The following is a 70159-nucleotide window of genomic DNA, read 5'->3' as shown; positions in this document are numbered from 1 at the left end:
AGGGTGATTGTATTTTTTATTTATTAATATTTCATTTTGAAATAATAATATCAAGCATCACTTGGTTTAGTGGTTAAAAGATCAATATATATATTCCTGATCTCAGTATCGAATGTGACATTAGTATTGATAAATTTTAAGTTGTATAAAAAGGGCTGAAAATTTCAACTCTAACTCAATTGATTGAGTAGATGGATGATAACTTAGGGGAGTTATTGAATTATAAATTACTTTATTTAAAAAGGTTATAATATTTTGACTTTGTATTATTTTAACTATAATCAGAATTTTTTGACTTATATATACAACAAAATTAAGTATTTAATATGATTTCTTAATGTATATTTACAAAATATTGACTTTTTATAATTTAGAGTTACATATAATCAAGGATTTTGTAGGTCAAAACTCAAAGTTACACTTCGATAAGCATGTAAGTCATAACAGAAAGCAAAGTATATTTAGGGTTAAAGTTTAAAGTAGAAGTTTGATTAATTAGATCACTTGTGTCAATCTATCCAGTTATATTGGTTGAAAAATCCACTATTAACCCGTTTATTTTAGATTACTAATAACACAACAAACTAGACTCGGTCCTATGAACTTTGGGATCGAAGTTGATGTCGATACCAGTTTACTATCACCTTATATTCTTAGGAACTTAAATTTTGGATTTCCTTTGCAAGAGGTGAGACTCGAATCCGTGAATTTTGAGATCAGAGGTAATGTCAATACCAATATGCTATCATTTTATGTTCCTATTGACTTTAACTTTGGATCCCTCTTTTGTAAAGAGTGAAACTTGATGATCCAATAAACTTTAACATCAAAAATAATGTCAAATTGTTAATACTACTAGATTATCACGCTGTTTCTAGCGACTTCAACTTAACTTAATTAATTTTAAAAAATCAAAAACAAACTTCCATGCCTTGGTGTTGTAGGAGACTGTGTCATTGACTGGCCTTTATCAGATATTTATGACCATTAACTGTTCCATGAAGATGCCAATGAGAGATTTCACCAAAAAAACCAATGCCAATCAGAGACCAAAATTTGGTGGATTTTTGTAGTATTGGATACCTTGGGGATAGTGATATGTTGTTATACAGCACATATTAGGCTTGCCGAATATTCGTACTCCCTTTTTCCCCTTCATGTTTTAAGCTTTACCGCTTTATATCACCTAGCAGACTCTATTTTTTCGAACTTATTTTCAAATTTCAATTTAGTTGAGTGACTTCAGTTTAATTTTTCTCTGTAGTTCAGTTCAGTTTTTTACTGTCCAAAATGGACGGGGCCTAAGTTTGGATTTCGTCGAGATCAATTATACAAATCAATTCCCCTCAAAAATAAAAGGAAGGCAATTGATAATTTATTTCAGTATGAATAGCTAATCAAAGAACAAATAGCTACATTAATCTATAATAATATACTGTAATTGATGATCTTTTTTCCCTTGGTGCATGGTACATGTTTTACCTCAAAATAGATAATCTATTTCCTCTCCCTTTAATTAAATTAGAGATAGATTGAGGAATTGATGTATGAATATGAGGTATGTTAGAGATTATGATATATGAGTTTATAATTTAAAAGTACAATCAACGTTTTTTGAATTAAACTAGTAAAGGTTGACCTTAAGTAAAGAACATGTCACGTATAAGAGTGTTTTGTTTTGATTCTTTTACTTAAGGGTGACTAAAGGAATAAGCTCCTTATCTAGGTGGCTTTTAGTTAAAAATCCAAAATATTTTATAAAAATAATTGAAAATTAATTAATTTGATTTTATATGTTTTTACACATTAATTTTATTTTATTTTACTATTGTATTAAGATTTTTAGTCGATTATAATTTCTCCAAATAGCAATATTCTATTTCAAATCAATTAAATCGTTTTCATGTACGTAATTCAGATTCACCTAAAAGTTTACTTGTAATCAATTATGGTGTCCATGGCATCTCCACATCAACAACCTACTTTGATTTCAACTTCTCATTTTGTCATTTGGTAAATAGAGATGTGGATGTTGGTTCAACTGTTCAAGTCTTGTCTTATGATTCAAGCTTTAGGCCCATTGGTACTACTAGTTGGCCTCATTGAACACTTTTTGTTTTGTTGTTAATTTGTGAGTTGTGAGGAAAATTTGAGCTTAATTAACTTATATGGTGAAGTAAAATTTATATATTTTGAAGGAAAATTGGCAAATACAACAATACCAACTACCATTTTAACCGAAAGAGTAGCCAGAATAAGTGTATTGGGTAAGATCAACTATGATGTTGGGTGTGGAAAGTAAATTGTGGCAATAAATTATATCGAATTTTGATGCGTCCTTCTATTTTAAGGCGGTAGTAAGACATAGGTGGGAAGCTGGAAGTAGAAGATTGAGCTTTACAAGTGAAGGGACAAGTAGAGAACTACTAAAACTCATAATAATATGTTGTAAGAAAATTCAAGTTGGTGTCACTCTCTATTCTGGATAATAAAGTTTGTGTTTTCTTCTATTTCAAGACGATAGTAAGACATAGACGGGGAGCTGGAAGTAGAAGGCTGGACTTTACAAGTGAAGGGGCAAGTAAAGAACTACTAAAACCTATAACAATATGTCACTAAATGTAAGAAAATTCAAGTCGGTGCCACTCTTTATTCCGAATAATAAAGTTTGTGTTTTCTTATACAACCATTTAGTAGATATTGTACCATGCATCCGAGCTTTAGTTGATGTCATATAAACCAAAATTTCTTTCCTAAAATAATAAAATTACGCTGTATAAATATTACATCCTTCATTCTCACTCTCTCTCTATATATATATATAAGACCATAAAAATAGTTCAAATTATGGTTTGTGTCTTCAAACTAGAACTCGCCCCACTTTGAGCTATATATATAGCCCTTCGAACACAGCTACGCCCAATGAAACTTGGCCCATATGTGACTCCCACTCCAATGAACTGTTTATGTTGAGCCCAAAAAAATGTATAATCTCTATTCTACTTCCTCCGTGTTTTTATTCTTGCTACATAGAGAAAGTGGGGGGTTTTTAAGAAAGGTAGAGAGAGAAAGTAGGGGACCACCACTTTTTGAATAAAAAACCATTTGTTAAGGAAAAAGTATGAGTATTTTAAAAGAGAAGGTGGGGGACCACCAACTTTTTAATAGTATTTTAAGATTTTTATGGTGAGAAGGAATCCATTTATGGTATGTAGCATCTATTATGACATTTCCATTTAAGGGAAATGTAACATCTATAAAAAAACGGAGGAAGTATATGGGAAGAAGGGTAGGACACCAAAATATTAGAAATCTCATTTTACCCTCATAACATCCTTATTCTAACTATTTACTTTAATAAAAAAATAAAAAATAAAACTACCTAATTAATTTATAAAATAAAAAAATATTACAAAAAGCAATTCAAATATTCCTAATTTATTAGAAATAATTAATAATTAATTTAATTTTCTTCATCTCCTACAAGAAATTAATTTTCTACGTATCTTCGCACGCATCGCGTGCATATAAAAACTAGTTGTCATTAAGTACAACCTCCAAATGAGCTTGTCAAGACAGACTCAAGCCCATATCTGCACAGGCCCAACTCAGACAAAGTTTGAGTGGGCTTTGGCAGTTTTGGCTGGACTATGAATCGACCTGGAACTGGTTTAAAAGCAATGTTTCAAAAACTTCAATTATACAAGAATCTGATTCTTTCATGTTAAGGTATAGTACTGCTTACTGCACTACTACATGCAATTTAAATTTTCTTAGAGGTTGATTCTCTACGCACTATAACCATTCGTTAATAAAATCAAGGGCTATTGGGCTATAATAGAATATGTGAGATTTCACGAACAATTCACATGCGAGGGAACGTGTTGTCTTATATTGAGCAAAATATGAACTGTTGTGGAGGGTTGTGTAATGTATCCCATATCGAAAGAGTGTTGTGTCCACTTTATAATTAAGGAGCTAGTCCTCTTGTCGCCATATGATTTTAAAGTGGACTCGTTCGTTATTAACCTTATTTGGCGAAAAAAATCGAAATTGGCAGAAAAGTACAGGATCAAGCACATAAATTGATCAAATCAGACTTATACCTATAGTATATCTTTTGGTATAAAGTGAGAAACTTAAGCATCTCCTTGAAGGGTCTAAGGCTAAGAAGAATTAATGAGCTAGCTTCAAAAGTTAAAGTTAGATAGCTTCCTTTTCTTTTGTTATTTCTTTATGATTTTTGGGTGCATATTAGATGCTCATTTTATTACTCTTTTGATAATTAATCATACAAGTGATCACGTATTAGTATTATCATAGTGGAAATGCTCCACTTACGGCCCGTTTGGTAGTTGGTTATAAACGGTGGTAATGAAAATGAATTTGTGTGTAAATTTGTGAAGAATATCATTGTTCATTCCCATGGTAATGCTAATTTATCCTAACGTGTCCACTTTCCTTCTTGAATTTTCATTCCCATCCAATACCACCTTATAGGTGGTAATGAGTGGTAATGAAAATTTCTTCCGCTTGGAGACAAAAACACAAGTTTAGGGGGTATATTGCTTGCCCATGGAGAAAAAAAAGCCTCCTCATGGAGATTTTAAGGGTACTTACCTAATAAAACTACACTTAAAATTCATTCCCATTACCGCAATTTATTAACGACTACCAAACAGACCATTAAGGTGGTACACATACTTCTATAGTTCATTGTCAACCATCGTCCCCTCCCAGCCTTAATTACTTTTAAGCATGAGCCTTTATAAAATGTAATAAAATACTATCACTATTTGCACATATTATTAGAAAAATGTTTAACAAATTTAATACTGAATTTTTCTAACAAACTCATTCCATTTTACTCTGAACCAACTATATCCTAGTCATCTCTTCTCTTATCCTTCCTTTTTTCTTGATTATTGAACTACAACCGATAATTTCAGAAAAATAACTCGGTAGTTTAACGGAACAGATTAAAAAAGTTACTGAATGGATTAAACTAGTCACTGAATGCATTAACGAATGTCATTACTGACTAGGTTAAACTGATCACGATATAGATTAATCTGATCCCTAAATATATTAAACTAGTCACTATATTGAAAAAAATGGCATGTTCTCTTCTTAATACTGGGATTGGATTGTGCCTAATTTTAAGTTAAAATTAGACGATCTCTTATGAGACCAACTGCGCTATTTGTTAGTCGAGATCACGAATTCACATATGTATCATTTTATATTGTCAGATCTAACCTAATTACACCTCTTTGTGCCTTTTTATCAATCGATGAAAACTTCGTATATAAATCTATTTTATGATAATTAGTTGAGAAATCTCTCCTATATAAACTACTTTTCAAGTCAAAATCACAAATAATTATAAGTTTGAAACGAATAGAGTACTAATATATCTCCTTAAGGTGTGTAAACTACGACTGAACAAAAAATGGATCAAAGATCAATTCATTCTAAAGGTAGGGAAATCCAATTCATCCTAACATATATTATTTTACATTTCAAAATTTGGTCTTAAATTATTGAATAGAATAAAACATAAAGAAGCTTATGATACAAGTGCACCGATTGATAGATAACCTTGAAGCTAACAGCTGAAAGAGGTTGTTGACCTTATTCATTAAAAATTGACACAAACACTCTCTATTCTAGCTGAGTAGATTGATCATGCAGTACACTTGTTGGTCGTTTGCACATGTTGTGTCAATCAACCATGCAACTCGCTAAAAAAATATACGTACTCCAAATTTGCATTTTTGCTGCTCAAGAGTCAAGACGGTTCCTTGAAAACTTAGCTTGTCCACACCTCACGGCTCACACCCTTCAAAGCTTATCTTTACCGTTATGTTTTCATTCATTTCTTTTGGATTTCATTCATTGATCTCCAACTAGCATTTTTTTTAAGTTGATAAAATGAAGGAGTCTATTATTATTAAACTAACAACTCATATACAGACAGGTATAATCAATCAGCTTTATAGATTAAATTTTTTAAAAGAAAAGAAAATGGTAAAGGAAACCTAATCTCAAAATGTCCTTAATGGAGATTAATTCAATGACCTTAAAGTCATAAAATTAACTATTTACCACTAGGCCGAGCTTTATTTGCAATTGTCGGAAATACTAAGTCTATTAAAGGCACCAAAATAGATGGAAAGTTCATATTTGTCATAGAATGGGTACCTCGATTTACTATATTGTAATTGTCGGTACTCCAACTAGAATATGCTACTAAATTTGTTTCTTCTATTTAAGGCTAGGAGAAGGCGCCCTAATCGAACCGGACCACACTCAAGTCAACCCGATCCGGGTATGCAGGCAAGGCCCCCTTGGAAGTACAGGGAATAATAAGGAGAAATTCGTACCCCAAAATACCTCTAGTTGAGATTAATTCCATAACCTCAAGATTGTGAAATATAAACCAAATTATTAGATCAAATACTACTTGTTACTGAATTTGTTTCCTAAACTTGCATGCTGTATAAGTATTCCACTCTTGTACTCGATTTTTTTTTTCTTTTACAAGTCACAAATTAATTAGGGAAAAAATATTTAGTAAATGTTAAATATTCAAAGAATTTGTTTATTACTTTGTTTCTTACGAAAGGAAAAAAAAAAATCATTTTGGTTTGAGGAAATACCATCAAATTTGAAGGTTTTTTTTATAGGAGAGTACTCAAGAGTAGTAATGGAAGTGGGAATCATTGGTAAAACATTAATGAAATTAGTAAGATAAGAATTTAGTCCAATCATCCGAGCGGTAAAATGGCTTATTTAGACTTATTAAAAACTTACTATATATGATTATTATCATTATAATTACCAAGGATGTCTTGACTTAATGGTTAAAATTGAGGTGTTGTGAACAATAGTTCACAGGTTCGAATCCCCCCATCCCCTTCTTTATACTGCCTTCGTGGCTCATATGGATCAAAAATTTATTATCATTATGATTTGATGTTATCTAACTAATTACATTTTAATCCTTAATCAAGAGTGTAAACATCAATATTCTCCTTCACAATTGGTGCTATTGAAATTAGCCAAAATGTAACTATTACACATTACACATAAGAGCATCCTTCCCCTTTTTAACACTTCTTGGCACATACTAGTAGTATAGTAGGACTATAGGAGTAATACTAACAGAAATTATACTAACTTCCTCCTTAATTAAGCTTAATTAGCTTCCACACAAAACCAAGAAAAATAATTTGAAAAATTAAAAAGAAAAAAGAAGAGTATTACATACAAAATTAGTCATATATCAACAAAGCAAGGAGGATTCCCAAGCAAAGGCACTTGACCACTTGGATTACCACCACCACTCTTAAACCCTACCATAATATCACACCTAACATAAACCCTACTATGCCCACTCCTAAACCACCCAGCTCTATACTTTACTCTCCCCACCAACACCCAACTCAACCCCACCACCCCGTACGCCTCGTCCGCCACCAGTCCCTCCACCACTTCCGGCGGCGCCACCACCGGAGCACCACCAATCGCCGGCGACATCATGACGGCGCTCCGCTTCAAGTGCTTCAACGGCGGAAGAGAAACCGGCGGGGTGATGGGGTGGTTTTGGTAGTGCACCGACGCCACGAGGCGGTCGTAGTAGAGGGCAGTACGCTTGCTGGGGTTGCGAGTGACGACAGTTATTTGAACGGAGGCGGATACAAACGGCGGCGGTAAGGTGGCGTTGAGGGAGTACACGGCGGCAGAGATGGCAATGAAGTGAGGTTTTGAAGGGCGGTAGAGGAGCCATAGGATTAAAGCGGTTAGGCCTAGGAGTAATAGTAGGATGCTTATCACGGCACAGAGTTGACGCCGCCTATCGTTATCGTCGTCGTTATCGTCATCATAGCGATTATCGTAAGGCGGTGGAGGGCGGGATTTGGTAGGAGGAGAGGTTGGAAGAAAGATAGGTTGTGGTGGTTGTAAGGGTTGTTGAGGGGCGATTGGAGGTTGAGGTGGTGGAGGAGTGGCGGAAGGTGTAGGGTGTTTTTTTGAAGGAGGACGTGAACTAGGAGAGAATAAAGGTTTTGGAGGTTGAAGAGGTTGTTGTGGGGTGATAGGTAGCGGTGGTTGATGGGTTGTTACAGTATTAGCAGGATAATGATTTTGAGGATTATCATAGTCATCATCGTGGTGATTGTCGTCATCGTCGTCGTCGTCCATCATTTTAGGGAGGTGGTGACGGTGGGGTGATGGCTCTTCGCCGGGATACATGGAGGTAGTTGTTGTAGGAATTAGTTTGGGTTAAGGATTAAAGGAGGAGAGTATAAAGGGGAAGAGTAAAACAAAGGTAGTAGTAGTATACTAGTGAGTGTTGATGTGCTACTACTATGTGTTAATGTGTATATATGTTACGAGTTTTAAGACTCGAGTTTGGCATGTGTTTTGTTATGGACAAAAATGAAGCTGCTTTGTACCAAAAAATTAGGTTGTCTAGCAAGCATCTACTCCTTTCATAATGGAATATGTTTAGTGGATATATAATTTAAAGTATTAACATTTGAGTTACTTTTTTTGGTCTTTGTATGTGTATTACTTGAATTTTTATATTTGAAAAAGGATATAATGTTGTTTGATTTAACATAAAAAGTTGAACTATGAATTTTTTTTACTTGTATAAGATAATTAGAATGGTAACTTCTCCTATATTATGTGAAGTATAATTATTAAGATTTTACCCATTTTGTAGTATTAATCAGGAACGAAGACAGGCTTCTTGGTGGTTGTGGAAGAGGACCAGTTTAACATAAAATTTTAAATATAATTATTGAAGGAGACCAATTTACCTATAAAACAAGATATAACCATTGATTATAATTGATTTTCTTCAAAGCTATATATGTTGGGGTTGCAGCCTTGCAGGGATCATGGCCTTTTTAGATCCCAACATAGCTTCGCCTCTTGTATTAATACTTTTAGAAGGTCGTAGTTCTTATAAAATTCAATGTTAATCAAACAATAACTTAATAATACTAGTATGTGTTTTTATTTTAGGATTGTATAAGGTACAACAGCCTATTTTATTAGAAGCATGCATTATTGAAAGCAAATAAAAAGAGGAATGGCATATAATTCATCAAGTAATAAATTTTCTAATTGATTAGAAAGATTAAAGAATCTTAGTTGAGCATCAAAACAACACAAAGTCACAAAAATAAATGTCATTCCCTCCTTTTACTATTAATATGATAATCAGAACCATCAATAATTTTTGCACAGATATGCTTTTCTTATCTTATTCTTCCCCCTTTTATGAAAGAGTAAATAAGGCAGCACCGACAATTAGATGAGAGATGAGACGCATCTGCATGGGAATACACACGTGGCTACATAATTTTGTGTATCGTACGAGTATTTTTTTAGCCCTCAAGTTCTCGATGAGCAGTGTCCATGACATGCGCCAAACCAAAAAAAAAAAAACCCTACTTGTTAAATTCGCGGGTCAATGAGATACAATTACTTCCTCCTCTTCATTTTACTCGCTACATTTTTACTTTTATATTTGTAAGGTGAACTGAAAGATAGGACACCCTCGCTCTTTCGGGCAGGGAAGACAGGGGATATTTTAACAGTGCCGTAAATTCGAAACAGAAGAAGGGCTGCTTATTCAGATAAGCTCGTTATGAAGACCTTTACTCAAAACAAAAGAAGAATATACTACTTTAACTATTAATATTTTTAATAATCTATTAAAATAAAGAATAAAAAATTAATTTTATGAATATATATATATATAAAAGAATTCAACAATATACTTCGAAATAATATAAGGTCAATCTTATAGATAAATAGTGGAATTTTCAAAACTAAAAGAGTTATTCGAAATGTAGGAAGTATTAACTAAAAGGTGCAATATTTACCTATATAAAAAACAAAAACTATTAGAAGAGATGGTCTAATTTTAATATAAAAGTATACCTAGTCACTAAATGGATTAAATTAGTCACCGAAAATAATTAAACTAGTCATTATTGGGCTAATTCTCTTTTTAATATTAGGCTTATCATTGTCTAATTTCAATTTAAAAGTAGGCGATCTTTTACAAGACAAACTCTATAAAAAAAGTTGTAATATGTATAGAACAATATTTTTCATGAAAAGAGAGAAATTTTTAGTATAAAGCACAAGAAAATATTTGAGGTGGGGTCCAAAGTCGAATATGTAGGGGCGAGACACACATAAATATAGTAGAGAGTATGATACAAGGAATCCCCAGCTCAAACACTAAAGCTTTATCCAAATTTCATAAAGTATTATTTATAGGTTGACAATTAATCCTTGGCAGGAGAATATATGCTTAATCAATGACTAGCTGTAATGTAATGTAATTGCGCCTAATATTAGTATACAAGCATCTTTTTTCTCTTTTTGACGGGCTTTTTACTCTTAATTTAATATAAAGAAGATTTTGTTTTTCTCTTTTTTGGGTGCAAGAAAACATTCTATCATAAAGAAATAAAGATGCTGAATTTCGTCTAATTTTATATTTGTAAAAATTATAAAAAATACTTATAGAAAAATATATATTAAGACGAATCTTACGAGATCTCATGTGACTATATTTTTATTAACGCATAAATCATAAATAATGGTCAAAGTGAAATTTGTAAATAGTGATCCTGTTTGGCAAATATCAAATAGAGTTTAGAGTTTAACTGTTAGAGTTTAGAATTTGCTGTTAGACTTTTAACTTTTTGTTCAACAAATTTGAATGTTGATTTGAATTTTTTTTATACAAATGTGTTTGATAACAATTAACTGATTGCGAAAAGCTTATTGCCACTTGTTTGAGTGAAATGATATTTATAGACATTTTAATACAATGTGTAATAGTATTATTAGAGACAAAAAAGTCATTGAACATATTTTAACCTAATCTAAAGAAATAAAACTCATATCATGAGCTTTTTCATTTGAGAGTTTTCATTCCAAAACTCTCTCTAAAACTCTATTTTACCAAACACTCCTTTTAGAGTTATTGACTAGTCAAAACGCTAAAAGTGATCCAAAACTCTGTTTTTGCTCTAAAACTCTTATTGCCAAACACTTCTAGTGTAAAATATCAAAGTGTATAAAAAAAACGAAGGAAGTATAAAAAGTTAGTGATATAAACGATTCAAAAGGTCTAATAGGTGACAAACTGAAAATGTGTCTTACAAGGCTTAGAATCCCAGCATCATGGATGAGATAAAAGTGTTATTTTACCACTATCTGATATATAACTATCACTACTCACTGTTTAGATAATATTACAATTTCTGATCTTTATTTCACAATTATGAAGGTTACAATACCACAAAGGTGCAGGATCACAAATTTCATCATTAACTACTTAACTAAATAAGCTCACCCACATATAAATAATTACAAAACCACCTTCAATCAAATAATTGTTAAAAGAAATTATGTAATACTAGCTTTATATATTCTCTATATCTGGCAAGAAACTCATCAAGTATAACATATGCTTCAGATAAAGCATTTTCAGCTGCAACTTCCTAATTGTTATATGTTCCTAAGTTCCTACAAGTATCCACATCACTAACAGTGAACTGGTTTCTTTATAAATTTCTTTGATCCTTGTTCTTTCTTCCTTACCTGATGTGAATTGTGAAGTTTAAACAAGAATCTTAAGTCTAAGCTTTATCATCAGCAAGCACGTAATCATTTGCGACTTGTCGAACAAATTGTCCCTTCACCCTATCTGATATGAATGGTCAAGTTTAACAAGAACCTCAAGTCTATGCTTTATCATCAGCAAGCACTTGATCATTTGCGACTTGTCGAACAAATTGTCCCTTCACCCTTGGTCGTTGCTCTGCTAGTCTTTTCCTGCTCTGATACCGCACCTGCAGATATAAATTAAACTCTAATGAGGAAACAAATTCCGTTTTTCTGATAAATTTCTGCCCTTTAAATCTAACTCACCTAAAGGTTTAACACTTAACAAAAAAAAGTGAAACAAACATACATTGAACTATGGACCATCAAACAAGAATAGACCCTGGCATGAATGAAAAATTCAGACACCTCAATCACTAATAGTTTAGTATGAATGAAAAATGATCTTCCTAATGATGCAGGGGGAAAATTTTCACTTAGCAATGAACTTATACTTTCAATCTTTCAAGTGCTTTACATGCCTGAAATTTCATTCCAACATGACTATCTATTTTTGTTGTTATGGTTCATGATTGATTACTTTTCTACGCTTCTTTAGTTCTATCTATTTTTATTAGTTGTCACATGGTTCAATGTATCTTTGTCGTGTGCAGTGTACCTAAATATGCAACATTTACGCATTATAAGTTAGACTATTAATGTTGTGACTTGTGAGTCCAATGGCACAAATGTTTGCAGACCTTTTTCTCATAGCATCGACCTTTTCGTTTTTGCCTGAACTTGGCAAGAGCTGCTTCTCTTTCAGCAGAATGAATACCCATTGTCTTCCTGAGCTGATGTTCGACAGGCTTGCAATTTTCACTCTCCTCGACAGAACTCGGTCCCTTCATGCCAGAAGCAGGAGCTTTAACATCAGTAATCTCGGATGCACTTCCATGAGCATTGATCTTATGCTGACTACCAAAATCGTTACAATGAGTACTACTGCCACTTGGATCCACAACATGTGAACTGCTGCACCCATGTTGCTCAACTGATTCTTTAGTTACAGGCTCAACCTTTGGTTCACCACATCCTTGAGTAGAACTATGAGCCCCTGGGTCAGAATGTAGTGGAGGGCTTGTCAGAAAAGGAGCCTCCTCGTTTTGCAATGCTGAGTTTGAGCTTCTTGCTTTTTGATCTGTGTGTGGTAGGCTGAACATGGGCTGGAACACAGCACCATAGTTGGTCCAAACACTACTGTCAAATGCATGTCCTGATAGGGGGGTAAGCCCAGTTTGATGGCATGGGGATACAGGATCGCGATGTGCAGATTGAGGAACAAGAATGTCAGGTTCGGGTTTGTTTCCCCTATTGCTGCTATATGTCTTAGGTACTGGTGAAGGATCAGCTGCACCTTTGACTTTTGGCAGACCAACATCTGATGATGGAAAGGTGGTCCGAGGCCTCTTGTTACTGCTATACCTGCAGAAGAGGATAGATCTAGTCATTAGATACTATCTTAGGATACAAAGTCTTCCATTTCCAAAACAAAAGAAGCATGAAATTGTAACTTACCGTGAGAAGGCAGAGGCACTAGAATGATGAAGTACATGCTTCTCTTGTACTTCTTTGGTCTCTGAGTCAAGAGGTCTTTTTAGAGAAAGCTCTAGCTCGGGAGTAGAATTGTCCCCACTAAACTCTCCATTGAAACTTGCTTTCCCTGCTGCACTATATTGTTTATTTATTCTACCAATCAGGTCTACAGCTTCAATTGAATGTTTTGGTAGTTCATCGCGAACAATGTCAGCACTATACGTCTGATTTTCTGGGCCATTGCTTCCATCCTCAGTTGCTATACCAGTGCAAGATCCATCTTCTTCAACTCTTAAAGAAGTTGAGATATTTACTTCTTTTGAGGGTTGAACAAAAGATCCTAATTCATCTGTTTTGTCTACAAAAAAGTCATGATGAGATCACATGGTTAGTAAATTGTCTACAATCATCTTCAATGATCTCATCTTTTTCGAAAAATCGAAGCACCAGATTTAAACATACCTTCTGTCACACTGGTGTGTAGGGACAATCCCTCCTCCACCTTGACATTTTTGGATTGATGTTTTCCTTCTCTGCTGCCGAGTCCAGTTTCTTCCTGGTGTGAGAGACCCTGCAAATTTCAAGAAGTGGTCAGATGAATGCTATAGCCTTCGCACCAGAAAACAAACTGCAGCACAGAAGCTACAAGGTTCCCTGATGGTACTCACTTTGGCATCAAAAGCTTTTTCACAGAAACTACTACTTTTTTGGCTGGAAGAAACATTCTCAAGTGTGGCCTCAGTTTTTTGTTGTCCAGCAGTTAGATTTTGGGGATTATGCCCAGCATTGTTCTGTGAGAGGTAGAACAATCAAATATCAGAATGAAGATTGGCAAGTTTTACAGAAAACCAGATGTTGAGAAATCAAAGAAAATATTCATAAAACCGAAAAATAAAAACATGGAAGCTAAGATGGCATACATCAAGCCTTCTCCAGACATGGCGCCACAGGTTTTTCAGTTCATTTTTCCTGACAGGTTTTATAAGAAAGTCAGCAGCACCCTTTAGTATGCACTTCAACACCGTACTAATTGAATCCTGGGATGACATCACTGCAAGAATAAAAGCCAAAAAGAAAGGTTAATTGGATGAAGCGGTAGGCTGAGGGGAGAATCCAACAGAAGTGAGAAAAAAAAGTCAGCGCATGAGACACACTTATGACAGGAATATCTTTGCAACTATCATGTTCCATGATCAATGTGAGAAGAGCATATCCAGATATTGATGGCAAATCCAGTTCAGTCAATATGAGATCAATATTATGGTGCCTTTTTTTAAGGATTTCCCAAGCCTTCAATCCGTCAGAAATAGCAGCAACTGCCAAACAAAAATGAGGATTAGTGCCCATCTGATTGAAGATATTACGCAGGTGATATCATAGTATTACCATAACAACATGTGGTACTAAGAACACCCATGTAATAGAATGAAATATCAACAATGAGAATGAATAAGTGAAGCTAAGCTAATGACATAAAGTCTCTAAGCTTCAAAGCTCAAAATACATGGCACGGGGAGAAAGACAGATAGACCTACCCGCCAAGTACCAATGCATAGAGAATACAAACATGCCACAACAACTACAGTCCTACTTCTGATCTAGAATTTCGCCAAGCGCCAATGACATGGAGATCCACACATACATAACCTTGCACCTAAGAGCTAATCAGTCTACAACTCTACACTAGCAAAATGATGGTTCTAAGTTCTAACACATATTTTTAAAATTGAAAAACAAAATCTCTACCAAGCTAGTGAAGAAAAAGACGTTAAAGTACAATCTCGCAAACGTTTTCCCATTAAATAAATTTAGCATACATTATTTGATAAAAACGGTAAAAAGATTCACAACAACTCATGAGAGCAATAGAATTCATACATCTACAAACCAGCAACAAAATTTCAGTCAAATACAAACTTGGACAATTAAGAACTTACAAACTAAGAAAACTTTTCTAACATAGACAATTGAGGACTTGCAAACAAAAACAATGTTGGTCCCTTAACCTTAAGCAACATGTCAGTTTTTAGTTTGCCATCTCTCACAGACTACGGAATGGCCGAACAACCCCTCTCCCCTGCCTTCCCCCCGGCACTCAATATACGTTTGTGCGAGACATACCAAGATAAAGAACCAAGTAGTCGATCACTATCATGGTCTAGGGAGAGACAACAACCAACTTATAAGCCTAAAATAATTAATCCGCTCCTAGTCAATTGGTTTTAGGATGGAACTCTACTCTGACTCGAATGTACATTCTCAATACATTATCAATACTAAACAAAAACTAATTGCTAGAGTTATGATTAATGTACCACTATAACTCTTAACACTAACAAACTAATATTGTTTTTTTGACATTTGGGGTTTTAAACTTCACACAAATTAATTCCAATATATCAAAGTTCATTACATACTCCAAATTAAGCTAGAACAACAAGTCAAAGCTAAATTTCAACTCAGATTTTCAATCCACAATACTACATTTCAACTACTCCACAACAACAACAACAACAAAAATTATCAACCCATCATCAAAAACACAATCTTTTAACAATCACTAAAAACAACCAATTCAACAAACACAACTAACAATCAAAACTAATTTAACCCAACAAGATTTACTACAAAAAAAAAAAAAAAATACTCTTTTTTTTAAAAAAAATTACCTTTGTAATTGTACTTGCGAAGGTAAGAACCAATGATCTGACGAGTAGAATCATCTGCTTCAACAAGAAGAACTCTGAGCACCATTCTTGGTAAAAATTTCTCCCATTTCAATTCCTGGGACCCACTTTCTCTCTCCTCTTCATCCTCCACCTCCATTACCACCACCTCCATACCTTCCATTTGACCCATTTACGCTTCAACAATATAAATATATTTTTAATAATAAAAAAAATAATTAAAAAATTAGCCACCTCCTCTATCTTCAAAAAAATACCCACAAAACCTAATTATAAACCCTTCATTCTCCATTCTACTTACCACCTAATTTCTCACTTTTCTTCTTTCTTTCACTGTACATTGACCCATCATTTTTCTCTTTTTTTTTTTAACAAAAAAAAAGGGATTTTTTAATTATTTTTTTTCAAAATTTCCAAATTACTCGAAATATGTAGTGGATAAGAAATGGATTTCTGCAAAATAATGAAGAATTTTGTAGTTTGTAGTACTTTGTAGTAGTTTCTCAGTTTTTTTTTTTTGGTTTTAAGAAGGTTGAGCAGAAAGAAAAAAAAGAGTCGTCTTTTGATTTGGGCCGCTAATGTGGCAAAAAAATATCTGCTGAGTTGAGGAGAGAGAAAATATACGAGAGAAATCAAAAGCGTGGCCGCCATTGGTTTGTGGTTGGTTGATGCTGAGTTGTCTTATTCCTAATCACTAATTTTGATTTCGAATCGCACATGGTTTTTTTTAATACAGTATTCAGATAAACACGAAGTTATTATAATAGACAGTGGACCGTTCTCTTCGGCATAAATCAGCTGAACGAACTGAACTGATTGGAGCTAAACTGATTGGAGTTGAACTGAACTAAATTGAACTGAATTAAATTTAATTTAATTTAATTTAATTTAATAAATATATAAATAATATTTAAACAATAATAATATGAATATTAAATAAAAATTATAATGATAAGTAATAATAATAGTATTTTGGATATTTTTAAATGATAGTTATAAGTAAATAATATTAATAATCATAAATTATTATTAATAATAATAATGATTAATGATTATAATGATAATTGATAATAATTATTTTATAGTCTTTGTATTAATATATTAATACTTGATGATGACTATATAATAACAATAAAATCTAAGAAGTAAATTAATATTACTATTTTAATAATTAAATTTAATAATATAATAATAATTAGTAAAATAATGATTGGGTTGGACTGTGCAAAATTGCATCATAAACCGTTTTGACGCGATTTGATTAGTTTATGATTTTGACCTAAACCATGTTCCTCCTAATGACAATAGTAATAATAATGAGTAAAGTTATAATAAACAAAATAATATATAGATATAATAATAATAATAATAATAATAATAATAATAATAATAATAATAATAATAATAATAATAATAATAATAAGTAATATAAATTAGACCAACATAATAATAACATTTAACAAAATGGTTATAAATGAATGGAGCTGAACTGAACTGAACTGATTGGAGCTGAACTGGATTGAACTGAACGAAACTGAACTGAACTGATTGGAGCTGAGCTGAACTGAACTGAAAATAAGATGGGGATCGGAGAACAGGCTTAAATTTGACATGATGTTAGATCGATATAAACTTATATTTTTCTAACAAGTTAATTTTATCTCCTTTCAACTTAACATTACTTTTAGACATCTCGCACCAGTGTAACTACAACAATCAACTTTCTTGGATAGTTTTTGCTAAAAGGATTAGAGTATGTGATTATTGAATTGATTAAATTAGTTATTAAATAGATTAAATATGTTAATATATTCAGATTTTTGGTTGGTTTGCCAGAAGTAGGCGATTTCTTAAAATATCAAGTGTATCATCATCAATTCACTGTTAAAAGGATTAGTATATATATATATTATTATATATATATATATATATATATATATATATATATATATATATATATATATATTATATATTGTGTGTGTGTGTGTGTGTGTGTGTGTGTGTGTGTGTGTGTGTGTGTGTGTGTGTGTCCGTTTGTAAATACATGCAATAGTTTCTTAATAGCCTTCTATATAATGTGAGTACGTGTGTCGACTGATTGGGTTTGTTCTTAAATTTTATCCAAATAAAAGTTTTTTTACTAATGTAATTTATAGAGTGTTTAGAAATTGTGATGAACATTTAGATGTAAAGTCTTATAGTCAAATTAAATTTGTAATTTATTTTATTGAATAATCATTTTTCTCAATACATCAAGTTACTTTGTTAATACTAATTTAATTAATTATTGGAATTTTAAGAAAACACCAATTCACACATCTTTAAATTAGGATAAGATACAATTGTACAAAATCCAAATATGCAATTATATATTTTGCTAAGAATAAAAAAGAATTTCATATGAGGACACTATAACTCTCCTCTTGACTTATATAATACTAGCTTTTTATGTACGCGATACGTGCAATGACATTTTTAGGCATAACTATTACTAAATAGAAAAACAACATAAAATGTAAGTTTGTATCTAAGTTCACCTATATTTTTTGAATAAGATTTTTAACAGAGACAATAATTCAAAATATTTAACAATGGGAGTAGTTGTTAACATCTTATAGTCAAAAAAGGAAATGGTGTAATTAAGCTGGGACAGGGAGACATACATCCACCAGGCATCAATCTCAGGGCTCGTTTGGTTAAAGTTGATAAGTATAACTTTTCGTGAATTTGCATTGTTCGTGAAATTTTGTTTCCTATAATTTTTTGTTTGGTTGAACATGCAAAATTCTATTTTCCATAGGAATTTCTACTTACATATGGGGAGTAGGTAAGTTATTTCATCCATTTTGTAAGAAATAGAACTTCCTAATAAGTTATATTTCCCATGTTTTTGTCAACCAAACAACAACGCATATATATATTTATATCATTCAATTTCTAATTTCTCATGCATTTCAACGTTAGCCAAACAAGCTCTTGTATGCATTTTTTTTTTGATCCATATGAGCCACGAAGGTGGTACAAAGTATAAAGAAGTAAAGGGGGAATCGAACTTGTGACTTATCGTTCACAGCACCTCAATCTTAGGCTATGTTCAGTTCACCTTATTTTTGCTTATTTCAGATCTAATCAGATCAGATCAGATCAGGTCAGAAAAAATAAGTTCAGATCAGATCATGCTTATATTTAAAAATCATTATATCTTCATTACATATTAGTAAAAATTATAATAATTGAATATTAATAAAGTACTCATTGAGACGAATCAAACAAGACCCCGCATGACTATATTTTTTCTTATATATTGAAAAATATCTAAAAGATAAGATCTTGTAATTTGATCAGATCAGATCAGATCAGAAAAAATAAGTTCAGATCAGATCAGATAAGTTCAGATCAGATTATTTCAGGTGAACTAAACATAGCCTTAACCATTAGGCCAAGACATCCTTATTCCTTGGTAGCTTTGTATGCATATCATTGGTGCAAAGGGACCATCATAATTCATGTGGGCAGCATCATAGGGGCACGTGTCTTGCAAGGTAGGGGTTGGGAGTAGGATATTTTTTTTTATTGAGCAATAAAGTATTTAATTGAATCTTTGGTTAGGATAGAGACACGTGTTAGGCTATTTTAAACTTCTTTTCAATCTTTGATTCGTGGCTATGATGTTCTACGGTGAGTAATTTGAAGATAATGGATGGCTGAAGAACCTCGGAGAAATCATGACTTTTACGTCAAGTTTTTCATGATTTATTAGTTGGTGATTTCGTCAAATCGCTTTCGTTTTTTAAAGTCGTAATTATTTATTAAGACTGCTCAGCACATCTGCGAGCCACTAATTTTTATGATTGTCAAATGTGATAAGTGTGTCATGTAACTATTGTATTTTTTTTTTTTTTTAAAAATGTAGCTATTTGACTTTTTTTTTTAGGAAAAATTGACAATAGAGGTCTGAACTTTGGGTGATAATTTTTAAAAGGTTTCAACTATTGATTAACCTGTGTAGGTCCCAACTTTAGGGGGTTTTAACTTTTAGCGGGCCTTAGTGACTTAAAATTGGCTTAATAGGTCATCACTTGTAAAACTTGGGTCACATCAGAAGGGTTAATTGAGGGAGGGATGTAGGAACTAGGTGAGATTTAAAAAAAAATCTCCAGTTTTAAGTCGTCGAGGCCCGCTAAAAGTTAAGACCCCCTAAAGTTGGGACCTACACAGGTTAATCAATAGTTCAGACCTTTTAAAAATTATCACCCAAAGTTCAGACTTCTATTGTCAATTTTTCCTTTTTTTTAAAGGTGTAATTCTTTTGGACTGAATAAATGAAAATTCATTTTTAAATCAATTTAGATTAAATCAGTTCAGTTCTCGGAGGTGATATCCTCAACCACGAGCAATACTCGAAGGGAAGGGGAAGCCAATGAAATAACGCTCCTACTATGTAATCATGACCTATTTGATGACTACTCCCTCTGCTTTTATTTATTTGCTACATTTTAGTTTACACAAGAATTTAAGAGATGTCATTTTCATTACTTTTTAGTGTACTTTTTAGCATTAAATAGGTGGGGAAAAGGGGAAAAAGTAGTACTTTTTGGTGGAAGAAGAGGGAAACAAATATAATAATATTACTTTTTGGTGGGCCAAGTCTCCTAATAAGAAAATGTAGCAAATAAAAAAAAAGCAACCATTTTTGAAAAATGTAGCAAATAAATAAAAGCAGAGGGAGTATAATACATGCATTTGAAGGGAGTACACATGAACCACTTGAACCGATATATTAGACTACTATGTAATCATGACCTATTTGATGACTATAATACATGCATTTGAGGGAGTACACATGAACCACTTGAACCGATATATTAGACTACTAGAGAGACTACTTCACTACAAGACTTTGTGACATATTTTTTTTGTATTGTCCAAAAGAATGGATCTAAAAGTCCATTTTATGTCTTATTGGATAACTAAGGAGAACACTTTGTTCACAATTGAGTTACTATAGTAGTATATGCTAAAGATTTGTGTCATCAAAACCTCATACTCTTGTCACCAAGGCCCATGACAAATTATCTTGTGTTTTGAACACACTCAACCCAAGCAAGAATCCAAACTCCAAGTCTCCAAGGCAGCCAAACATACACAAGTAGCACAAGCATGAGTAAGATCCTTCGAAGATTCAAACCATACATATTATTCCACAAGCCATCAAAGTTCTCATAATAAGCAATAATCGTCATCTCTTTTGTCAACAGAAATATATTTCAAGTTCTAGCTAATTAAAATACATGAGATATAAAATGACCAATTATCGTTCCTTCAAATGTCACCACACATTATCAACAATGTTTTAAGAAACAGTATTATAAGGTGGAATTGAGGTTTATTAGGTGATTTGAACAAGACCAAAAGCAATAGGATCAATAGTGTTGTTTGACTTAATTTATTCCTAGTTGCGAGTACTCATCCATACGTGCGAGCGTGACCTTCATGAGGTAATGTTGAAGTTAGATATCATAGATGATTAAAGATTCTTCGTAGATACAAGGTTAAGTGGTGAAAATTGCGGTTATATCAATAAAGTTAAAAAAACCAAGCACGAATAGTGAAATGATCAATTTTTATTTTCATGACTAATCCAATTGTATCTTTGATATTTATAATCATTATAAATACTGATAGGCGTGTCGCGCACCTACCAAAAATAAATAACCTAACTAACCTCCTAATTATGTAGTATAATAAGTTAGAGTCGATCCCACAGAGAGAAAATTGTTCTATAATTAGCCCTTAAATAATGGTAAGACTAAAGAAAATTAATATCAAGAATAATGGTGGAATAATATACTAAATCAATATCAAAATAAAAGACTCTAGAGTTAAGTATTCCCACTAGCATGAATCAATACAATAATATTTCGTATCTAGACTAATTAATTAAATGTTCATAAGGAAAAGTACACCCTATAAAATACCATAAACCTCTCCCAAGTAGGGGTGTTCGCGGTTTGGGTTGGTGCGGTTTGGGATGTAACATAACCCAAACCGCAAATATACGGTTTGACATTTTCCAACCCAAACCGCACTGCACTTTTGCCCAAACCGAACCGCGCGAAACGGTTTGGTGCGGTTTGGTTTGCGGTTTAAACCATTTTTTTCCTCCGCGACATTAATTTTGTAATTTAAGAGTAAAAAAAAATTGAAGTTGACTTATTGTATATTTCTAAGATTATTGCAAAAAGAAAAAAAAATAAAAAAGAAAGAGAGAAGCGTTGAAAATTCGAATATGTTATGACAAGAATTTCGAATTTGGTAATTCGAATATTACTACTGCAAGAATCTTGTATTCACAGCATGCATGACACCTTATTTAAAAAAAAAAGGATTTGCAAAGAGGAGCAGCAGAGATTAGAGAAGTGAGTAGATGAGAATGAGATGACTGCAACTGCAAAGGGCCAAAGACTTAACCTAAATACCTAATAGCGTATTAGTATTATCAAGTGTATTTTTTTAAATAATAGATAAATATTCTTTTAAAAAAAAATCATATAAAAATGCGGTTTACGGTGCAGTTTCGGTTTACAAAAATTCAAACCCAACCCAAACCGCAAACCGCGGTTTGCTTGAAATCATAACCCAAACCGCAATTTTGAAACCGCAAACCAACCCAAACCGCGAAAAAACAGTTTGGGTTGTGGTTTGGTGCGGTCCAGACCGCACTCTGAACAGCCCTACTCCCAAGTATCTATGGATTCCCTAATATGCATTAACTACTCCTGTAGAATCATGCAAATTAAAGATGTTAAACGCGACACTCTAACTTCTTAAAAATTCATTCTCCCTATTCCCATGGAGAACTTCATGTCCTTAATTGATATATTCAAATTCGTATAACCCGAACTCCCATTGTGATCAAGACAATGGAATCATAACAATACCAGTTATCCCTAATCTATAAGTGAAATATAAACAATCAATTAAGTAGGAATAATTAACCAATTAATTTGGGAATTGATACAATACATCGCGTTGGTGTGCCTCATGTTGGTGTGCCTGGTAGAATTTGTAATTTAACGAGTACTCTTACATGCAATCCTTTTTGAAGAGCGGGGAAAAGGTAAGAAAATTCCACCTCCAAAATGCCTCTATAACCTCAAGGTTATTAGATACAAACTTTATCAATTACCATTAGATCAGATAAAGTATTACTTGATTGAGTACTACTGTGATTTGTGATTACTTGAATGTAATCTCATAAGCTATACTAATTTTTTTTTTAAGTGGGATAATTTATTCATCCATTAACTTTGATTTTTCGCTATCACAAAACACCTAGTTAAGTATCTTTATAGATTTATCTCAATGTATGCTTTCAAACTATACTTTTTTTAATAATTATTACTTGTACATAATTAAAAATATTAATGATCAAGATTTCACAAAAAAAATATTAATAATCAAATAAACATATTAAAGTTCATAAAAAAGTCAATAAAATCATTACTATTTAGAAAGGGATGAAGTACTAAAAGCGCGCAAAACTAACGATTACAGGGGCGAAGCTATGTTGGGGCCTAAGTGGGCCATGGCCGCTACCGCCACAATATAGCTTTGAAGAAAATCAATGGTAACCAATAATTATATCTTGTTTTTAGGTAAATTGGCATCCATCAACAACCATATTTAAAATTTTGTTGCCTCTCTACAATCAAGTTTGGCTTCGCCCTGCTAACGAATTCCAATCCATGTTCGTAGGATTCTCATTCACAATTTCACGTAGCATAAGTCCATGACATAAACGAGCCAAAAGAAAGAGAACACCAGAAAAAATGCATCGTTCATACAACTCTCTCCTACGCAATATTCGCCATTTTTCTCTTCCCCAATCTCTGTTCTTACACTCTTCAATCAACCCACAATATTACCACCATGAAAAACAAAAACCATCATCACAAGAAACAAGAAAAAACCCAGAATCCCAAAATGACTTAGAATTTTTCTCAAAAACCCTAATTGCTTCCCCAACTCAAATCCACAAACTAATCTCCTCTCAATCAGACCCACTTTTAGCTAAAGAAATCTTCGATTTAGCTTCTCGTCAACCTAATTTCCGTCATTCTTACTCAACTTTCCACACTCTAATTCTCAAACTTGGAAATGCTCGTCAATTCTCTCTCATGGAAAATCTCCTTTCTCAGCTTAAACGACTGCGTTTTGATACAACCCCAGGTTTATTTTCGCGCGTAATTTGCATTTATGGTGATGCCCATTTACCTGAAAAAGCCCTTAAAACATTTTACAGCATCATTGAATATAATTGTAATCCAACATCGAAACATCTTAATCATGTTCTTAAGATTCTTGTTGCGCAACGTAACTTTATTAGGCCTGCGTTTGATCTTTTTAGGGTTGCTCATAAGTTTGAAATTACCCCAAATGTTGAATCTTATAATATATTGATGAGGGCTTTTTGTTATAATGATGAACTTAGTGTTGCATACAAGCTGTTCAATGAAATGCTTAAGAGAGATATTTTGCCTGATGTTGAATCTTATAGGATTTTGATGCAAGCATTGTGTCGAAAGAGTCAGGTGACAAAAGCTATGGATTTGTTAGGTGATATGCTTAACAAGGGTTTTGTGCCGGATACCTTAAGCTATACTAGTTTGTTGAATAGTTTGTGTAGGAAGAAGAAGCTAAAAGAGGCTTATAAGTTGCTTTGTAGGATGAAAGTTAAGGGGTGTAATCCAAATATTACACATTATAACACGGTTATATTGGGATTGTGTCGAGAGGGGCGTGCCTCTGATGCCATCAAGGTTTTAGATGATATGTATTCGAATGGATGTTTGCCCAATTTGGTGTCCTATAGGACTTTGGTTGGTGGGTTGATTGATCAAGGAATGTATGATGAAGCGAAGAAGTATATGGAGGAAATGATTTTGAAGGGTTTTTCTCCACATTTTTCAATCACTCAAACTTTGATCGAAGGTTTGTGTAATGTTGGTAGGATAGAAGAAGCTTCCGCGTTGCTTGGAGAGCTACTGAAACATGGGGAAGCACCACATGCTGGTACATGGCAAGAAGTTATATCCAAGATTTGTGAGGCAGAGGAGATGGAGAGATTAGATAGATCGTTGGATGAGGTGATTAAGGTTGATTTGAAACCTCATACGAGGATAGTTGAGGCTGGAGTGGCTTTGGAGGAGTATTTGATCAAGAAGATACATGCAAATTCCTGGAAAGCTTGAGGTTTTGTCTAAAAGTCAGTTGACTTCTTGGTTTTCCCATGTTCCCTGAGCTTTGAAGTTATTATATACCTCAAATAAGTAAACTTTCTGCAGTAATTTGTTTAGAATTAGACCTTCTGGAGATATGTTGTCAAGTTAATTCAAATGGAGGTAAACTATTTCTCCCGGGCGATCTCAGTGTTGGACAACTAGTGCTGGACGTTGTCGTCAGTTCAGTTGGAACACTTTCATATTCTTTTCTTGTTAAGGTAAAATTTAGAGAACTTTGACAGTGATTGATGATTCATATGAAATTATTCAGTCATTTGAGATCTTGTTAATATCGTTTTAATATGTATTTGTGTAACATAAATGTTTCATAAGTTTTACTAATACATTATTAATCTGATTTGGCCATACCCATTTGCTACTGGTGTTTGGGATTTTACAGAGGTGGAGTGTGTGTTTGAAGTTCATTTGGTCTGTGCTCGGTCGTGTAGTTGACTAGATGGAGTGGTAATCCAAATTTAGCTTTAGGGAGGTTAACAGACTCATGGTGGCTTTTTGGGGTATCCGGAATGAAAGGATTGTAGTATTTCATGGTGGTAGGCTGGTAGCTGCAACTCAGGTAGGTGTTATGTAGAGCCTTCCAGCTGGGCTGACTGAAACTTGAAGGAAATGAGACTGTTTTTACCTTCTAGTGAAGCTGATGTCTGTACGATGGTGATGATTCGAGACCATGATGGGTTGTCCTTGTCCAGCGAGCAATGTGTCAACAATTGCAACAAAGGCTAGATGTTAATATTGCAGCAGAGGCAAAAGTTGTGGTGCTTGGTTTGCGAATGGCTATCAAATGCAACGTGAAGGCTAGCATCTTTCGTGGTGATTGTTTGAATGTAGTAGTTTGGTGGTAGCTGCAACTTGATAGATGTTGTAGTCTTGTAGAGCCCTGCATCTGCTGGCTGACTGAAAGTTGAGGGGGATGAGACTGTTTTTTCGTGAAGATGATGTTGGTATTGGGTTGATGATTCGAGAACAACTGAACAAGGCGGTGTTCTCCACCGTGCAATGTGTCAACAATTGCAAACAATTGGCTGTTAACACTTCATTGATATCGCAGCATAGGCAAAAACAGTGTTGCTTAGCTTCTGCAAATGGCTATCAAAACAGTGTTGCTTAGCTTCTTCATTGATAGATGTTATTTTGGTGTTGTTCACATGAATCTTTTTATTTGTTTATGAGGTGTTTAACTTTGTTCCTGTGTTTTGGGAAAAAAGCCAATGGGACAATTCATGTCATGGCACACCTTATACTTCTTGATTACTCCAGTTGGGGTGATGTAAAATAATCGATACATTTTCAAATAGTTGTTCAAAGTTTGATTTTTACGTTTGTCAGTACACACAATGTACTACTTTAATAAGTAATATCTTTAACTATCTACTTGTCAAAATTATAAAAAAATTGATTTTCTGAAATATATGCATTGATAGAATTTCAATTATATTTTACATAATACGATAAGGTGTTTATATATTTGTAATTACATGTGTTTAAAGTGAAGTATTTGAATAGTGTAAAAGTCAATTTGAAATAATTACAGAATAATAAGAGTTGTATAAAAGATGGTGCCATATTGAATAAGTATTCTTGTGTAGACAATAATTATCCACAAATATATCAAAATAATACAAAGATTGAATAAATATGGTAAAAAGAAACTAAAGTTTTTTTTTGGTGCAAGAGTGCAAAAAAACACAAAATAAAGAAAATATAAAAAAGTCATGATTCTCTAAAATAACACCTAATTTAGGTTTTCCTAAAAAACACCTAATTTAAGGAGGTGTTGAACGATCCTGAATAGTATACTTTTATTTAGCGCACCACTAGCATTATTATTATTTAAAATAAAAACCTAATTTAAAAGGGATATAAAGTATTTAGTAACAAATCATAGTGTTATTTTTGTGAGTAGTATACTTATTTTTTTTGGAGTGCGATTGTGCGAAGTATATTTATAAATAAATGTAGTTGTTTTCTAGAGACTAACCCAAAAAAAGTTTCTAGATAAATATATTTGATAGTAATGTAAATGTAGGTATGATTTTCCTGGTTGCATTAAAGAGTTCCCATATTAAATATCTTCAGGAGCAACAAAACTATCAATTGGGTCCATAGCTCAGTGGTAGAGCATTTGACTGCAGATCAAGAGGTCACCGGTTCGAACCCGGTTGGGCCCTTAGTGTTTTTTAAAAAGGCTTATCGACATTTTGTTGGCTTAAGCCTAAACATACATGCTATGTTTTTTCAGATCAGGAAAAAAAACAGATTTCATCAGATCAAAACACTCTAGGCCTTATCCTTAATTTTTTTCTATATATAATTATTATTATTATTATTATTATTTATGTAAAAAATGATATGATACGACAATACGACCAGAATCAACATAAAATAAATAGATTCGGGTTAAAGTTTGTAACACGTTTTAAGTAAATGGGTCAACATGACACGAGTCGTTTATTAGATATGTGTACCTATATTTTTATATAAAATATTAAAACTAAGTCATTAATTTAAAGATGCATTGCAAAATGAAATCATAATGCAAGTTGTCTTAAAGAGTTGAAGCCACCTAATTTTTTTTTTATGTTCTCTTTCCTTCTTGGAGTATATTGCAAATTTTATATATTTGATTATTATAAAATAAATTTCATTTATTTGTTGTGTGCTACTGAAAGCTTTCAAATTTTTTTATTTTTTTTTTTATAATTGCAAAGGACCAATAAATCGCTTAATGCATGTGTTTTTATTTTATTGTCTTCAGAACCTGTTTACACAAGGCAAGTATAGAGCTCATCATATGTTTTTTTTTCTATTACCTAACAATTTGGTATATCAATCGAATATATATATTTTTAAAATTTGCTTATAAGAGTTAAAGATAATGCTACAATATAATGTAGTAGTTATTGTGAGTGCTCGAGTTGTAAATTTTAATGATATCGATAAAAAGTCTGCAATTACTTAATAATAATAATTATTATAATAATACTGATACTAATAATAATACTAATAATAATATTTGTAAGAATTATAATAATAATATTAGTAATAACTATAATGCTGCTGCTACTACTACTAATAATAATAATTAATATTATTATAATTTATTACATGTTAATAATAATAAGAATAATAATAAAAATAATCATACAAAAAAGTTTAGATAAGAACAAATCAGAGTTATATAAATAAAAAAAATAGTGAGTCAATATTGGGTTCCATTTTTTTACTGTACAACATCTTGCAAATAATTATAATTTATGTAGGGTAAAAATAAAAAGAATGAGTTAAATGTAATTTAAAACACTAATCGAAGACTCTAAGATAGTGAACAAGGAGAATTTTTATCATACACTTGGGTGTACCATGAGCATGATACACCCAATGCTATTTAGTTCCAAACGTGCAAAAAATGGTCTTGATCTAGAAATGACAAACATGTCATATGGGTCTGGTACGTGTCAGGTTATAACAGGTCGGGTCCTAATCGGAACACTTTTGTGTTCGGGTTACGTTTGGTCGGGTCCAATCAGGTACAAGTATATTAAGATTCCGAGTTAGATCGGGCCAGGTTAACCGTGTCGGGTTAAATCGAATTTTAAATCTTGCAAATAAATAACATATATAAGACTAATGAGAGTAAGTTAAATAATTAATGGACAGTGGCTAAACCATATATAGTATTTGATGACAATTTTTCCTTAAATTTGTTTAAAAAGTAACTAATATGACAAGTTTTGGGTTGTAGTCGTCATCATCGGGTCGATTCGGATCATAGTTACATTATTCAGTTCTATTCGGGTGGGAAACGAGTTTCAAGTCGAGTATTCGGGTCCAATCAACAAGTACATGTCTATTTTGCCGGTTATACTTGAATGTACGATCCACACGGTACACCGGAGTGTATAATAAATGCACTAGTGAACAAGTTAATTCGTCTACTTAAAAAAAAAAAGGTTAAGACTTAAACTTACAATTTGGTAAATCAAATTTTTAACGAGTGAAAACTTTTAATCATCTTATAAACAATTGTTAAAGAGAAGACAGGGATCAACAAGAAAAACAAAACAAAACAAAACAGAACAAAGGATAAGAAGGGGGTTCGAGAAGGAGAAAGAACATCCACCGACCACCGCTTATTATTTACGAACATATCTAAAACTAAAGTCAACACTCGAAACCCTTGAAAACCACATCTCACTCCATCTCTCTCTCCTTCTGCTTTCTGTTAAAGTGCCGATCAGGTCTTCTTCTTCTGTCTTCTCTTCAAGAACAAATTCAAAAAAGTTTAATTTCTTCGTTTTGATTTTGATTTCAATTTTGATATTTGCAGGCTTCCTCTTGCCATAAGATTTTAACTGATTCAACCGTCGATTTCTGGACAAATATGGCTCATATCCTTCATTAATTCATCGATCTACTTTCGCTGATTTGATTTCTATTGATTCTGTCACATCTTATGATTTCGATCTTTAATTGTTCTACGATTTGCTATTAATGTTCTTGTTTTGGATGTTATTCGATTCGAATCGATTTCGTTAATTAGTTTTTTCTGGATCTCTTGAAGTTTATTTTCGTAATGTGATTTTTTTGGTTTCAGTTGAAGTTATCTTCTTCCTCGAGCAATTAATAGTCGTAAATTGGCTTGGAATTGGCAATTTAAGTTGATTAATTGATTAGTTTTAATCGTCGATTTGCAGTTTAGATTAATTTAGAGACCTAGTTTGGATTTGTTGTGTGTTTTGGTGTTGTTTTTCCTTAATTGAATGAATTGAACGCGGCAACCAGAGGGAAACTGATCGTCAAAGAGCTGCAGCTCGGAACGCCAAGAAGGCCGGAAAAACGAAAGATGATGGATTGACACCGGAGCAACGCCGTGAAAGGTAAAAATGAATTCATCTTTTAGTGTCATGTTTTTCAAATCAGTATGTTTGTTTGGAAAATAGACTTACAAGTGTATGATTGTGTTGGCAGGGATGCGAAAGCGCTGCAAGAAAAGACTGCCAAGAAGGCAGCACAGGCGGCAGGAGGCGGCCTCACTGGAAGCAAAACCAGCAATAAATGAGAATTTGATGTCATGAATCATGATACATTGGTGTAAGACTGTTGTGATTTGTGTGATTTATGATATTATGTGATGGATGTACCTGGGAGGTTCAAGTTTCATCTTGTATCGCTATTTTTCTTGAGTTAACGATCGCTTGATAGCTAATTGATGCTATTTACTTGCGTTTGTGTGAGACTTTATCATGCTGGTTTAATTTTTTAACTCTGATGATGTTGTTGCAACAACTAATAGAACTATGAAGGTGCTGTATTTGCATTTTAGGTCCAACTTTGGAGGTGCTGTAGTTGTGCACCTGCGAGTTTTAGATTGACAAGTATTCATATGTTTGTCAGTCTTCTCTTTAAGGGTTTTTCGGTGTAAGTCCTATAGTGAGAATAGAAGTATGAAGTAGATTATGATTATTTCAAAGGTTGAGGAGGGGAGGAATTTGGGAAAGATGAAGCATGTTAGTTTTTATATGATCTAGGAGAGGTATATGGGAGTTCTTATCTTCTGTGATGGCTGCATGTATCAAGTTTGTATGCCATTGTTGCGGTCATGGGTTTTCGTGGAGCTGGTGTTTGTGGTGTATACTGGAGCTAATAGCTTAATGAAGGGCTTTAGGGTTACTGGATCCATGTGGCCCATGTCTTATGTGATAATTTATATTCTAATGTGTGATTGAGGAGATTTCGGCTCTTCCTATGTAGTATGAGCTTCAATATGATGTTTAAATGAGCCTATTAGCTCAATCGGAAGAGCATTGTGTTTTTTCACAAAGGTTGTGGGTTCAAATCCTGCATGGGCTACATGCAAATTGTGTGTGTGTTGTTGATACTAAGTTCATTCTTTGAAGGGTTTAATTGGAGAGTAGGGTTGCATGAGATGTTTAATTGGAGAGTAGTGTTGCATGAGATGTTTAATTGGAGAGTAGTGTTGCATGAGATGTTTAATTGGAGATGGTAATAGCGATTTTCTTGTGCCAGTGTGATGTTCTTCCTAACATTCCGAAGTTTGCATGTGTCGAAGTGTGCATGTGTCTGAAGACTGAGGTCATCTGGCTTACTCTTTCTTCAAACCTATAAATTTTTTAAGGGGGTGGTGTATCGAGAGTGAAGCATGCAAGTGATGAAAGAGGCTTCACGGTGTCTTATCAGCTTAGCTAAAGATGGGGTGTGTAATGTACTTTCAAAGTGTAGCATCCCTTGATCTTGAACTGACATTATTGTCCTTGGTTGCTATTTAGTAGTAGTAGAGTAATCTCTACTATTTAGTTATTTAGGTTGTTGATGACTTGCAGGCTGTAGCCGTGGTGGAAATCACAAGTGCAGATAGTCGGAGTAGAAGTTGGTGGTATCGGTGTGGTGGAGTCGAAATATGACTGTCCATGTCTTAATGTGATGAACTGGTAGCCACTCTTCTTCTTTGGGCTGGCTGATTACTTGCTTAACCTAAAAGATTACTTGCTTAACCTAAAAGCGATGAATGGTAGTTAGATGTAGCCCGTGCAGGAGATCATTTGGAGTTAAAAGGTCAAAATGAAGCAACACTTATGTTAAGTTCTCAGGACAATGAGAAGTGTTTAGGTGATGCAAAAACATAGGATCTTTGTCATAGCATGATCTCAATGAGCGAGCAATGCTATCAAGGGGAGAGGTTTCAGATTAGTAGTACTGTAGTCTGTAGTAGTAAACTGGTGGTGTTTGTTCTTTCAGGTATTCTACTACTCTGGGGAGGGCGTGGAAGTCTGCAGCGCTCATCAGCGTGTGTAATCGAACCATGCAGCGCTCATCAGCATGTGTAATCGAACCATGCAGCGCTCATCAGCATGTGTAATCCAACGAAGCAGTCGTCAGTAGTGCTATTTGAACTTCCTTCGATTTAACAAAACCACTCCTAGTATATTTTGGCAATGGATTGTTTATGAGCATACTAGTACATATGTAATCAAGATAAACAATTTGTTAAGGGACGTTACAAACAAGCTTAAAAGCTAACAAATCAATCAAGTAAATGTGTCATACACCTGCTTAGCTACATTTCTCAGTAGGTTTCTTTACCAATGAACGGAAGATTTATTATGAAGCGCATTGCAGTATTATGAATGAGCAACGAGTTCTGAACTTATGCATAAACGCAACATATATCTAATTTGATTACTCATATATTTATCTGTGTTATTGTGCTCGCAATAAAACTAAGTGATCTTAAATGATTACAAGTCCTAACACAGAGAACGTATTCCGAGTTCTAAACCTTGAGTTTCTTATGTTTAAGCATTTGGTTAGCATATTAGTTTTCAAAATATATGTGATGTTAAAGGGTAAATTTTGATAAGAAGTTGTTAAAAATTTAAAAGATTCGTATAACTACACTAACTGTTGATGTTTTAAAAGAGTGTCCTACTCCATAATTTTCATAAGAGTGACCCATCATATAATTTTTGACTTACGTAACTTATAGATTATAGCTCTCTTGGTTATGTGGGTTGCGTCTGGTTTGGGAGATATAGGAGGAAGCAAATAAGCAACAATCAAACCAACCGTTAGTATAATAAGATGATATTTTAAAAGCAAAATAAAGAGAATTTGTAACAAATGGAGTGATCATAAACAAAAGGAAAGTAAAAGGAATGGGATGCACTCCTTGCGAAATCCATCATCATCCTTTCTTAACTCATATTCTATGTAGATTGCTAGTTGGTATTTGATACAACGAAAAAGTGGGTTCTATCTAGGGATGGCAATCCAGTCTGAATCCGACCCTAGTCCGATCCGATCCGAAGGAAAAATTCCGAGTTGACTCCGACAAAAAAGTAATCCGACTCCGTTTAAAAAATCCGACTCCGAGTCGGAGGAGGGTCGGAGTCGGATCTCAGAAAATAATCCGACATCCGACTCCGACTCCGACTCCGAGTCAATCAATCTTTTTTTCTTATTTATGTAATGTATAAATTATGTATAATCTGACTTCGACTTTCAGCCAATTGTATTATATAGGATTTTGCTTTAGAAAAAATGATTGTTAAAAATAATAGTAATAATTATATTATTTGTACTATATAAGATTTCCATATGATGATTAGAATAAATTGTAATGATTAAATTATTGTATTATAAAAGACTATTCTATTATAAAAAATTGGAAGAAAACTAAGTCGGATCGAGTTCGGAGTCAGATGTTCGGATTTTAAGTCGGGTCGGATCTCGGAGTCGGATGTTCGGATTTTGAGTCGGGTCGGATTCGGATTTCAAAGTCGGATGTCGGAGTCGGACTCAGATTTAAAATCCGACTTTCTGTAGGATCGGAGTCGGATTATGCATAATCCGGTCCAAATCCGACCCGTTGCCATTTCTAGTTCTATCTTGTCAAAATTGTGTTAGTATCGAAAACCCTTGACGCTAACTTTCCCATTCTAGCTAGCTAGGTTGAAGTGTTTGACAATCTTCTAACTAGAAATATGCTTCAACTTAACTTTCTATATATAATGTCAATTTACACTAAACACGTTGGACCAAGTCATATTTGCATTCACTAATCGAACTTATATATTAGCTTGTTGATTGTATTGGTTCTTATAAATTAAACTTATGAAAAAATCTCAATATTTTACTTATTTCTTTGATTAACTTGACAAGTAGGCTTTTGCGACTCTAAGATTCTCGAACCTATTGGCATTGCTATTCTCTATATTGCCAACTTTGCTAAAGAATCAATATCGATGTATTAACATGACATATCATAATAGATCCTAAGCCTCAAAATAAAAAACGCGCAATATGTAGAGCAGTCTTCACTTTATCATATTGCACTAATGCACTCGCTAGGTTCACGAACCTTGTATTAAATAATATCCCGTTTAAAGTCCAGCATATCATGGTTTTTAATTAGAGATCATTTGATCATCAATATTTTTTAATCATAAAACGAACATGCAATTTTCATACTTCAAGTCACAAAAGTTATTAGTTTATCCATTTTTTTGGATTGTCTTTATAATTTTATCCACTTTACTTGATCTTTATTATTTTGAATTGGTTCGATCAATTTGATATTATTATCGTTACAATAAAAAATTTATCACTCTATTTCTCCTCACCTAAAACATTAACTTCAATATAATATGCGATAAATTAATATTTTTTCTTCCTATTTACTACCTCTATTTTTCTAATTGACCTGTTTTTCTTGCACACACATGCCAATGCACTATTTTAAACGTTTATATCTCTGATTATCAATAAACAAAAATTACAAAAAGTTGATACTCTATTATGAAAATATACATTGGAACGAATCTAAAAATATCTCACATAACTATATTTTTTCTTAACTACAAATCACAAAAGATAGTCAAAGTAATATATACGTGAATAATATCAAAAATCAAAACGGATCATCTAAAAAAACAGAGTAAGCATAAAACACCTACCCTATTTTTTTCTTAAAAATAGTCAAAAAACAAATCGAGTAAAACCTAATATCAATTGGGGATGTAGCTCAGATGGTAGAGCGCTCGCTTAGCATGCGAGAGGTACGGGGATCGATACCCCGCATCTCCATTTTCATCTTTTATTTTTTTGCGCGCTCTCTCTTTTTCTTTCCTTCTTCAGTAACTCCCTTGAATTTCCAGTTATCGATCAATTTTTCTACACACTGAAAACTCCGTCTAAAACCCAAACTCTTCAACATTCGATCTCAAAAATCAATCAAAATTCCACAAATTTGTGTAAATTCAACCTTCAATCTTCTGAAATGAACTACTACATATTCATAAAAACCTCGAATTTTTCAAAATGACAAAAAATTTCACTTCCTTAAAGTCTCCGACGACGGAAGAACTCGACCTCGACTCGTTTCTCCGGCGACACAATGCTGAAGATGACGAAGAAGAACATCAAAACTCCGACATCATTCATCGTACTATCGACGACATCCTTAACGACTCATCTGGTTCAGATAACGACGTCGTTTCGGTACCTTCTTCTATACCTTATACTCAAACCTTAAATTCCGGTGAAAAACAGTTCAATTCTACGCAATTTAGGTCTAATTTGATTCAACGGATAAAATCCGATGAGTTTTCCGGCAATTCTAGTCGAAAACCACCTGTGCCGCTGCAAAATTCGCGGAATTCGTCGATTTTTAGCGGCGGAGTTAGTAGAAAGCCTGGTGCGGCGTTGGCGGCGGCTGCGGCGGCGTCGAGGAATGTTCGGACGCCGCGTGCAGCTGTGATCAAGTCGAGGAGAGCTTTGAGTGTGAGTTTAGAGGGGAAGGTGTCGGATGAGGATGAATTGTTAGGGTTTGTTAAGGATGATGTGAAATCCGAGGGTTGTGATGGTGATGGTAGTGTAAGTGAGGTAGTAGGTGAAGTGATTGAGGAGAGAGATAATGAGGATGAGTGTGGGAGTGGAGTGAATGTCGAAAAAAGGGAGGTGATGCTTTATTCGGAGAAGCATGGAGTTTTGGGTTTGGAGGATTTGGGTGCTGAACAGGGGATTGAAGAGAGGGAGAAGGGCGTTGCGGGGTTTATTGGAGGGACTGATGAATTAGAGAATGATGTAGATTCTGGGAGAAGGGAGGAGCTATTGTCTTCTAGTGAGAAGAATGGAGTTTCGGATTTCCAGGAGATGGAGAAGATGAATACTGTGGATTTTGCTGAGAAGGGGATTGGAGATTTGTCAGGTGTTGAAGAGGAAAGGGAAGGGGAGAAGAGAGATGTTGATGAGAATCCTATTGGTGAAGGAATTGGGGTGTCTTTAGAAGCTGAGAATGAGATCAAGGAAGAGGAAGATTTAGGGTTTTCGTGGCAAATACAGGAAAGTGAGAAGAGTGTGGTTGTGTTGAATGGTGATGAACTGGGTGCGGGAAGCGATGGGTTGGGTTCTGCGGGTGATGATATTGAGGGGGTTGTTGAGGATAGGATCATTCAATTAGAGAGTGAGGTTGCTAGTAAAAGGACAGAGGAGAAGTTGCACCCTCCAAAGAAGCCGCTAGAATTAGCAGAAGAGCTTGAGATAAAGCAAGCTTCTACAGGTCAGGACTTGGAAGAGGGAGCTGCTGCACAGCCTATGAGGTTGGAAGGTGTGCGCAGAAGTTCGACTGTGCTGGGATATTTTGATGTAAATGCTGATAATACAATTACCCGAGCTATCAAATCTCAGGCATTTACACGAGATTATGGTACTCCACAAGTCATTGCGGTGCATCAAAATTTCATTGCTTTGGGGATGTCGAAAGGTGTCACTGTTGTTGTGCCAAGTAAATATACTGGTCAGCATCCGGATAACATGGATCCAAAGGTTATTGCTTTTTCCTCCACTTCTCAGTCTTCATTTGTTTGTGTGCCTTGAGGGTGCCTTCTTTCTTCCTCTTTCTGTTACCTGTAATTTGCTTTGCTCTTATAACAAATATAAATTTGTGATGGTTTATGTACTTTGCTTGATTTATCGTGGGTGTGGAACAAATGATTTCTTTTGCTTGAATTGGTCTCTGGTTATTTTGCCTGTAAATGGAATTTTTATCTGATTGAGCATACTGCTTTCTTTACTCGAGCAAATTGATGACCTGTTTTGCTTTTCATGAACGAATCCTTTGATTAACATCCCCACTACATATCTATTAACGTTTCAGATGTTATTGCTTGGTGTGCAAGCCGATCGCTCCCAAGTTCCTGTGACGTCTATTTGTTTCAATCAGCAAGGTGATCTGCTTTTAGCAGGCTATGGTGATGGTCATATTACATTGTGGAATTTACCAAGGGGAACGGTGGCAAAGGTCATTACTGGAGAGCATCCAGCACCTGTAGTTCACACATTATTTCTTGGGCAGGATTCTCAAGTTACTCGCCAATTCAAAGCAGTTACTGGTGATTGTAAAGGACTAGTTCAGTTACATGAATTCTCATCTGTGCCAATACTTGGGGTCACAGTGAAAACACAGGTCAGCTTTTCTTGCTAAGATGATGTGTCTGTTCTTTAACGGCCCAGCAATTTTTAGATTCTGACATTCACCCTAGAGACAGAGGCACATTGGTGTGGGTTTCCTTGTCTTGACGGACAATTGACATGTATGCTGCTGCTGAAACAGTGTCTTCTCGATGGTCAAAGAACGGGTACAGTGTTGTGTGCCTCGCCACTTCTACCTGATGAATCTAGTTTCTCAGGCAACACAGCAGGCTCATCTAGCAGCATAGGTGGTGTCATGGGTGGTGTAGTTGGGGGAGCGGCCCCTTGGAAATTCTTCAATGATGGTTCCTCCTTGTCTGAAGAAGGTGTGGTCATCTTTGTCACCCATCAGACTGCTCTGGTGGTATGAAGTCCTCAGATAACTGGACAGTTTCCTTGTACTATATATCTATACACGCATGCTGGCATGTCTTTCAGTTTCTTGTACATGATGTTGACGCGATGAGTGTGGGCTGTAGGTGAGACTTAGTCCTAGCTTGGAAGTCTATGCACAACTTTCTAAGCCAGAAGGCATTCGGGAGGGTTCTATGCCATACACTGCATGGAAATGTACAACACAGTCCCGGGGTTCCTCTTCAGGTAATACAAAGTTGTTTTTATCAAAATATGGTGTGACAGGAGTTAACATGATACATTATTGCAGAAAATGTGAATTCTGAAGCACTGGAAAGGATTTCACTGCTTGCAATAGCATGGGATCGGAAGGTTCAAGTTGCCAAGTTAGTCAAGTCAGAGCTTAATGATTCTGGAAATCCAGAAGTTAAAGAAAGTGGAAAGTGGACGCTTAAAGTGTGTGGAAAGTGGACACTTGAAAGTGCAGCTGTAGGTTTGGCTTGGCTTGATGATCAGGTACAGGTCTTACCTCCTCAAATAGAAACCGAGCTACTTACTCCCTCCATTCCTTTTCATTGTTACATTTTGACTTTCACGCTTGCCCATTTAATTCTTTGACCATTATTATCTTAATTATGTGATTGTAAAATTCTTAAAAGTTTATATATTGAGACAAACCGAACAATATACAAAACTATATTTTATCATAAACTATCGTAAAAGTGGAGTGTGTGAACGGTGCCAAAGTACAACTGTAATGGATGGAGTACTATGCTAGGCATCTTTTAGAGCTAACTTTGTGTTTTGAGGATTTTTTACTGTTCTGGGGTACTGATTGTGGAAGTAGCTGTAAAATTTACTTCATGCTCGCGCAGATGTTGGTGATTCTTACATTGGGTGGTCAAATTTGCTTGTTTACAAGAGATGGGACTTTGATACACCAAACCAGTTATGCCATTGATGGAACTGGAGGAGAAGATCCTGTTTCGTATCACACTTATTTTACCAATGTGTTTGGGAACCCTGAGAAAGCTTTTCACAATAGTATAGCTGTGAGAGGAGCGTCTATCTATATACTTGCACCTAGGCATGTTGTTGTTTCTCGTCTTCTTATGTGGCGAGAACGTATTGAGGTGTTGCGGAATGCAGGTGACTGGATGGGTGCCTTCAACATGGTTATGGCATTATATGATGGTCAGGCCCATGGTGTTATTGACCTTCCAAGAGACCTGCATGCTGTGCAGAAGACTATTATGCCATATCTGGTGGAGTTGCTTTTTTCGTATGTGGATGAGGTGTTCTCCTATATTTCAGTTGCTTGCTTCAATCATATTGGCAAGGTAGAAGAAGTGGACGATACCCCAACCGAGAGCAACTCATCTTCCGAAATAAAAGAGCAATTTTCACGTGTTGGTGGAGTAGCAGTTGAATATTGTCTCCATATAAAACGCTCCGACATTCTCTTCAATGAAATCTTTTCGAAATTTGTAGCAGTTCAGCATAAAGGTAAGTTGATACCTTGGGTTTCTTATGGATTAATTCTATTCTATGTCAAACTGAACTGTTGGGTTCAAAGCTTCCTGTTCCTTCAAATGACATGTTTATTCTGAACCGTTTTTTTCTTTGCAATATTATTTTGTTACATGTAATATATTCTCTGTCACAGTGTCCGCCAAATCTTACGTTTTCACTTCAATAATCATACTTTGATCATTGGTTTTTTGCAAAGGAAACGTTGGTTAACAATATGCCCTTAACTTCAATTTTACTAATGATTAAATTTGCTTTGTTGAATTTTCTATTGCGACGAGCATTTGCTAAAACGAAAATGAATCGAAAAATCCTGAATTAGACCAATGAAATTCTGTCTACTATACTAGAAAAAGTGCTTCGGAAACCTCAAAGAAAAAACAATCCAAGAATGGTACAGAAACGGGAATTTCTTTATTACTGAAAAGATATTTGCTTTTTCAATTGAAATGGCCTGATTATTTTACTCAAAAAGTGCTCGATAATATCAAAGTATCTTGTCTCATGCTTAGATTGATAGATCCAATCGAAATGTGTATGTTGGTAACCGTCTATCAAACGAATACTTTTGTGTATAGTTTTACCAATATATTCTGAGAACAAATTAGTGTGTATTTCAACCTTGGAAATCTGAAGAACCATTATCTATCTGTGGATAGAGGATATTCAACCGGATCATATTCAGGGGACTATGACAATAAATGGAAGTTGTAAATCGTTGCTTTTTTCAGAGCTTGATTTGGTTTTTGTGTTGACAAGTAGTAGGGTGAAGATAAAAGTTACATGGATAACAAGCTAATCTTCATTGTGGGGAAGGTTTGTCACCTCAAGTTCAGCACTTAGCCACCTGGTGCTGTAGTTTGTCCAATAGAACCATCATAATATCACAAGTCATAACACTTTGTGTTAGGTCTTTAGGTGTACACATTAGACCGCTCAGAGGACCTTTCTCTGGAATAAAAGAATCAGTAAGGACACGACTTTGGTTTATAAGTTACTGTGTCCTGGGCATACATTGTATAGCCAACTGTGGGAAAAAAAAGCTGTCTGTTGCCTGTGAGTATTAGGTCTTTGATACCATTCTCTCAAAGTGTATAATTTTCCGGTCATAAGATGTCAGTTTCAGTGGCACAATCATCTAACATGTGGCCTACAAGTTCAACATAAGAGACTATTATTGTCATAACATTAACCGAATCTAACACTGCATTGAGCGACTTGACTGATAGGGTTGCCTTTAAGTAATTGATGATGAGATTAATGAAGTGTAAATAGGGTCTCTTTTATTTTTAATTGTGCCCTTATGTATTAAATTCCACATTTTTGTTTCGCTGACATATTAAAATGCAATCGACAATCGCAGCCTTTACCTTTGTTGTGATTTGATTGCTGAACTGTTTCTCTTAGAATGTCTGACAAAAGCAAGAATTAATCACGAAGTGGGGTTCTGTTCTTGTGCTACACAATTATCTGTCGTAAAATTGCTGTTTGAGTTTTTGTTTTTTTGTTCCTAAAGCGTTTTTTGTTAGCTATGAGATGGGGTTTGATGAAGGCCAAGGCTATGGGAGTTCACAAGGTGGTGATGGAAGGTGATAATGCTTTGAAGAATTGTGATATTGGAGCGAGTATATTTTTTCTTATCTTAGAAAATGATTTTGACATAGTTGTTTGGTCGTTTGTTAAGCGTAGTGGAAATAAGGTTGCACATTCCCTAGCTCATCTTCCCTTTCCGGAAGTGGGTGAATGTTTTTGGGACGATGATTTTCCTTGTAGTGTTGTTACTGGTGCTCGCTCTGATTTAGAAATATAATTTCCCTTTGTTGCGTTTTCCTCAAAAAAAAAATGAAAAATTGTAGTTCCGTATTCGTTTACTTCTTCCCTCCACACTTTCACGAAGAAAAAAAGGAAATTGTGATGCCAGTTCATTGTTGATACCATCTTGATACAAGTTCAGTTATTTTACTTTCTTTCTGAAGATACATTTTTGGAGCTTCTGGAACCATATATATTGAAGGATATGCTTGGATCACTGCCTCCTGAGGTATTTCTGATCCAAAGTACATTGCCTTTTTCCACCTTAAGAAAACGAACGAAACATCTTGACCGATTTGTGTTTCCTTAATTAGATCATGCAAGCACTGGTAGAGCACTACAATGGCAAAGGATGGTTGCAGCGAGTGGAGCAATGTATTCTTCACATGGATATTTCATCCTTGGATTTTAATCAGGTCATATCAATCTTCTAATGTTGAAGTAATCTACATCATTTGGTAGTTTGTGCTGTCATAAACTTGATGTTATACTGATTAAAATTGCAAAACTTAGGTTGTAAGGCTATGTCGGGAGAATGGTTTGTATGGGGCCCTGATATACCTTTTCAATAAAGGCCTCGATGATTTCAAGACACCTTTGGAGGAACTATTGAGTGTCTTAAGAAATCATGCAAGAGATGCTGCTGCTGTTGGGTATGTGACTTGGGGATGCTGTTCTGTTTTCCTCCCTCAAATTGTGTCTATGGGAATAATTACATCGAGTGACATGAATTTTGTCTTTACTTCAACCAATGGCGCGAACACGGATTTTGTAACTCTGCGGCCAACATCAGGAATATCCCTGGAGCTCTGAAATTCCAGTTAATCAGTGTTCTTGAGGTCTTAATTAAGGGAGTTATTTTTTATGAAAACGAATTTTAGAGCTTTTGGGGGTATGTGAAGTGTTTAAATGAGTAAAAATATAGTGAAAATGACAAGATTTATGCCATGTCTATAGAGCCTTGAAACGTTTTTGCTATTGGTTGCATAAAGTTGCCAATTTTTTCCTTTTTTAACAGTGTTAAAGTTCATGTCAATGGTTGTAGTTCACGCAGAATTTCTCGTCCCTGTTGTTTATTACTTATTTAATTTTAAAACGCAGGTACCGGATGCTAGTTTATCTGAAGTACTGCTTCTCAGGCCTTGCTTTTCCACCAGGTATAGTTGGTAGTTGGGTACATTATCTGTATAAGATATGTACTGAAGTTGGTTGGTTACTCATGTGGTTACTGGTTAGTATGTAATGAGATTGCTTACTTTGTTGCTCCAAAATAATTTTCAATCTTCATGTGTTGGTTTGTCTTCAAGGAAATGTTACATTTTATCTGCAACTTCTGCTATTTTTCTTTCAAAGACTTTCCTTGAAAACCACATGTTTTACTGGGATGATTGTTTCAGAATATGGAGTAGTCACATTATTATGAGGAATCTGTGATGCAAGGAGTCATGCTTGTTCTGCCTGTTCAGTGGACTTTTCAATGATACTGTGAAAGTATGCTTTCCATAGCCAAAGAAAACTAATACTTAATGTTTATGATCACTTAGTTTATTTTTATTGGCACTAACGGCTCGTTTGATAGTCATTAACAAATGATGGTAATAACAATGAATTTTAGGTGTAATATGACAATGGAAGACCCTTGAAATCTCAATGGGGAGGCGATTTCAGAGCCCAAAGTTTGTGTTTTTTTCTCCATGGGAAAGCAATCTCACCTCTAAGCTTGTGTTTTTTTCTTCAAGGGGAAGCAATTTTCATTACCACTCATTACCACCTACAAGGTGGTATTGGATGGGAATGAAAATTTAAGAAGAGATATAGACACTTTACGATAAATTAGCATTACCATGGGAATGAATAATGATATTTTTCACAAATTTACATACAAACTCATTCCCATTACAACCATTTATAACCAACTACCAAACGGGATGTAAAGAAATTATGGATGTATATCTGTTAAATTTCACTCGTTTTTCTCTCCTTTCTCATTGATGTTACATGAGCTAGCGTTATCTCATTTGCCTATTACCTACTTCAGTTACTGCATCGAGACTCTCGTGTAAGCAATAGGTCTATATCTTATAGAACACAGAATGAAGTTAAATGGAAAATTTTTGGGTGATGTTTATGGCCATTTTTTTTTAGTTTTACCTATGACATCACCCAAAGGAAATCTGGAGACCTTAAAGGAAATTCAGATGCTTTTGATTATTTCTTTCCCCCTTTGTCCCGTTTTTGAGGTTTCGCCTTGCCGTTTGATAATTCACTATTTATGTGATTCCATGACATTGATAATTTACAAGTAGACCTTTTGACTTTTGATTATTTATTCTATAGGACATGGAGAACTCCCTTCTGTGCGTCTGTCTTCTCTTAGGATGGAGCTTTTGCAATTTCTGCTGCAGGATTCTGGTGGGCCAAAGTCAGATACAGGTGCAAGCTTAACTTCTACTGGAGCTTACCTGAATTTGCATTATTTACTGGAGTTGGATACAGAGGCTACATTAGATGTTTTGAAGAGAGCATTTATGGAGGCCGGGCATACCGTGCTAGATAATTCTGTGCTTAATTCCTTAGATACAACTGCTGATGACTCAAAAGAAAAAGACTCGATAATTGGTGATCAGGATATGCTGGTTCAGAAAACTGTTGATGCTCTAGTTACTGTTCTTGATATAGACATTTCTCAGTCAGTCAGATCTGCTGGCAGCGATGATACTGGCGTGGTAGCATGGCCTTCAAAGAATGATATAGGTCACCTCATTGAGTTTGTCGCAAGTTATGTTGCATCTAGAAGAGCTAATGTATCAAAGAGTGTGCTGAGCCAATTATTGGAGTACCTCACTTCAGAGAATCAGTTTGTACTAAATGACTGCGAGCAGAACAATGCATCTATGAGAAGAAGGGAGAAAAAAGTACTTGCTCTGTTGGCCGCAGTTCCTCAAACAGAGTGGAATGCGTCCTATGTCTTGCATTTGTGCGAACAAGCACAATTTTACCAGGTGCCTGTATGCTCTGTGTTTATGTTATGTGGTTTCTAGGAGGAATGGAACATGATTAGATTATTAGCTAACTCTTCAGCTTATAGTGCTGACTTTTTCCCCCCTATTTTCTAGGTTTGTGGTTTAATCCACACCATCAGACAAAATTATCTTGCTGCTTTGGATAGCTATATGAAAGATGCAGATGAACCAGTGCACGCATTTTCGTTTGCTGATGGTATACTTCTGCAGCTGGGTGAAAAAGAGTCCGCTGCTTTTCGATCAGCACTAGTTTCCCGCATTCCAGAGCTAGTTACGTTGAGCAGGTAAACCTTGGAATGTATAATTAAAATTTCATCATGTGGCGGGTTTTTAGACCTCTTTTGGGAGTGAAAGCTGTATATTTCTGCCCGATGTTTCACTTGGTGCTACTAACAGCATGTTCACTGCATTTGTTGCTCTTTTGCTAAGGAAGGGAAAAACAACTTATGTTTGTTTACCTATTGTTTCTTGTTCTGGTATTTTCAGAGAATGCACATTTTGCTTGGTGAGTTACCACTTAAGCAAAGAAAAAGAACATCTTCTCTCCAAGCTCCAATCAACTCCAAAAAGCCTCTTCCTTTATTTGAAGACTCTTTTTGAGGTTTATCTTTCAGGCACACTCAACTTCTCTTCTATAAAGGTGGAGAATGTGTTTGCTGGTTCCTGGGGAAGACAGAATGATGGTAAAATAAGTTTGGATGCTTACCTTGAAAGATTTTCTGAATTTCCGGAAAGGATTCGTAATAATCCCGTTGAAGTCACTGACGACATCATTGAACTTTATCTCGAGGTGAGTTTGACCGCAAATCTTATATTATGTATATGTTCTCTGTGTACGTTAAGTGGTCAAAGTACCTATTCTTTTATTTATTTATTCAGGAGTGGGGGAGCAGGAGTAAGGGTTAGCGTTTTTGTTGATTTAATGACTGGTTGCTTCACATTTTGTAAGAAAAATGAATCAAGAATAGGAATTCAGATGATTTTTTTGTTAAAGGCCTTGTTTGGTAAAGATAGGTTCGGGGAAAAATTAAAGGTTTCAACTCATATTAGAGGATTTTAACTAGTCAATCCTCTAATTTGAGTTTTTATTAAAGAGAGGTTTGAAATAGTTGATTAGACGCAAAAAGATCTTTTTGAAGACGCTGGAATGAGGAGCTTTTTGACATTAGAGGTTTGGGAATAAGTGATGTAAATTATATTTATGTCCTAAAGTTCTTCAAAATTACATTTATAAATAATACTTCCTCTGTTGTTTTTAGATGCAACATTTGCCTTTTTGGTGGGTGGATTAAAATAATCAAATATTGCATTAAAAAAAAGAGGTAGTACAAAGTACAATAATGGATTATACCCATGTTCTTATGGCTCATTTTACACAATCTAATAACAATCAGCTACTTCCCAAATACATTTATGTAATCAGCTACTTACCAAATACATTTATATAATCAGCTTCTTACCAAATACATTTATATAATCAGCTACTTACGAAATACATTTATATAATCAGCTAGTCAAATCAGTTAATTCAATAAAGTCATTTCCTTGGATATGTTTTGGTGGTTCATATAGAAGAATGATTACCTTACCACTCTACGTCCATCAGTCGAGCTTCTCCCACCCCTACCTCCCAACTGACAATTTCGGCCCCAAATCTCCTCCATTGCTGCTGGGATTCAGTAAAACTACAGGGATACTTCCACCAGTACCACTGGCCAGATCCTCTTTCTCCCCCTCTCCCACTGTCTCTCTTTGGCCACAGATTCCGAAGGGAGCTGACACTGCCATCAACAATATGATGGAGTGCATTCTGCTCGTTGTATTCGATATGGGTGGTCTTAGGTGAACCAAAAGAATATATGAAAGAATAAGAATAAAAATTGAAGTACCATTGGGGAAAGGGAGAAAGGATAAGAATAAAAATTGAAGTACCATTGGGGAAAGGGGCACATGTTGGAACATCTCTACTGACAGACCGTGCCACAAGCCTGAAGCCACAACTATGGAATTATGAAAAAGATCAAATTCTACCATGAAAGTCTCGGAGACTTTTATAGTTCAATTTAAACAAACTTAATTCCTGAAACGTGACCGAATCTTGGAGGAGTGAACATATGAATGCAAGATTCTGGGAACATATTGGCAGGTTGAAAGCAGCCCCTAATAGGGTGGCACTTGTGAAGACAGCGGGCCTTACTCTTGCACTTTCTTATTTCTCTTCTTCAGGCTATTTACATACTCATCTAAGGTGTCTTGACTTTATGTTCTAAGATTTTCCATTTTCAAGAACAAGAATTATTTTCTTACATGGATGGCTTTCTCTATTTCAGTCGACAATTCCAAGTATCATTTACTGTTCTCTACCCAACTGCTGCCATAGTGTCTTCCTCTGCATCTACAGATTGATCTTTTGTATTTATTAAATTAATATTCAGCACTTCCATCGTTCTTTTTCCACTGTTTTTCTGGTCTTGCTTTTATCCAAAACCTTTAATCAGATTGTATTTTGCTTTACAGTTGTTATGTCAGTATGAACCAGATTCAGTTCTTAAGTTCCTGGACACCTTTGAAAATTATAGAGTCGACCGATGTTTGCTGTTGTGCCAAGAATATGGGATTGTTGATGCAGCTGCATTTCTTTTAGAAAGGGTGGGTGATGTTGGAAGTGCTCTTCAGCTAACATTGTCTGGACTCAATGATAAATTCAACATGCTTGACATGGCTGTTGGAAGTACAATGTCAGATTTGGATGTAGGCAAACGTGCACATGTCGAATATTTTGCTGCAGCTTCAGAGTTGAAAGAGGTAGTTATTTTTGTATTATTCATATATAAAATTAGTTTGTAACACTTTTGTCCTCCTTGTAGGTAGAAGACGTTAAAAAAATACTGCAGGCATGTATTGGTCTTTGCCAGCGCAATTCACCTCGTATGGATCCAGGAGAGTCTGAATCACTCTGGTTCTATTTGCTAGACTTGTAAGTTCTGTATCCTAACATCTATTAACTGTTGACGGTTTTTTGGTTCTTATAAAGTTTCCCTTTGAAGTTGCTAGTTGGAAGTTATTTCATTATATGGTCTGTTAATTTCACTAAACAAGTCATATGGTCTGTTAATTTGACTAAACCAGCAGGTAAAATTAGATAAAATCTTTTTATCGTATTGAGGAAAATATTATCATCCTTTCGTATTTTAGGATGTGTGTCTATGAGGCATAGACAGAAATGTCCAATCAACATTTATTTTAACACCTCTTGGGCCAAGCATTGTTACTAGATGTTTTTCCAAGACTGGGGGAAAAGGACTGGCCTGCTGGCCTCACAAGCCAACACAAATCCTTTGTCCACAGTTTAGCCTCATAGATGCGCACTGATAAAGACTTTTTGGAAGGTTCTTATTTTAAGACTGCTGTAAGCCAATTTCTCGTGAAAGTGAATTATCCTAGCATATAGCTTTCAAAGGCGAACCTTGTTGATTTAGCAATCAAAGTAGAATCCTCTTAAAATTACTTGTCAGCAAAAACTTCGGGTGTTACATTTATATACTTCCTCCGTTTCTTAGTAAGTGCAACATAGAGAAAGTGGGGGAATACCAAGAAATGTAGAGAGAGAAAGTTGGGACCACAATAAAGTAGAGTAATTCAAGTGATGAAACAAAAAAGTTGTGGTCCCCTCTTGCTTTTTGGTGGCATATTTGTAATAATATTGAACTTTTTTTACCATTTTGAGCTTGGTTGCACTTATTGTGACTATTCCAAATAAGGGAAATGTTGCACTTATTAAGAAATGGAGGTAGTAGTTTCCAATCTCAGCTGGGAACTTCACTGTGATTGCGTTGTTGGAGCATCACATTGATGGTGAAATGGGAAATTATTCTTACATATAGGCTTTCTCGGTATAGATTGAAAAATAAATTAATTTGTTTTGAATTTCTTTTTGTAATATTCTACTCTTTCAGTAGAGGCCTCGTGTTTAGGCTTCTGCTATCTGCTTGGTGGTAACTACTTAGCTTTTCTTCCAGGTTTTGTCAACCTTTACTTATTTCTCAAGGTAACTCTGAAAATGGCATGCTAACTGAGGCTTCAAGGTCTAAAGACGACTTAGATGTCAATGCCATCACATGGAGGGTATACAGTAATCAGAAATGTGCTCCTTTTCTGAAGGGATTGTTTTCACAATTTGTCAAGGAAATTGTTGAGGGGATGATCGGACATGTTCGCCTTCCGTCTATAATGGCAAAACTTCTGTCAGATAATGGAAGTCAGGAATTCGGTGATTTTAAGCTAACCATACTGGGAATGCTAGGAACATACAGCTTCGAAAGGAAGATCCTGGTACGTGCTTTTGTCACTGGAAGTAACTCCTCAGTTGTAGAATTACTATCTATGTGTCTTTATTACAGACATTTACATTACAATCATCAAAGTGGACTTAATGAGAAATTGGTTTTTTAAATGGCAAGGATTAAATTGGTACGAGACTGTGAAATGACAATTGCATCAATAACCCTCTTTTCTTAGGGAGCTTGATTGCCTGATCTATAAGGATCCATTCTCACTATTCCCTCTGTAGTATGTGAGTTAAGTAGGGACTAGGGAGTCAGCACCTGGAAGCCCACTTATCTACAATTGTTCCCAACACCGCTTTTGTGTTTATTTATGACAAGAATTGGCAGCCATTGATGTTTCGATTCTTCTGAGTAAAACCCTTCTTTTTTCTACGAAAATTTTGAGCAATGATGCCAATAATTTGCCTTTATGGAAGAAATTAATTTCTCATTATTATATTTGTAATTCTTTTATTCACTTGTTAGGATACCGCCAAATGCTTGATAGAGGATGATACATTCTATACCATGAGCTTGCTCAAGAAGGGGGCTTCTAAAGGTTATGCCCCTCGAAGTCTCCAGTGCTGTATATGCAATTGTTCCTTCAAGAGTACTTCCAGTTCTGGAATTCGGGTTTACAATTGTGGTCATGCGAGCCATCTACAATGTGATGTTCAGGAGAATGTTACATCAAGTCACAGTTCCTCTGGTGGATGTCCAATATGTGTGCATAAAAAAAAGGTCCAAAAAGGTAAAGGTAAGATGGTAGAGCAAGGATTAGTGATAGCATCACCACCATCCACATCAAGGCGAGCACATGGAACAAGTTTTCTACACCCACATGAACTTGATGCATTTGAGAACTCCACCGCCCCTCAAATTTCTAGAGTACGTGTTTTGTCTCTTTTCTCTGTGTCGTCTTCTATCTTAATTCTGCTTTATGAATGTTCATGAACTCAAGTCGCCAAAAATGAAAGAGAGCTAGTTTCTGACACCCGTTAATCTATAGTATGGTGTATGTACTCCAACCACAAGAAATCAAGGTTCTTGACACACATTTACAACTGCCATATGATTATGTCTCTTCTATTTTCCATTTTGGTCCAATGTCCATTGAGACATCATAACTGAATCTCTCAAAATTTGCTATAATCAACAAATGTTCCCTCTGTGCAAATTGAACTAGCTATATTCAGTTATTCAATACTCAAGAAAAATTAACATTAGAAAGGGGAGAAGAAGGCCTTAATAGGAGTCTTAAGTTCAAACTCTAGTAACCACTGTATCAGTATAAATTAGCATCTGATCAAACAGTAACTCATTGCCAAAGACTCGTTCTCGCATAAGTTATTTTGTTATAGGTTTCTGTTACCTCTTATCCACTGCACTTCAAGAATTGTATCCTCTGAGCTTGAAGACTGCTCTCTTCCAATCCTAGTTGCACCTTTTGTTGTTGCTGTGACCCTCTACCCATCTCCTCTTCAATAATGACTGTATTACATCGAACTAATTGTTACACCACTGTACTCTTCTCTACTCTGTGACCCTAACTCGTCCCTACTAACACAATGCCCTGAACACTGCTCGGTGTAAATTTCTAAATTACTTAGCTCACCTGTTAGACTCTATCGAGCCAGCTAGGTAATTTTGTTAGGAGCTTTTCCTGAAATCTTTATTTATTCTATTGAATAGTTTACAAGCAATTCAAAATTAGCTAATCTTGCTGTGTAATGTTGTAGTTTGAAATCTTGAATAGTCTCCGGAAGAACCAGAGACTGATCCCAAATGATACTATGCCTCATCTGAAGCTAGCTCCTCCAGCTGTTTATCATGATAAAATAAACAAAAGAACCAATTTTCCGTCAGTGGGAAGTAGAGAAGGTGTGGTGGATGATGAAAAGCCAAGTAAAAACAGGCAACTCCGAGATCTCAAAGTAAAAGGTTCATCATTAAGATTTCCCCTCAAATCAAAAATATTTGGTAAGCATTACATGCATTCCTCCATTCACATGCTTCTGAGCTAGTTGCTTTAACTCCTAATGCACAAGAATGATGCTGCAGGCAAGGAGAAGACCCGTGTAAACTAAATGTTCCTGGCTGTTGGATATCGAGCTCATTACTGCTGCTCATATTGCTGGTTGAAGAACATGGTTCACTGATTTACTCATTTGCCTTTTTTTACCTCGTTTTATTTGAAGCATTATAGTGCATCAACCCTGCGACTTCTTCTCCACAGCTTCCCAAATTTATACTAGTTTTGTATATAGCTGAGAAAGTTAGGTAAAACTATATTCACTGATTTTTAAGGCTGAATACCTTGTAAGTTCTTCCGAATAATGATTCTTCAATGTGTTAATGTTAGGAGAAAGTTTTGCCGCAGAAATTTCACGTCTGTCAAAAACTCAAAATGATGTCATTCCTGGATGTTGGCTTAAGCAATCTCCACTTGACTCACCCAAGTAGCAAGATCATTCAATATGTCACTCTTAGTTTCTAGAAGTGGCGTAAATATTGATCTTTTCTTTTAGGACCTCTTGTAACCAGATCAGGATTCATAGCAAAAGAAAAGTAACCCTCATTTAACAGATGGGTAATTGGATATGCAGTTGCTTGGAAGTTTTTTCCTCCCATTTTACCGATAAGTACTTCAAATAAAGCTGGACAATGTTCTTGGAAACAACAGCAATGCTTGAATTAGTGGGCATAGTAGCCTAATAGGTTGATCAACAATGACTGCTTTTTTCTTTTAAGTCCAGAATAAATCAGTAATCAACAATTATAATAAACAAACATAGAAAACTTACATACTTCCTCCGTTCCATAATAAGTGAAACACTCCTCTAAAAAAGCTCACATCAAAAAAAAAAAAAAAGCGTTTCACTTATTACGAAACGGAAGAGTATAATTTTTTTGGGTTTGTGCCAGGTTCTAGCTTCCCATTTTGGCTAAACATTGTTAATATTTTGACACTAATCTATATTAAAGAAAACAAAAACTTCCCTCATTTCATTTAAATGCAACAAATAAGTATTATTTATGAGATACGAAATACTCATTTGTTGCATATGAAACAAAACAAACTAAGCATATTGAATCTTTAGATTTATTAAGATATTTTTCAAAATTTGAAGTCTCGCAATTTTAACTAATACAAAACTAGCCGTCATCAATGACATCAAAAAGCTGGTAAAATTTAGTCTTCTAAACAGAAAAATAAGTACTAGTACCACATAAAAAAAATGCATTGGCTAGTGCAGAAATTACAATTAAAGCAATTACTCGACTAAAATGCACAAAATAAAAAACGTCAAAAATGCTTTGCAGGATTCAATCCACGGCAACAAACAACTATGAACAAGAAATCTAGTATTTGGAGTTTTAGAAAATGCCGAACAATGGAAGGCATTTTGTCTTCCAAAAAAAATAAAAGAGGCTGCAATTTGAATAAAATCTTACCAAAATTCACTTGATTACTTTGTATTCAAAAGAAGACTCCACATAGTAGTAACAATGGCAAAACCTCAAAATAACTGATCTCGAAGAGTACAAAAAAAAAACTTTAACAAAAATCTCTTGGAACATATTACTACCATCATACTAAAAACTAATAAGATAGAAAAATGGCACAAGCCTATCAGACAGTCTAATCATCGAACAAGCTGAATCCGATGTCTCCATCACTCTCTTCCTCTGGCTCCTCCTGATAAGAAACAAATATCAACCAGTTTAACAAACCAAATTTGAGAGGAATAAACATCATATTCCAGAATGGAAGAACAAAAAACAAAGGTGTAACCTTTTTCTCTTCTTTCTCGGCAGCAGCTGGGGCGGCAGCAGCACCTCCACCAGCAACAGCCGCAGCGGGAGCAGCGCCTCCACCAGCACCAACATTCATGATAAGGTCCTCAACGCTCTTCTTTTCAAGGAGCTTGGCAAACAAGCTTGGCCAGTATGACTCGCATTCGATGTTGGCGGCGCTAATCACTGTTGTAATCTTCTCAGCCTGAAAACAGAAATGTGTTAGATGGGCAGCAGCTAATATATATCACATTTTTGCCTACAGCTGCTAATCAAATTAGATGTGCAAATTTTTGCCTTAACTAGATAACAATAGTATATGATAGGAACGACACAGAAAAAATTGAATCCAATTATAGAGGAAGAACATATACCAAGTTATCAATCTCCTTTTAAATTGATTAAAAGTCTATCAAAGATCCCATCTTCATTATTTGAAGATCAAGTTATCGTCGCAAATTATAACAAAGAGGTGTGTCAATATACACACTACTAGACAACATTCTAATCAATTGCAAATAACAATTATAAAATCGAACTCTGCATATGCAGTAGCATAGTCCCAATACACACATAACGAACAATTTAACTACTCGACTAAACCCCAATAAAGCAAAGTAAAACCTTGCCAAGAAGCCTACAACACCAATCTCGAAACATTCCAAAACATTATATACATTCATGATTCAACTTGTTATTCTCACTTATAAGGCACTAGCACACAGAGGTGTATTCTCTAAGTGCAACAAGAAACTCCTATAGGTATATATATATATTCCTAGTTTACACAAATATTAAACTTATCACCATTAACAATTGACAGAACTCTAATTCAACAAAGGTTCATAAATTCAATGAAACTAAAAATGTTTCTTCTCTCCATCAATTCTACCCTAAGATCCAAAATAGAACAAAAAAAATCCACAAAATTTACGTTATAAATGAATCCAAAAGAAAACTACAACATCAATCACTTCGTCATAAATTTCGATCCCGAACAAACAAAACAGAGCAAATAAATTGCAAAACAAAAAAAATCGCGATTCATATCTAAAATCAACCAACTAAAAACACAAATTAAAACTTTTTTCAACAACTTCCAACTACAATCTGTCATTAATTGATTGAATTTCGATCATTTTGCACAAAAATAGACAAACATTAAAAACAACCGAAAATAAATTTAAGAAAATTACAGTGATGGCGACTGAGTCGTCGTGGAGGAGAAGAGCGGCGTAAGTGCAAGCGAGTTCACCGACCGACATTGTTACTCGAGCTTTTTAACGAAGAACACACAATAATCTCTGCAAAATGAATTAATTCCAGAAACAAAAAACTGTAAACATCAAGAAGAAGATCAATCGCATAAATTAAAGATGAAGAGAGAGAAGTTGAAGAAATGAAGAGAGAGAAAGTACCGAAGGAAGAAGAAGGTAAGTGTTTCTGCAACTACGCGGCTACAATAGAGAGAAGCTAGGGTTTTGAGGAAAATGGTGGTAATTGGGTTTTTATAGGACTAATTTCAGGGTTTGTTTTTCTCTTTATAGCAGTAGATCTGTTTGTGTCGTGAACTATTGAATGGGCCTTGAGAATTGTAGGCCCAGCCCATGAGCTCCAGTTCGAGGTTTTAAATGACACGTCATTTTTATTTTTGTGGATGTTATGAATATTGAGAAAAACAAATTAGGTTTTTACCTGTGATGTTAAACATTTAGGAAATGTATGTTACTTTAGTTTGTAGGGTTTTTGATATTTACAGTCTTTAGGATTGCAAATAAACGTTAAACACATCTTTACACTATTAATATTTGAGGAATTTATGATATAATCATGCGTCAATTGATATAATTAATGGTTATTTGTTCCTTAATGTTTCTACTTTCTATTTTTAGCTAATTGCAAACCGCCTAAGGCAAAAGAAAGTATTATTGTAGGGTTAAGATTTTGTTACAAGTAAGACGTATATTAATAAAAATAGGTGGGTATGTGGATAATTATTTGTGTAAAAAACTCGTATGAACCGGGTGCACACTAATTAGTGTACACTGAATAGATGTTATGTAGGTTGTAATGATTACAACTCATACTATTTTGTCTTTCACTCTCCTCATATCTCCTTGTCTTTTCTGTTTCTCTCTTATAGCTGCTTCGTTTTCTCTCTCTTTAAGTTTTTACTTCGTTTTTCAGTTTTTGTGATGTAGTTGATTGTACAATTGAACCTGTTATAGAAGATTAGGATTATATTGTTAGTTTCGATATAGTATGTTTTGCTGTGTTATAATATGTTTATATGTGATAGTATTTCTTTGTGCTATAGTGTGTTTCTTTGTGTTATAGTGTATTTCTTTTTCATATAGTGTATTTATTTATGATATAGTGTGTTTCTATGTAATATAATTGATTGTACAATTGAACTTATTGTAGAAGATTAGGATAATATTGTCAGTTTCGACATAGTGTGTTTGTATGTGCTATAGTGTTTTTTTTTTTGCAAGAGCTATAATGTTTATTTGTAATAGTGTTTCTTTGTGTTATAGTGTTTGTTTGTGATACAGTGTATTTCTTTCTTATATACCGTATATGTTTGTTATATATTGGGCTTTTATGTATGTAGTAGTGTATGTCTCAATTACGTGCGTGAATATGATACATACTAATTTTACTGTGAATCAGATCCACACAAGTCGGATTGATTATTTGTAAATTAAGAGAGGCTACATGTGGTAGGTTACGATTTATGTCCTCACATTTCGTTACTTTAATAGAATTTTGATGTGTGGAAATTGTAGTCACGCACCTAGAATACAATTTTAATTAAACAAAAATGGAAAATAAAACATGAGATTTTATACATATAAAAATTGGTTATATTTAGTTTATATTTTGATATAAAAGGGCGAAAATCATTAGACATTTTATTTCAATGATGTAAGTACATTTGTGATTTGAGTATTCAATTTATTATATATTTATATATTTACCGTTAACTCAACTAGAAATAAACCATTAGATATCCTAAGAATAAATTATTGAGAAACAAATATTCTAAGTGACAAATTTCATGAGAAACATATATATACAATTGAATTCTTAAAGTTTTGGACATGATAGTGGAGTTGCATTAGTCTTTCTTCACTCATGGAAGCAAACTAGTTAAACATGATCATAGTTAAGAAAGAAAAATCGATTTTAACCAACACATTAATCCTCTTAAATTTTAATTCTTAGTATCTGTATTCTGTATTTTTCTAATCTTATGAATAAAAACTAACACATCACCCTTTTGAAGTTTATTGACTTATTCCAAGCATAAATTTTTCTAAAATAAAGTTACTTGTTCTAGGAAATTAGTGCTAGCATTTAGCACGGTGTACAACTGTACATCAACCTTTCAAAGGGACGAGTTGGGGTGCTTAATTGCTCGATTAATGAAAGTCTAGGTCGTGAACAAAACAAAAATAAAGTTGTTTTTAGTGGTCGTTCATGAGACCTCGAATTCCCACGTTAAAAAGTATAGGCAAAATCCAATTCATAGATAACCAAATAAGTGCAAATGTAACCAAATTCCATCAAAGGCATAAATGCAGATCTCATGTGTACATTGGCAAGGTACAAGAACTGGTAGGATTCTGAAAATCTAATGCAGGCAACGGTAGTCGACAACAACACGTACAACCTGCCTAGGATGCAACAAGTATCTCTAAACTAAGTTCTTACATGGCTACAAAGTCGCCGTGACTCTTACAAAACAAAGCTCCATATCATCTGCCACAACAATGCTTCAAAATTCATTACTATGGCCGCGCTACTTCCTGAGATGGTAAACTAGAACTTGTTCAATTTTTTCGCCATCCCATCTGCTCATGAAAGTAACCACTGTTCATCCTCAGCAAACCAGGCCCTGTTGAAATCAAAAATAAATGTCAACATAGAAGAGAACTATATTTGCAAATTAGACAGAAAACTGCATAAACTTCAGAAAAATACATCAAAGAAACAGGAAACTGATCGCTTTTGCATCATAAACATGTTATTATGCCAAAGAAGTTGCTTAGATAGTGCCAATGTCATTTCTTAAAAAAATTTCTCCTTAGCCATTTTGTAAGAACAAGGTGATTCACCTAACCGTTCTCCAGAAAACAAGAGGTATATTGACATCCACAAAGTCTTTGTTATGTGGAGAACGGCTATGGAAATACCCTTTCTTTTAACCCATAAGTGACAGATAACCAGCTTCTACGCCAGTTTACAGCAAAATATTATAGCGAACTTCTTCATTTAGTAGTCTTCAAGAAGATCCAAGCGGATAGTAACATAGACAGGTCTCCATAGGTAAAACTTCTTCAATCAAATTTGTCTCTTTATTACTGAAATTGAAAGCACCACTTTTTAACAGCTCCATAGGTAAAACTTCAGATGGGAACATTTACCTAGCGTGGCGAAGCAGACCTTGACCTAGATCTGAAATAGAAGGGGAAAAGAAGCTTAAGGGTCGAAAAGCATAAAAGAATTTTGTTTCTTTTCACATATATTCCAGCATAAAACTGAAGTACGGTACCTTATTGGCTTTGCAGGAGAGGCAGACGTCGATCTAGGAGCAGGTCTGGTTACATATATAATCATGTCATTCTTTGTAGACACCAAGCAATAAACATGATAAGCAAACTCATACAGGAATACCCGAACTACCAAAGAAAAGAGACTATGTAATGGCTAGGGTATAAAAGGCATGGAGATGTATTATCAGCACATTTACCTTGGGTTCTTTTCTACACTTATGCTTCTATCCCGGATAGGGGTCCTGCTTCTGCTCCTGCTCCTGCTCCTGCTCCTTGGCGAACTACCCTCATAGGCTTTTATCTGTCAAGTACATGTTTATGAAAATAGGGAGTGTGGAAGATATAGCAAAAAAGTTCTACCACTTGGGATAAGGTCAGCTTCTAGAGACCAAAGGTCCCGTAAACTCCATAGATTCAAAACAAGAGCCATCTGACTAGGTATGCTTATATGTTTTCTCCTCGTGTTTGAAGATCCAAAACACCATTACAAATTGAAAAAGGAAAAATTGAAATGAAAAATCCCAACTTTTAGTGAACTTCTCAAAAGATTCCAAGCTTTAAATTATTCAAGTATAATCCAAAGTTTTGGGAATCATTAGAAATATAATCTCAAGTGTTGTTTATGTCAGAAACAACGGAGTTAAAAAGACTTAATGAAGATAGTGTAAAATAACACTTTTGATTATTTCGATAAGGTCCCCCCAAATACTTAGTTGGGATAATATTGGGAAGAGGGGAAAAAATGTCGATGACAACACAATGCGGAAATTGAAACATGTCTCAACCTCTCCACGGGTAACAAAGCAGCAGCCAGCAAGTATGGTTACCAGAAAGCATCTGGTGCTTTTCGAGATGCTTTCACATGGCAAAAGACCGAAACTCATAGCCCAAAACTCAAGCACAAGGACATCTGATATTGTCAGCAAAGAAACTCTTTACTTCACTCGCTACCATGCGAGACCCTTTGTGTGGCCTCATGGGCATGGAGGCAGATTGAAGACACAGCGAATAGAGAGTCGGTAGCATGTACTATAGTCAAGGATATATACCCGAATGTAGGACCTTGAGAAAGGATTTCGGAATTCAGTGTCATCCAGTTTGCGAATCTGTGTAAATCATGGTCAAAATAGGACATGAACAAGAGCTTAATTAACATAAAAATACCAGTAAAACACTTGATACTTACAGCATATTGCATGTCTTCATGATTAGTGTAGTCAACAAATCCTATCATACCTGCAACAACAATATTTGCAAGCAAATAATAGCCATGAATATATGCAACAGGCACTACATGGAATAAAGATGGATTGGGTACAGAAGGATCAGAAAAGAGACATTGGTACAAGAAAATTTGTGGAAGAGTGAATCACGCTACATGCAGAAAACAGTTCTGAACATAATGATGGGAAACACTGGCAAGAATCAAGTACAGAACAAACAAACATAATTATCAAGCTCATTCTGATATGACACCATGTTTCAAGTTGCATTTAAAGAATCCTCAAGTTTACTGTTCAGGTATTTCCAGAACAAAGAAACATAAAGTGTTCAACAAGAGAAGGATATAGAGTACCTTCACCATCACGGAAAACTTGGGCAAAGCAGACATCCCCAGCCTTGCGCATATGATCCTACAAGACAAACTTCAGTGAGAACATATGAGAGTAGAGCACTAAGACATACTACCTCCGGTCTTTATTAGTTTTCCCGTATTCCTTTTTGGGATGTCTCTTATTAGTTTACCTATTTCTTTTGTTTCTACTTTTGGAATGGGACCACTAACTTTCCATTCACACATACATTTAAGTTTAATACTCCCTCCGTTTTTTTTTAGATGTAACATTGGACTTTTCACATTTGCGAGGCACAACTTTGACCGATAATATCTCCAATTGTATAAAAGTAAAAATTATAAAAAATATATTTTTGGAAAGTGTATACCGTGACGAATCAAACAAGATCCCACATGACTATATTTTTTCTTATGTATAAATAACAATTAGTGGTCAAAGTGTATTGGATGAATAGTGCCCAAAGTCAATATGTTACATCTAAAAAAAACGGAGGGAGTATAAAATAAGAGTTTCTCTTTCTTTCTATGTCCCACACAATTGTTTCTCCTAAAACTTTGTGCAAAAGAAACTGGTAAACTTATAAAGACTAGAGGGAGTATAAAAGAGAGCTGTCAGGTCACATACCTTTAGATCTTGCCATGAAGCTGAAGGTGGCAATCCACGCACAATAACTACATAAAGATTTAATAACAAATTAAAACGAAAGAAATAACGAAGTACCAAAGGATGATGGATAGTAAAGATACAAAAATGCCTAAAAAACTTGTGGCTTTTCAAGATAACTTATCCGGGATGAAAAGATGCCTCTAAAACTTTTCCGCATCCTACAACAGGAGCTACTCTTTTCTTTCTCATGTTGGCTTGCAGCTCTAAACCGGTTCATGCACAATACACTAGTCTGTCCACTAGATCATTACTAATACAGTGACATTTAAATTACTCAAGAAGCCCACGCTTTTCACAACATATGATGCTTTTATCACTTATCTGCAACCACCCCAAGTGAAGTACAGAAAGCTAAAGGATGATGAGATCCAAAATTGCTGGGTGTACCTCGATACTCAGAACGACGAGAAACACCATACTGCCCACCACCACCGTCACTGCCACCACCACCACGACCACCACCACCTCTGCCTCCGCCGCCGGCACCACTGCCACCTCCATGTCGTCCCATAGGAGATCTATCTCTACCACCATGAGCCAGCTCAACCTGAATAATGAGCTACTTAATAAATTGAAAACTGAAATATGTATTGCATTGTTTTTGAGGCATATACCCTCAGAAGACAACCATCAAAGTTATAGCCATCACGGCCCCTAATTGCATCTTGAGCATCTCTAGGATCCTCAAACTGCAAGATGAAGAAACAAAAACATTAAAGAAACAACACATTAAAGTTTAAGGATACATCTTAGGTATTGATCTGAATGCTAAAATGTAGCAAGTTGCTCGCCCTTTAATGGATACTGGCCCTGAGTGACCAGATGAACCTGCATATGGAGCTAAGGTGTATGCTATCATGAAAGGTATACCTCCACAAAAGAATAGCCTGGAGGGCGTGGAGGAAGCTTCAATTCAATATCAACAATACGACCATACTGCAATAGAAGGAAAAAATTCCTATGATATCAGAGTAATTAAACATATATCCTACATTTTCAATAAAAAAGACAGTTAAAAAGTAATGATGCAAAATTCAGCTCTTGAAACTCAGATTGCACTTGACTTGCTAGAACTTCTCTTAATTCTGAAGTACACAGACTAAAAGATACAACTACTAGAGGAGGAAAGAGCTGTACATATTCGGATACTGACTGGAAAGCCAAAATTAACCTGGCAGGGTCCCATACACGGTACAAGGAAACTAAGCTAGTGAGCTAAACAGAATTCACTCTCTCGGATGTTAATAGGAGACCTCGCATTACATCAAGGTTTATCATGGGGATATCAGATGATTTAATTACATTTTGACTAGAAGAGTCTATGCAACAATCATGTCATGCAACAAGAGGTGCATTATCTCTTTGGATTTTTAGCATCATGCAAGAATCAATCCATACTAACTTCTTGGTTAAACTTATAATCAGAAAGATTAATCTTAAACTAAACAACGAAATCATTGAGGTTTCAATCTAAAGAGTATGTTGGGAAAACACATAGTCATCATAATAAAGATCTAAACCTAGCATGATATGATGACACCAATGTTTTCGATGTGCCAATATTTTGATTCAATTACCATCTCTAGTCTACTACTCCTACATTCAACCCAACACTGATTTTTTTTCTTAATAAAGAAGAATAAGTCGGTGTATCATATGTAGTCGTGGTTCGGTACACAGTGAACAGCAAAAATCTAACATATAGATGAAGCAAAAGGATAACATTCCATAGATGTGGAGTTATCAGTAGAAAAAGTAAACAGAACCTTGTAAAACAGATCTTCAATCTCCAACTCCTTTACATCCAGGGGAAGATTGCCAACATAAATTGTGCGAGAGGCACGGCCAGCCATTTCTGCAAAGCACCAATCAAACAGCAATTATGCTACATAGAACATCGACATTTATTAATGAGAAGATAATTACACATTGTACAACAATCTTTTAGAACAAAATCTTTCTACTACAAGTAGCGTCAAAAGAACAACACAGGAAAAGAAAATCCCGAATTGTGAAGCGGACCATGAGACCAATCCTTGATGTGTTGCTACACAAGCTTCACCGCTCATTCTTCAAAAATGCTCCAAGAATAATATTAAATCATATAAAAAAGTGACCCCCCACTCTCTTTCTGATTCTTGCAGAGGCAAAGAAGATCTTCTAAGCAAGAGCAACAATCTCCATTACCAAGACATCCAGTAAAGTACATTGAACTCTCCCTCTCTCTCCTACATCCCTATATATGTTGCTCCTATGTGTGTCCAAGCTCCTTTCATCTATCATGAGGAAAGCTTGAGTCATCAAATGTGACAATATAGATTATAGAGAATAGGTTAAGCATTAATCATAGAATTACTAACCACCTCATCATCAACTATGGAGATATAAGGTACTACACCATGTTATTTGCTCTTAAAAATGAATTATGATCAAATGCAGATTAAGATCAGAATAACAGATACAGCAACTCAAGAGCATTAAGTCTTTCTAATAATTTTGATAATAAATTCGATTTTGTGAGGTTTACGACCATTAAGAATGTTGCTTAGTAGGCAAGTGCAATACAGCAGCATAAGCATAACCCAAGGCCTCTAAAGAAGCTCCAACCAAGGTCAAAAAAGGGGGTTGGCATACACAACCTCACCCCCAGTGACAAAACGTGCAAATAGTTTAATGACCCATTAAAAAATTGATAAAAGTAGAAATTTGAAACTTGCTTTTGTGATGACTGTCAATTAAGTAGCTTCTTCCACAAGCTAGGGGGAAATGTATAAAAATTTGAGAAATTTCAACATATAAACATTTAACATTCAATTATAGCGCCATTAACTGCAGTAGGAGTTTCAGTCATTCATGAAAAATGTGTGGGGATGTAAATGGGTCCGAAGAGAATAGTTGAATGTGATGAATGATAATTGAGTGAAATTCCAGCTTCTCATTAGCTACAGGCAATTGTAGCCTGCTCATAGACATAGACTTGAGCAGAGAGACCAAGACTGATTTCATTTTTATTCTTACATGACAAGGTTAGTCTATTTAAGCATCGCCAATATGTAGCCAAAATTTGGTGGCTAATATACTCTACAATCAAAGAACTAACCACAGAAGTAGCTGTAAACATTACAAAGATCATATTAGCAGGAAAGCACGAACAGACGTGTGAGATGGATGAATGGAACAACCAAAAACTTAGATATACCAAGAAGATCAGCATGAATGGAAGCTTCTTTCCTTTCACGTGCTACAGCTTACACCCATAAAGCTCAACATTAACTTTAATATGTTGCTCAAATGAGCAGGCATGGTCTAGTGAGGTTGCACGGGTTTGCAAATTGTAGGGGATATGCATCTAAAAGAATCAGGTGGAATATCTACCCTGCTCAAAGTCAGGGTGGAAGTCTTGTCATTTTCCAAACACAAACTAGAATGCAATTCAAATCAGCCATGGCAGGTAAAAAGTCAATCTTCCAAGCCTCAATTTGTCGACTAAGCAAGACTGTGAAATCAAATCATGGTATTTAAATCTCATGGATAATTAACAGATGGGCTAGTTTGTGATGACACTCTTTGGCATAAACTTCAAAAGGCAAAAATTGTCCAAGAAGTCACAACATATCTTCGTAACAGCACAATTGCAGAAATAGCATGAAACTCGAATCCACAAAAGGTTGTCTATTGTCACCATCTTTTCATGAATGTATTTATTTCGACTTGCACACAAGATACAAGTGGAGGATCTAAATTGGATTAAACTATCGGCGCCTTCGAATGCTCCCGAAATTTGAACCTAAACCCAACCCACCAATGATAAATGCAATAACTTTACAGGACTCAAACAATTCAAACCACATTACATCCTTCCCTAACTAATAAAAGAAGGATGAAAACAATGATCCATCCAGGAAATGCCTGATCTATAAAACCGCTCATTTCTGGACAAGGTTGAAACATACCATTTTAAAGGCTTATATTTTTATTGCTTATCATCCAAATTAAGCAAATCATACACTATCTCAACTTCTCAAAATTCCTAACTCTCTAAGCAAAACACACACACATGACACATTTACCAATTTAGTTATGGTCAATGACAAAAATCTATCACTTCTACCACCAAAAATAACACCTACCAAAAAACTTAGAAATTCATCCAACATTCCCCAACTTTAAACATACACTTAACTTATAAAACCCAGAAAACAAACAACCAAACTAAATTCATTCCATCACATTTTCCATGATAACATAAAACATTCAACAATAGCAGTAAAAGATCACAAATTTCAAACTCCACATTTCAGATAAACAAGAAACTAATGCAACCCCATTACACATAAACAATCATCAAAACAAATAACACCAATCAAAGAAAAATGGTAAAAAAAGAAAAGAGAAAGATCTAGTCAATGAAGTTACTTGTTTGTTGGTCCAAAAGTGTAGACTTTTCCTAGCGCTGAAGTAGATTACTCTCAGTTTAAGCTAACTTAAGAGCTTGGAAATGTTGAGTTTGCTCAATTTTCTGCTTTTTTTTTGTAGCTTAAAGCTTGAGTAGAGAATTGAGGAAAAAAGATAAAAGAAAAGAAAAGACCCTACCCTAATGAAAATCGTGCGTCACATAATTAAGGAAGATGATAAAATATTCAAAGAGGAAATAAAATGAATATAGGACAAGTACCAGGATGAGATTGGATACTTTGGACTTTGGATGGGGGGTTTCTTTTCAAGATTTCTAGTGCTGAAACGTGGCTTCTGTCTTCAGCCAATAAGGTGCTTATTGTTCTTGGTATATACCCAAACTAGGTTTTGGACAACTTTAATACAATAAAATTGTTTATATATCCGCTACATTGAAAACATATAAACGATTATTTACGTCTACTTGATCAAAAAATTTGTGTTTAAGAGAAATACACATTTATATTAATTATAAAGTTGTTTAACAGATACATGATATTCATATGTTTTGGAAGACTTCTTTTTAGAGCAAAACAAAATGTTTTAAGAAGCTACTTCATCCGTTCGTAGTCTGATATAACAATGAGATTTTTACACTATTCATTCACTATCATACGCTTTCACTATATATTGTTATTTTTATGTAAAGACAAATATAGTCATGTGGTGTATTGTTAGATTCATCTTGATATATACTTTCAAAATATCAAATGTGTATAATTTTACTAAATAGTAAATAAAGATATTAATAGTAAAAATTGAGCATTGGCAAGCGTGAAAACCCAATTGTTGCAGTAGAAAAAGAACGGAGGAAGTATAATATAGTCAGAAGCAATTATATCATCATAAGTAAAGCCAACAACACCTTAGGAGGAAGATTGGAATTCCAGATTTTCTTCCGCACTTCCGATACAATAGAATCGCCAACAACTGTATGGGAATTCTTTAAAAAAAATTCCTAAATACCTTATTCCCCGTTGCTACTTGAAATGATCACAATTTCGATGATATATTGTATCATACCTTATTTCCCATTCCATCTGACGGAATGAGTATAATACAGGGTTTCTCAATTTACTTTTCACCTCCCAAAGACTACCTCAAGTGACTTCAATGGTCCACAATTAACCCTTATTCATTAATTTCTTCCTAAAACCAATTTTCGAATATATTAAGCGAACTAAAGTTTTAATATTCATTAAGACTAATTTAGAAAATGTAAACAAATATAAATACGCACTACTTGTATAATATATGTGTGTTTTATAGGTTCTTTATAAGATGTACATTTCAATATTATCTTCTACATCAAAAAAAAAAAAACCAAAACAAAGTTAAATAAATTAACAACTTTTCCAATTCAATAACTTTATTTGATCTTTTCAAAACAGTTTCACTCTATTATAAACCAATTAAACTTGAATACTTATAAATCCCCCTTTTTTTTTTACATATAAGCTTGACAATTAACTCATCTTGTTGATTCACCTTCTAAATTAGTGTCGCAATGCTCATTAGATATCTCTCTTTCCAGTCTAATATCGTCCACACGATTTATGGTTTAAAAATTGTAACATTACTTTTATATAAAATTATAAGATAATTATTTTACTTGTAGTTCCCTAAAATGACCACAATTTTGATGATATATTTTATCTTACATCATTCCCCATTTCATCTAACTGAATGAGTATTATACAATATTAATTATATAAGAAAATCATGGCGCTGCTTAACTTTAATGATGAATAAGTGAGAAATATCTATTTTAGCAAGGAAACTATATTTAATCATGCATATAAGAAATAATTATTGATATCCTATAATGTCAACTACTTCATGATTCACTCATACTTTCATATATAATTTGAGTTTAGGATGTTAAATTTATGAACAGTTATATTAGTTTTTTTTTTGCAAGAATAATTAGTTAAAGAATATTGGATTATATTGAAGAAAAATAATTACTATTCTTAGTTTCTTAATACACGCAACATATTTCTTTTTGGGATATTTCATAAAACTTGCAAAATAATTCGCAAACTATTATAAAAATTAAAGAAAGCTTTATTTTATAATTTAAGCACATGTGTCATGTTTTCACTCTCTCTCCTACTCTTTTATTTTATAATTTTTATAGAATGGGCCAAATTCAAAGTGTGTGAATTTTCTTTAAAAATGATATTAGTATCAAGCGTAAGTTCATAAGTGTATGTACTTATATCGTTTGTTTCATTTGAATGTAAGAATGTGGGAAAATATTTGAGTGACCCTAGTCCCTAAGCCTAAGGTTGTCAACCTTCTTAGTCGCAATAATAGAATAATATATTAATATATATCCAATAAATTGGAGAGAGAATTGCCATAGATTAATGTTTTAATGTACTCTTGACCTTAACTTTTTAGTAGTGAGAAGAATATCCATTTTTATCTTTAAACAACTTATCTTGTCTGACATTTTCTTAATTCTCCCTTAAGTTGTCTGAAAAACACTTAATTATTATATCTAAATTTGTTTAATCTTATCTAAATTTTCCAAACTTATATTATCATAGTTATGTCAAAATTAGTTAAAGTAGACAGATGCTTATATATTGGTTTTCATTTTTCTTGAACATATATATAGATGAACTCTTATTTTACCTCTCTCACTTTAACTTTGTTTTTTTAAAAAAAAATACTTTTAGTATGTATTGGTCATGGATATGATTTTTTTATGATTATCATATTAGCTTACCTAAACCACTTTGGGACTAAAAATTGAATATTTGAGTTGTTATTGTTTTTGTTATATGTAATCTCTAGTCATAATCAGTGTGTTATATTTTTTTCAACAAAATCATCTTTTTATTTCTTGTTTGGTAATAAAATAAACTTGCATTACTATTATTATTACATTTGCATATTTTCTTGAAGGGGCTAGCATCTCATGATAATGGTGTGGTATTCATTACCAAAAGTGAATAATATTAAAAAAAAAACTTATTAGACCAATGTACCCATTGGCTTGAAATTAGGTAATTTTTAAATTAATTATATTATATAAGTTTGATAGGTGTGATGAAAAACTTAAAGTTGTTATACCAACGCACCCATTGGCTTGTACTTAGCTAATATTTGTTTTATATTTGAAATTTCATATTTTGACTTTTTGAGTATCTTGTATTAGTGAAAAACTTAAAGTTGTTATATCAATTCATCTTTTTCATTGTATATTTTCTCTCTCCTCTAAATTGGTATTTAGCTTGAAAATAATTCCATAACTGGTTTTTGTGAAAATAATAAGAATGACCGCTAAGATAATATATGATTTTCGTTTAAAAAAAAAGATAATATTTGATTTGTTTCCTTAATTGATAATTGGTTGATTGATTCCTTTAGTTATTGTAGTTGATATTATTTCCTTCATTGTTACACAATCGGAGGAATTAATTGATTATTGTTAAAATTATTTTTAGCAATGCCACGTGGCATAAGCAAGCATTAGGTCGAAAAGTTGAGGGTGAAGGAGAACAGAGGAAGGTTGAGGTCTTGCCACGTAGGACAATTTTTTCTTGCTTTAATATTATATACTAGGTTTTAGGCCCGTGCATAATGCACGGGAACTATTTAGTTTTTATATATCAGCTACAATGAAAACGTGTAAACAATTATTCTTACGTTAACTTGATAAAAAATTGTGTTTAAGAGATATACACTTTTATATTAATTATAAAGTTGTTTAACATATACATGATACTCATATGTTTTGGAAGACTTCTTTTTAGTGCAAAACGAAATTTATTAAGAAGTTACTCCATCCGTTCTATTTCTATAATATTGCAAAATGAGAATTTTACACTATCCATTCACCATCATAACCTTTCACTGTATATTATGATTTTTATGTAAGGAAAAATATTATCATGTGGGGTCTTGTTATATTATATTCGTCTGGATATATACTTTCAGAATATCATTTTTGTATAATTTTACTAAAAAGTAATTAAAAATATTATTAGTTTAAATAGTGCATTGGCAAACGTGAACAATACTCAATTGTTGCAGTAGAAAAAGAACGGAGGTTGTATAACATAGTCATAAGCAAAGCCAACAACACCTTAAGAGAAACTTTGGAATTCCATATTTTCTCCACACTTTCGATACAATTGAACCGCTAATAACTTATGTATGGGAATTCTTTGAAAAATTAATAAAGTGATGACATAATTTAATATAATATACCAATTTTGGTGTAGCCCCACAAAGCCATCATCTAAGGGTTGAGATGACAAAGGTAAATTACTGATCTCAACTGCTTCGAAAAGGGAGAAAAGTTGAACGAACTTGGTCTTATCCCAGTAAGCACTTGGGGGTCAGTTGTCTTAGAAACCCTCTCCACATTACAGTCTTTATTTTTTACTCGAAATGGCCTTAAAGTGTTAGACTTCCCATGTTCTTTCTCATAAATTAGTACTATTAGGCAATTTTTACTCGTGACTAATAAATGGCTACATAAAATTAGCCATGACTAAGAACTGGTCTCGGGGGATACAAACCTACCATGTGATAGGGATTGTCATTGACTTTTAACACATGGCCGAAAAAACTGTGTTTTTTGAAACATCATAAGAAATTTTGTTCCAACTGACGGAATAAATACCATATCGGGTATAAATACCTTATTGCCCATTGCTACCTGAAATTACCACAATTTCGATAATATATTGTATCATACCTTATTCCCCGTTCCATCTGACGTAATGAGTATCATACGGGGTTTTCCACTTTACTTTTTTGCCTAAATACCTTATTCCCTGTTGCTAATTGAAATAATCCTTACTCATTAGTTTCTTCCCGAAAACAATTTTAGAATATATTAAGCCACCACAATTTTAATATTAAGAATAGTTTAGAAAATGATAATTTTGTATAGTAAACAAATATAAATACATAGTACTTGTATAATGTATGTGTGTTTTATAAGTTCTCCATATGATTTACATTTCAATATTATCTTTTGCATCAAAGAAAAAAGATGTTGTCAAAACAAAGTGCATAGGCAAATTAACAACTTTTCTGATTCGATAACTTCTTATCTTTCAACAACACTTTTACTCTCTTATAGACCAACTAAAACACAATACTTATAAATCCCTCTTTTGATATATAATTAACTCATTTTGTTGATTCACCTTCTCAATTAGTGTCTCGAAACTCATTAAAGAAAGCTATATTTTATAATTTGAGCACATGGGCCATGTTTCACTCTCTCTGCTAATCCTTTATTTTAGAATTTTTATATAGAATGGGTCGAATTCAAAGTGTGCATTTTCTTTAAAAATGATATTAATATCAAGGTAAGTTCATAAGTGGATGTATTCATAATTTTTGTTTCATTTGAATGTAAGAGTGTGGGAAAATTTTGAGTGATCCTAAGGTTAAACCCTCTTAGACACAATAAAGTAATAATATTAATATATATACAATAAATTGGAGAGAGAACAATCATAAAATTAATGTCTGAAGGTACTATTGGCCGAGGAAATTTCAATAATTAGAGGGTTGGCAACCCGTTGGATTACCTAATCATCTAATTTTTTCGAACTTATATCATCATAGTTTTGTCAAAATAAGCTGAAGTGAACCGACCCTTATATGTTGGTTTTCACTTTTTTTTACCTTATTTAATTTCTTGTTTTATATATTGTCTCTTGTCTTACTTCTCTCACTTTAAGGTATTGTTCTCCCCACCTTATTTTCAGTTCAGTTCAATTCCTAAATTATTATTAGTTATGATTTAATTCAATTCAGTTCAATTCAGTTCAGTTGTTTTATGCTAAAGAGAACAGACCTTAACTCTTTTTTTTTTTAAAAAATTAGTATGTATTGGTCGTGGATATGATTTGTTATGATGATTCATATTAGCCCACCTAGACCACTTCGAGACTAAAGATTGAGTTGTTATTGTTTTTGTTATATGTAACCTCTGATCATAGTCATGGTGTGACATATTTTTTTTTGAACAAAATCATGGTTGAATATTAGCTCATGAATTATTATAATAATATCGTGTAATTAAAAATATATTTTAAGATCGACTTATGACCCGTGTGTTCAGTGACTGATGTCATGATAAAATGCACGGGAAGTTTTTTTTTATTAGAAAACTAATAATATATCGATTTAATTTTTTATTTATACAAATTCTTTAGTACCACAAATATACAATAAGTTATTATTACATGGAGGTAATTTTTTCATAAATACATCAGTTTTCTTAATCTAGAAGTGATCCATTTAAGATTAAAAGTTACCGCTTTTACCAATAAATTTTATTATTCATCTAGATATAATAGTTGGAAATAATTATTTTTAACTTGTCGAAAAATTACATTTTGAACATATTGCTTTAGACCCTTGTAGATTATATGCATAATTTTTCATATATTTTTTTCAATATGTTTGAAGTTCAATACTATTTTAGGTATACTTAATTACATCTAATAGTTGTTTTTTACTTCATGGTATCTTGTGTAAAGTCATATATATTATGTAGATTACGATCTATATTATATTATTAAAAGTTACATAAGAACACATGTCACTTCGTACTATAAATTTTCCCAACAAAATAAATTTTTAGTATTTTCTATTTTTCCGCCTGTCCATCTACATTATGGCAAGAAGTTATACGTTTAAGATATGATTTGGACTTGTGCATAATGCACGGGAATTTTTTTTTAAGTAGTTGTTTTTGTTCCAAATTTATTAAATCCATAATAATCAGATTTCATGCATTTAAGGTTGAAATAATATAAAATATAAAATTATATTTCATGATATATAAAAATCATTTTTT

At 34.1% G+C, this 70159-nt stretch overlaps 7 protein-coding genes and 2 non-coding genes across 20 annotated transcripts; 5 read left to right on the top strand and 4 right to left on the bottom strand.

The window, feature by feature from the left end:
- Window positions 1–7281: 7281 nt before the first annotated feature.
- On the bottom strand, window positions 7282–8205 carry LOC104902693 (NDR1/HIN1-like protein 1). The gene has a single exon (XM_010690606.3). The coding sequence runs from the start codon at window positions 8203–8205 to the stop codon at window positions 7282–7284; it is 924 nt and encodes a 307-aa protein (XP_010688908.3).
- A 2927-nt stretch (window positions 8206–11132) lies between these two features.
- Window positions 11133–16488, bottom strand: LOC104902773 (two-component response regulator-like APRR9). The gene is made up of 8 exons (XM_019251405.3): window positions 15909–16488; window positions 14394–14555; window positions 14160–14290; window positions 13908–14030; window positions 13702–13810; window positions 13222–13597; window positions 12405–13128; window positions 11133–11891 (listed from the first exon to the last, which is right to left on the bottom strand). The coding sequence occupies exons 1-8, from the start codon at window positions 16096–16098 to the stop codon at window positions 11784–11786; spliced, it is 1923 nt and encodes a 640-aa protein (XP_019106950.2). The 5' UTR covers window positions 16099–16488; the 3' UTR covers window positions 11133–11783.
- A 7180-nt stretch (window positions 16489–23668) lies between these two features.
- On the top strand, window positions 23669–25768 carry LOC104902847 (pentatricopeptide repeat-containing protein At4g01400, mitochondrial). 2 transcript variants are annotated; one of them, XM_010690860.4, is made up of 3 exons: window positions 23669–25194; window positions 25274–25428; window positions 25611–25768. In XM_010690860.4, the coding sequence occupies exon 1, from the start codon at window positions 23759–23761 to the stop codon at window positions 25178–25180; it is 1422 nt and encodes a 473-aa protein (XP_010689162.2). In that variant the 5' UTR covers window positions 23669–23758; the 3' UTR covers window positions 25181–25194; window positions 25274–25428; window positions 25611–25768. The 2 variants fall into 2 exon arrangements, with proteins under 2 accessions (XP_010689162.2, XP_010689086.2); XM_010690784.4 differs by having other exon boundaries at window positions 23669–25428.
- A 1559-nt stretch (window positions 25769–27327) lies between these two features.
- TRNAC-GCA (transfer RNA cysteine (anticodon GCA)) lies at window positions 27328–27399 on the top strand. Its single transcript has one exon. It is a non-coding gene; the product is annotated as a tRNA-Cys (tRNA).
- A 1907-nt stretch (window positions 27400–29306) lies between these two features.
- Window positions 29307–32370, top strand: LOC104903013 (uncharacterized). 4 transcript variants are annotated; one of them, XR_008969836.1, is made up of 6 exons: window positions 29307–29469; window positions 29559–29619; window positions 30003–30108; window positions 30200–30322; window positions 31988–32082; window positions 32115–32370. XR_008969836.1 is itself a non-coding variant. In XM_048646171.2 (5 exons), the coding sequence occupies exons 2-4, from the start codon at window positions 29613–29615 to the stop codon at window positions 30288–30290; spliced, it is 204 nt and encodes a 67-aa protein (XP_048502128.1). In that variant the 5' UTR covers window positions 29307–29469; window positions 29559–29612; the 3' UTR covers window positions 30291–30322; window positions 31988–32370. The 4 variants fall into 4 exon arrangements, 2 of the variants coding, with proteins under 2 accessions (XP_048502128.1, XP_010689312.1); XR_007275134.2 differs by adding an exon at window positions 31573–31680 and having other exon boundaries at window positions 31988–32370; XM_048646171.2 differs by having other exon boundaries at window positions 31988–32370.
- Window positions 32371–34761: 2391 nt separating this feature from the next.
- On the top strand, window positions 34762–34834 carry TRNAA-AGC (transfer RNA alanine (anticodon AGC)). Its single transcript has one exon. It is a non-coding gene; the product is annotated as a tRNA-Ala (tRNA).
- On the top strand, window positions 34828–50905 carry LOC104903078 (hypothetical protein). Its single transcript, XM_010691084.4, has 19 exons — window positions 34828–36574; window positions 36906–37214; window positions 37362–37583; window positions 37699–37819; window positions 37884–38089; window positions 38449–39079; window positions 41080–41144; window positions 41230–41331; window positions 41429–41568; window positions 42017–42072; window positions 43253–43917; window positions 44032–44222; window positions 44425–44728; window positions 46456–46743; window positions 46806–46915; window positions 47958–48270; window positions 48750–49151; window positions 50003–50243; window positions 50325–50905. Exons 1-19 carry the CDS (start codon window positions 35069–35071, stop codon window positions 50348–50350), a joined length of 5898 nt encoding a protein of 1965 aa, XP_010689386.2. The 5' UTR covers window positions 34828–35068; the 3' UTR covers window positions 50351–50905.
- Window positions 50906–51702: 797 nt separating this feature from the next.
- Window positions 51703–53637, bottom strand: LOC104903148 (60S acidic ribosomal protein P1). Its single transcript, XM_010691167.4, has 4 exons — window positions 53480–53637; window positions 53258–53365; window positions 52060–52266; window positions 51703–51963 (listed from the first exon to the last, which is right to left on the bottom strand). The coding sequence occupies exons 2-4, from the start codon at window positions 53324–53326 to the stop codon at window positions 51907–51909; spliced, it is 333 nt and encodes a 110-aa protein (XP_010689469.1). The 5' UTR covers window positions 53327–53365; window positions 53480–53637; the 3' UTR covers window positions 51703–51906.
- Window positions 53638–55573: 1936 nt separating this feature from the next.
- Window positions 55574–63593, bottom strand: LOC104903216 (serine/arginine-rich splicing factor SR34A). Of its 8 annotated transcripts, XR_007275221.2 has the most exons (15): window positions 63280–63589; window positions 60886–61139; window positions 60630–60718; window positions 59734–59799; window positions 59478–59552; window positions 59251–59410; window positions 58822–58868; window positions 58197–58254; window positions 57807–57856; window positions 57670–57726; window positions 57406–57530; window positions 56818–56921; window positions 56620–56690; window positions 56492–56522; window positions 55574–55962 (listed from the first exon to the last, which is right to left on the bottom strand). XR_007275221.2 is itself a non-coding variant. In XM_010691251.4 (14 exons), the coding sequence occupies exons 3-13, from the start codon at window positions 60714–60716 to the stop codon at window positions 56492–56494; spliced, it is 780 nt and encodes a 259-aa protein (XP_010689553.1). In that variant the 5' UTR covers window positions 60717–60718; window positions 60886–61139; window positions 63280–63574; the 3' UTR covers window positions 55574–55962. The 8 variants fall into 8 exon arrangements, 5 of the variants coding, with proteins under 5 accessions (XP_010689553.1, XP_048502346.1, XP_010689617.1 ...); XR_791453.4 differs by lacking the exon at window positions 57406–57530 and having other exon boundaries at window positions 63280–63581; XM_010691251.4 differs by lacking the exon at window positions 57406–57530 and having other exon boundaries at window positions 56620–56664; window positions 63280–63574.
- Window positions 63594–70159: the final 6566 nt, after the last annotated feature.

Source organism: Beta vulgaris, chromosome 1 (assembly GCF_026745355.1).
Source record: "Beta vulgaris subsp. vulgaris cultivar EL10 chromosome 1, EL10.2, whole genome shotgun sequence".
Lineage (NCBI taxonomy): Eukaryota > Viridiplantae > Streptophyta > Magnoliopsida > Caryophyllales > Amaranthaceae > Beta > Beta vulgaris.
The sequence above is the reverse complement of the archived record's forward strand: the minus strand, read 5'-3'. Positions and strand labels throughout refer to the sequence as shown.

Bases quoted from the DNA above. Each gene is read 5' to 3' on its own strand.
- LOC104902693 (XM_010690606.3), bottom strand. From the start codon at position 8,205: ATGGACGACGACGACGATGACGACAATCACCACGATGATGACTATGAT.
- LOC104902847 (XM_010690860.4), top strand. From the start codon at position 23,759: ATGCATCGTTCATACAACTCTCTCCTACGCAATATTCGCCATTTTTCT.
- LOC104903148 (XM_010691167.4), bottom strand. From the start codon at position 53,326: ATGTCGGTCGGTGAACTCGCTTGCACTTACGCCGCTCTTCTCCTCCAC. The intron at 52,267-53,257 runs GTAATTTTCTTA...TTCTGTTTTCAG, and splicing joins ACGACTCAGTCGCCATCACT to GCTGAGAAGATTACAACAGT. The intron at 51,964-52,059 runs GTTACACCTTTG...GTTTCTTATCAG, and splicing joins CCGAGAAAGAAGAGAAAAAG to GAGGAGCCAGAGGAAGAGAG.
- LOC104902773 (XM_019251405.3), bottom strand. From the start codon at position 16,098: ATGGGTCAAATGGAAGGTATGGAGGTGGTGGTAATGGAGGTGGAGGAT. The intron at 13,811-13,907 runs GTGAGTACCATC...TGAAATTTGCAG, and splicing joins AAAAAGCTTTTGATGCCAAA to GGTCTCTCACACCAGGAAGA. The intron at 13,129-13,221 runs GTAAGTTACAAT...CCTCTTCTGCAG, and splicing joins AGTGCCTCTGCCTTCTCACG to GTATAGCAGTAACAAGAGGC.
- LOC104903216 (XM_010691251.4), bottom strand. From the start codon at position 60,716: ATGGCTGGCCGTGCCTCTCGCACAATTTATGTTGGCAATCTTCCCCTG. The intron at 56,922-57,669 runs GTATATATCCTT...TGTACTTGACAG, and splicing joins TCTCAAGGTCCTACATTCGG to ATAAAAGCCTATGAGGGTAG. The intron at 56,523-56,619 runs GTACCGTACTTC...CTTCTATTTCAG, and splicing joins TCTCCTGCAAAGCCAATAAG to ATCTAGGTCAAGGTCTGCTT.
- LOC104903078 (XM_010691084.4), top strand. From the start codon at position 35,069: ATGACAAAAAATTTCACTTCCTTAAAGTCTCCGACGACGGAAGAACTC. The intron at 41,569-42,016 runs GTATGTGACTTG...TTTAAAACGCAG, and splicing joins AGAGATGCTGCTGCTGTTGG to GTACCGGATGCTAGTTTATC. The intron at 42,073-43,252 runs GTATAGTTGGTA...TTTATTCTATAG, and splicing joins AGGCCTTGCTTTTCCACCAG to GACATGGAGAACTCCCTTCT.
- LOC104903013 (XM_048646171.2), top strand. The intron at 30,109-30,199 runs GTAAAAATGAAT...TTGTGTTGGCAG, and splicing joins CCGGAGCAACGCCGTGAAAG to GGATGCGAAAGCGCTGCAAG.